The sequence below is a fragment of the Pecten maximus genome, chromosome 4 (genome assembly GCF_902652985.1).
Source record: "Pecten maximus chromosome 4, xPecMax1.1, whole genome shotgun sequence".
Classification (NCBI taxonomy): domain Eukaryota; kingdom Metazoa; phylum Mollusca; class Bivalvia; order Pectinida; family Pectinidae; genus Pecten; species Pecten maximus.
This window is the reverse complement of record NC_047018.1, coordinates 5,961,870-6,033,958: the sequence shown is the minus strand read 5'-3', so window position 1 is coordinate 6,033,958 and position 72,089 is coordinate 5,961,870. Positions and strand designations below refer to the sequence as shown.

At 39.5% G+C, this 72,089-nt stretch overlaps 2 protein-coding genes across 4 annotated transcripts; both read right to left on the bottom strand.

Moving 5' to 3' along the window:
- Window positions 1-14,996: 14,996 nt before the first annotated feature.
- LOC117325055 (probable thiopurine S-methyltransferase) lies at window positions 14,997-38,563 on the bottom strand. 3 transcript variants are annotated; one of them, XM_033880975.1, is made up of 11 exons: window positions 38,457-38,548; window positions 32,337-32,446; window positions 31,675-31,804; window positions 22,669-22,783; window positions 22,339-22,431; window positions 21,987-22,116; window positions 20,513-20,565; window positions 20,245-20,319; window positions 19,294-19,379; window positions 16,968-17,012; window positions 14,997-15,261 (listed from the first exon to the last, which is right to left on the bottom strand). In XM_033880975.1, exons 3-11 carry the CDS (start codon window positions 31,697-31,699, stop codon window positions 15,146-15,148), a joined length of 738 nt encoding a protein of 245 aa, XP_033736866.1. In that variant the 5' UTR covers window positions 31,700-31,804; window positions 32,337-32,446; window positions 38,457-38,548; the 3' UTR covers window positions 14,997-15,145. The 3 variants fall into 3 exon arrangements, with proteins under 3 accessions (XP_033736866.1, XP_033736868.1, XP_033736867.1); XM_033880977.1 differs by lacking the exon at window positions 32,337-32,446 and having other exon boundaries at window positions 38,457-38,563; XM_033880976.1 differs by lacking the exon at window positions 38,457-38,548 and having other exon boundaries at window positions 32,337-32,465.
- Window positions 36,673-37,712, bottom strand: LOC117325053. Its single transcript, XM_033880974.1, has 2 exons — window positions 36,793-37,712; window positions 36,673-36,762 (listed from the first exon to the last, which is right to left on the bottom strand). The coding sequence occupies exons 1-2, from the start codon at window positions 37,682-37,684 to the stop codon at window positions 36,710-36,712; spliced, it is 945 nt and encodes a 314-aa protein (XP_033736865.1). The 5' UTR covers window positions 37,685-37,712; the 3' UTR covers window positions 36,673-36,709.
- Window positions 38,564-72,089: the final 33,526 nt, after the last annotated feature.

Sequence of the window (72,089 nt, the reverse complement as noted above, 5' to 3'; positions counted from 1 at the left end):
GCTCCATGTACCATTGTCTCCACTACATACCAGGCTCCATGTACCATTGTCTCCACTACATACCAGGCTCCATGTACCATTGTCTCCACTACATACCAGGCTCCATGTACCATTGTCTCCACTACATACCAGGCTCCATGTACCATTGTCTCCACTACATACCAGGCTCCATGTACCATTGTCTCCACTACATACCAGGCTCCATGTACCATTGTCTCCACTAACTACCAGGCTCCATGTACCATTGTCTCCACTACATACCAGGCTCCATGTACCATTGTCTCCCACTACATACCAGGCTCCATTGTACCATTGCTCCACTTATAATCACAGGCTCCATGTACCATTGTCTCCCACTACATACCAGGCTCCATGTACATTGTCTCCACTATACATACCAGGCTCCATGTACCATTGTCTCCACTATCATACCAGGCTCCATGTACCATTGTCTCCACTACATACCAGGCTCATGTACCATTGTCTCCACTACATACCAGGCTCCATGTACCATTGTCTCCATACATACCAGGCTCCAGGTCACCATTGTCTCCACTATACATACCAAGCTCCATTGTACCATTGTCTCCACTAATACAAGGGCTCATGTACCAGTGTCTCCACTACATACCAGCTCCGTACCATTGTCTCCACTACATACCAGGCTCCATGTACCATTGTCTCCACTACATACCAGGCTCCATGTACCATTGTCTCCACTACATACCAGGCTCCATGTACCATTGTCTCCACTACATACAGGCTCCATGTACCATTGTCTCCACTACATCCAGGCTCCATGCTACCATTGTCTCCACTACATACCAGCTCCATGTACCATTGTCTCCACTACATACCAGGCTCCATGTACCATTGTCTCCACTAATACCAGGCTCCTATGTACCATTGTCTCCACTAATACCAGGCTCCGTGTACCATTGTCTCCACTACATACCAGGCTCCATGTACCATTGTCTCCACTATACATACCAGGCTCAGTACCATTGTCTCCACTACATACCAGGCTCCATGTACCATTGTCTCCACATACTACCAGGCTCATGTACATTGTCTCCACTACATACCAGGCTCCATGTACCATTGTCTCCACTACATACCAGGCTCCATGTACCATTGTCTCCACTATACATACCAGGCTCCATGTACCATTGTCTCCACTACATACCAGGCTCCATGTACCATTGTCTCCACTATACATACCAGGCTCCATGTACCATTGTCTCCACTACATACCAGGCTCCATGTACCATTGTCTCCACTACATACCAGGCTCCATGTACCATTGTCTCCACTATACATACCAGGCTCCATGTACCATTGTCTCCACTACATACCAGGCTCCATGTACCATTGTCTCCACTATACATACCAGGCTCCATGTACCATTGTCTCCACTATACATACCAGGCTCCATGTACCATTGTCTCCACTATACATACCAGGCTCCATGTACCATTGTCTCCACTATACATACCAGGCTCCATGTACCATTGTCTCCACTACATACCAGGCTCCATGTACCATTGTCTCCACTATACATACCAGGCTCCATGTACCATTGTCTCCACTACATACCAGGCTCCATGTACCATTGTCTCCACTATCATACCAGGCTCCATGTACCATTGTCTCCACTATACATACCAGGCTCCATGTACCATTGTCTCCACTATACATACCAGGCTCCATGTACCATTGTCTCCACTATACATACCAGGCTCCATGTACCATTGTCTCCACGATACATACCAGGCTCCATGTACCATTGTCTCCACTACATACCAGGCTCCATGTACCATTGTCTCCACTATACATACCAGGCTCCATGTACCATTGTCTCCACTACATACCAGGCTCCATGTACCATTGTCTCCACTATATACCAGGCTCCATGTACCATTGTCTCCACTATACATACCAGGCTCCATGTACCATTGTCTCCACTACATACCAGGCTCCATGTACCATTGTCTCCACTACATACCAGGCTCCATGTACCATTGTCTCCACTATACATACCAGGCTCCATGTACCATTGTCTCCACTATACATACCAGGCTCCATGTACCATTGTCTCCACTATACATACCAGGCTCCATGTACCATTGTCTCCACCATACATACCAGGCTCCATGTACCATTGTCTCCACTACATACCAGGCTCCATGTACCATTGTCTCCACTATACATACCAGGCTCCATGTACCATTGTCTCCACTATACATACCAGGCTCCATGTACCATTGTCTCCACTACATACCAGGCTCCATGTACCATTGTCTCCACTACATACCAGGCTCCATGTACCATTGTCTCCACTACATACCAGGCTCCATGTACCATTGTCTCCACTACATACCAGGCTCCATGTACCATTGTCTCCACTACATACCAGGCTCCATGTACCATTGTCTCCACTACATACCAGGCTCCATGTACCATTGTCTCCACTATACATACCAGGCTCCATGTACCATTGTCTCCACTACATACCAGGCTCCATGTACCATTGTCTCCACTATACATACCAGGCTCCATGTACCATTGTCTCCACTACATACCAGGCTCCATGTACCATTGTCTCCACTATACATACCAGGCTCCATGTACCATTGTCTCCACTATACATACCAGGCTCCATGTACCATTGTCTCCACTACATACCAGGCTCCATGTACCATTGTCTCCACTACATACCAGGCTCCATGTACCATTGTCTCCACTATACATACCAGGCTCCATGTACCATTGTCTCCACTACATACCAGGCTCCATGTACCATTGTCTCCACTACATACCAGGCTCCATGTACCATTGTCTCCACTACATACCAGGCTCCATGTACCATTGTCTCCACTACATACCAGGCTCCATGTACCATTGTCTCCACTACATACCAGGCTCCATGTACCATTGTCTCCACTACATACCAGGCTCCATGTACCATTGTCTCCACTACATACCAGGCTCCATGTACCATTGTCTCCACTACATACCAGGCTCCATGTACCATTGTCTCCACTACATACCAGGCTCCATGTACCATTGTCTCCACTATACATACCAGGCTCCATGTACCATTGTCTCCACTATACATACCAGGCTCCATGTACCATTGTCTCCACTACATACCAGGCTCCATGTACCATTGTCTCCACTACATACCAGGCTCCATGTACCATTGTCTCCACTACATACCAGGCTCCATGTACCATTGTCTCCACTACATACCAGGCTCCATGTACCATTGTCTCCACTACATACCAGGCTCCATGTACCATTGTCTCCACTATACATACCAGGCTCCATGTACCATTGTCTCCACTACATACCAGGCTCCATGTACCATTGTCTCCACTACATACCAGGCTCCATGTACCATTGTCTCCACTATACATACCAGGCTCCATGTACCATTGTCTCCACTATACATACCAGGCTCCATGTACCATTGTCTCCACTATACATACCAGGCTCCATGTACCATTGTCTCCACTACATACCAGGCTCCATGTACCATTGTCTCCACTATACATACCAGGCTCCATGTACCATTGTCTCCACTATACATACCAGGCTCCATGTACCATTGTCTCCACTACATACCAGGCTCCATGTACCATTGTCTCCACTATACATACCAGGCTCCATGTACCATTGTCTCCACTACATACCAGGCTCCATGTACCATTGTCTCCACTATACATACCAGGCTCCATGTACCATTGTCTCCACTACATACCAGGCTCCATGTACCATTGTCTCCACTACATACCAGGCTCCATGTACCATTGTCTCCACTATACATACCAGGCTCCATGTACCATTGTCTCCACTACATACCAGGCTCCATGTACCATTGTCTCCACTACATACCAGGCTCCATGTACCATTGTCTCCACTACATACCAGGCTCCATGTACCATTGTCTCCACTATACATACCAGGCTCCATGTACCATTGTCTCCACTACATACCAGGCTCCATGTACCATTGTCTCCACTACATACCAGGCTCCATGTACCATTGTCTCCACTATACATACCAGGCTCCATGTACCATTGTCTCCACTATACATACCAGGCTCCATGTACCATTGTCTCCACTATACATACCAGGCTCCATGTACCATTGTCTCCACTACATACCAGACTACATGTACCATTGTCTCCACTACATACCAGGCTCCATGTACCATTGTCTCCACTACATACCAGGCTCCATGTACCATTGTCTCCACTATACATAGCAGGCTCCATGTACCATTGTCTCCACTACATACCAGGCTCCATGTACCATTGTCTCCACTACATACCAGGCTCCATGTACCATTGTCTCCACTATACATAGCAGGCTCCATGTACCATTGTCTCCACTACATACCAGGCTCCATGTACCATTGTCTCCACTACATACCAGGCTCCATGTACCATTGTCTCCACTATACATAGCAGGCTCCATGTACCATTGTCTCCACTACATACCAGGCTCCATGTACCATTGTCTCCACTATACATACCAGGCTCCATGTACCATTGTCTCCACTATACATACCAGGCTCCATGTACCATTGTCTCCAATACATACCAGGCTCCCTGTACCATTGTCTCCACTACATACCAGGCTCCATGTACCATTGTCTCCACTACATACCAGGCTCCCTGTACCATTGTCTCCACTACATACCAGGCTCCATGTACCATTGTCTCCACTACATACCAGGTTCCATGTACCATTGTCTCCACTACATACCAGGTTCCATGTACCATTGTCTCCACTACATACCAGGCTCCATGTACCATTGTCTCCACTACATACCAGGCTCCATGTACCATTGTCTCCACTATACATACCAGGCTCCATGTACCATTGTCTCCACTATACATACCAGGCTCCATGTACCATTGTCTCCACTACATACCAGGCTCCATGTACCATTGTCTCCACTACATACCAGGCTCCATGTACCATTGTCTCCACTATACATACCAGGCTCCATATACCATTGAAGGTCTTAAAAGTGTGTAACAATATACTTACATTATCGTCTTGACAGGTTATATACTAATTTATAACGTTAAAGTAATGAAATATATACATAACTGATGTCTGGAAAAGCATTTTTTCTTGATTGTGTTGTGTTTGATGTAGACAAAGTTTAGCATACTATTATTTTCCTTTGATGTCAGTGCGTATATATCAAGGAAAAACCCAACCAGTTCAAATGAAAATGATGCGCATTTGATTTTGTAGGAAAACGACTTGAACAGAACATAAAATGTCATGTTGGCGGCAAAACACACGTGATGGACACGTGCTTCATTTCCACAGTATTACACTTCCTAATAAATACAATTGTTGGCACGGGCTGAGTGCACGTGTCAGCTCGTGCACCAAGTATGTGAATACATTGTATAGAAAATCAGAGGAAGCAATTTTACAATCCCCAAGCTGTTAGAATTAGTTCTACTTAATTTAATTTAAACGAAGAGTAAAGGACTTTTTAAACAGCGACGTACGATCTAAACACTCCTGCCGAACGGACAAACGCTGGATATTCTTGTACACGTGTTTTGTTTGATAATGTGAATTTTGACGATGATATAGGCCTCTATCACTGGTACTGTGATTGAATCTAAGATTGGTGATATTAATTAAGGCACCTTACCCTTATGTCTCTGTACCACGCCCTTATCATCATGCTTCGCCATACGTCGTGTTCAAACGTTTTCAAAAGAGAGTCTGTGGAAGCAGTTCGTATGTTGTAGTTACGCTTCATGGATATCTGGTCCGGTAATATATGAATATGATTTTTATATGTAATATAGTTTTGTCAACACATATCATAATGAGAGAAAGAAGGAAGCAGTATGGTATCAAAGATATAATATAATAAAGCCATTCGTAAATATATTTGTAAAACTGTAGCGGAACTGCACTAGGTCGATCATCGGCGACCAGGTAGCGCAGTAGTAGAGTATCCGTCTAGAGTTCGGAGGGTCCCCGGTTCGAACCCCGGTCTGGCTGCTACATTTAATCCTCTTCTGTTATAAAACAAACTGATAATGTCGTAATATAATAAAACATAAGGTACCATGACGTAGTGGTGGACATCTGACGGTATGGGGGAGTGTGGACTGGGTAACTATAGGTACCATGACGTAGAGGTGGACATCTGACGTTATGGGGGAGTGTGGACTGGGTAACTATAGGTACCATGACGTAGTGGTGGACATCTGACGGTATGGGGGAGTGTGGACTGGGTAACTATAGGTACCATGACGTAGAGGTGGACATCTGACGTTATGGGGGAGTGTGGACTGGGTAACTATAGGTACCATGACGTAGAGGTAGACATCTGACGGTATGGGGGAGTGTGGACTGGGTAACTATAGGTACCATGACGTAGAGGTGGACATCTGACGGTATGGGGGAGTGTGGACTGGGTAACTATAGGTACCATGACGTAGAGGTGGACATCTGACGGTATGGGGGAGTGTGGACTGGGTAACTATAGGTACCATGACGTAGTGGTGGACATCTGACGGTATGGGGAGTGTGGACTGGGTAACTATAGGTACCATGACGTAGAGGTGGACATCTGACGGTATGGGGGAGTGTGGACTGGGTAACTATAGGTACCATGACGTAGAGGTGGACATCTGACGGTATGGGGGAGTGTGGACTGGGTAACTATAGGTACCATGACGTAGTGTTGGACATCTGACGATATGGGGGAGTATGGACTGGGTAACTATAGGTACCATGACGTAGTGTTGGACATCTGACGGTATGGGGGAGTGTGGACTGGGTAACTATAGGTAACATGACGTAGAGGTTGACATCTGACGATATGGGGGAGTGTGGACTGGGTAACTATAGGTACCATGACGTAGTGTTGGACATCTGACGGTATGGGGGAGTGTGGACTGGGTAACTATAGGTAACATGACGTAGAGGTGGACATCTGACGGTATGGGGGAGTCTGGACTGGGTAACTATAGGTACCATGACGTAGAGGTGGACATCTGACGGTATGGGGGAGTGTGGACTGGGTAACTATAGGTACCATGACGTAGAGGTTGACATCTGACGATATGGGGGAGTGTGGACTGGGTAACTATAGGTACCATGACGTAGTGTTGGACATCTGACGGTATGGGGGAGTGTGGACTGGGTAACTATAGGTAACATGACGTAGAGGTGGACATCTGACGGTATGGGGGAGTCTGGACTGGGTAACTATAGGTACCATGACGTAGAGGTGGACATCTGACGGTATGGGGGAGTGTGGACTGGGTAACTATAGGTACCATGACGTAGAGGTGGACATCTGACGGTATGGGGGAGTGTGGACTGGGTAACTATAGGTACCATGACGTAGAGGTGGACATCTGACGGTATGGGGGAGTGTGGACTGGGTAAATATAGGTACCATGACGTAGAGGTGGACATCTGACGGTATGGGGGAGTGTGGACTGGGTAACTATAGGTACCATGACGTAGAGGTGGACATCTGACGGTATGGGGGAGGGTGGACTGGGTAACTATAGGTACCATGACGTAGAGGTGGACATCTGACGGTATGGGGGAGTGTGGACTGGGTAACTATAGGTACCGTGACGTAGAGGTGGACATCTGACGGTATGGGGGAGTGTGGACTGGGTAACTATAGGTACCATGACGTAGAGGTGGACATCTGACGGTATGGGGGAGGGTGGACTGGGTAACTATAGGTACCGTGACGTAGAGGTGGACATCTGACGGTATGGGGGTGTGTGGAGTGGGTAACTATAGGTACCATGACGTAGAGGTGGACATCTGACGGTATGGGGGAGGGTGGACTGGGTAACTATAGGTACCATGACGTAGAGGTGGACATCTAACGGTATGGGGGAGTGTGGACTGGGTAACTATAGGTACCATGACGTAGAGGTGGACATCTGACGGTATGGGGGAGTGTGGACTGGGTAACTATAGGTACCATGACGTAGAGGTGGACATCTGACGGTATGGGGGAGTGTGGACTGGGTAACTATAGGTACCATGACGTAGAGGTGGACATCTGACGGTATGGGGGAGTGTGGACTGGGTAACTATAGGTACCATGACGTAGTGTTGGACATCTGACGGTATGGGGGAGTGTGGACTGGGTAACTATAGGTACCATGACGTAGAGGTGGACATCTGACGGTATGGGGGTGTGTGGACTGGGTAACTATAGGTACCATGACGTAGAGGTGGACATCTGACGGTATGGGGGAGGGTGGACTGGGTAACTATAGGTACCGTGACGTAGAGGTGGACATCTGACGGTATGGGGGAGTGTGGACTGGGTAACTATAGGTACCGTGACGTAGAGGTGGACATCTGACGGTATGGGGGAGTGTGGACTGGGTAACTATAGGTACCATGACGTAGAGGTGGACATCTGACGGTATGGGGGAGTGTGGACTGGGTAACTATAGGTACCATGACGTAGAGGTGGACATCTGACGTTATGGGGGAGTGTGGACTGGGTAACTATAGGTACCATGACGTAGAGGTGGACATCTGACGGTATGGGGGAGTGTGGACTGGGTAACTATAGGTACCATGACGTAGAGGTGGACATCTAACGGTACGGGGGAGTGTGGACTGGGTAACTATAGGTAACATGACGTAGAGGTGGACATCTGACGGTATGGGGGAGTGTGGACTGGGTAACTATAGGTACCATGACGTAGAGGTGGACATCTGACGGTATGGGGGAGTGTGGACTGGGTAACTATAGGTACCATGACGTAGAGGTGGACATCTGACGGTATGGGGGAGTGTGGACTGGGTAACTATAGGTACCATGACGTAGAGGTGGACATCTGACGGTATGGGGGAGTGTGGACTGGGTAACTATAGGTACCATGACGTAGTGGTGGACATCTGACGGTATGGGGGAGTGTGGACTGGGTAACTATAGGTACCATGACGTAGAGGTGGACATCTGACGGTACGGGGGAGTGGGGACTTGGTAACTATAGGTACCATGACGTAGAGGTGGACATCTGACGTTATGGGGGAGTGTGGACTGGGTAACTATAGGTACCATGACGTAGAGGTGGACATCTGACGGTATGGGGGAGTGTGGACTGGGTAACTATAGGTACCATGACGTAGAGGTGGACATCTGACGGTATGGGGGAGTGTGGACTGGGTAACTATAGGTACCATGACGTAGAGGTGGACATCTGACGGTATGGGGGAGTGTGGACTGGGTAACTATAGGTACCGTGACGTAGAGGTGGACATCTGACGGTATGGGGGAGTGTGGACTGGGTAACTATAGGTACCATGACGTAGAGGTGGACATCTGACGGTATGGGGGAGTGTGGACTGGGTAACTATAGGTACCATGACGTAGAGGTGGACATCTGACGGTATGGGGGAGTGTGGACTGGGTAACTATAGGTACCATGACGTAGAGGTGGACATCTGACGGTATGGGGGAGTGTGGACTGGGTAACTATAGGTACCATGACGTAGAGGTGGACATCTGACGGTATGGGGGAGTGTGGACTGGGTAACTATAGGTACCATGACGTAGAGGTGGACATCTGACGGTATGGGGGAGTGTGGACTGGGTAACTATAGGTACCATGACGTAGAGGTGGACATCTGACGGTACGGGGGAGTGTGGACTGGGTAACTATAGGTACCATGACGTAGAGGTGGACATCTGACGATACGGGGGAGGGTAGCCTGGGTAACTATAGGTACCATGACGTAGAGGTGGACATCTGACGGTATGGGGGAGTGTGGACTGGGTAACTATAGGTACCATGACGTAGAGGTGGACATCTGACGGTATGGGGGAGTGTGGACTGGGTAACTATAGGTACCATGACGTAGAGGTGGACATCTGACGGTATGGGGGAGTGTGGACTGGGTAACTATAGGTACCATGACTTAGAGGTGGACATCTGACGTTATGGGGGAGTGTGGACTGGGTAACTATAGGTACCATGACGTAGAGGTGGACATCTGACGGTATGGGGGAGTGTGGACTGGGTAACTATAGGTACCATGACGTAGAGGTGGACATCTGACGGTATGGGGGAGTGTAGACTGGGTAACTATAGGTACCATGACGTAGAGGTGGACATCTGACGGTATGGGGGAGGGTAGCCTGGGTAACAAAAAGATTATAAAAGTACTTATTTTTGATAGTATTAACCAATTGACAACATGATATAATATTAAAGTGCGATTAATAAGCTTAATAACCGAGTTGTAATGTCATTATTAGATTCAGTCACGGTAATTATTCTGTTCAATTATAGAGGACAAAAATAGGAAACAAATGCTCTGCAAAGGTTTTCATATTCCTTAGTAATTTTTTATATCATTGTAATTATAGGCTGGTATTTATTAATTGAAAACTTGCCATCTGTGTAACAGATATGTTGTCATCACACACCGGTATCACGTGTCGTCATACGCCTGCGTCCAAGGCGGGTCTAGTCGTGCATCACATAGGAAACATCTAATAACAGTGTTTCAAAAGGCTATCGGTCGCCTCTGGTAACTGGATTACTGTTGTTGGCAAAGATATATAGTAATTCCAAATCGTCAGTTATCAGATAATAAGTTTGTCTATCCGTTTTGTAAATTATTTTAATTAAAAAACATGTTCAAAAAAGGAAAACCATTTTACGAAATACCTTATTTTGTGTGATGAATATACGTCTGTGTTTGTAAGTGTGTGTGAAAATCGTCTTTGTTTCTTTCTGTATCATGTAATTACTTTATGTGGAAAAACTTGATAAAAATGTCAAAAGTAAAAAATAATATATCATTATTATTTTGTAAAAACTTTGTGAATATGCGCCGTGGACATGTTTTGTTTTTGTTTAAAGATAAATGCAATGCACAATTGAAGGTGTGTGAAAATATCATTATAATAAATCAAAACCAAAGTATAATTATTCTGTACGATAACGACAGCATAAATTACCTGAGTGAATTTACATGCGACACCGATGTCAGTATTAAACTGCTGACGTGTAAAAAGGTATTAAAGATCAAACGTATTTATGACCTTTAACACGGAATCCTTCTAATGAGGGTTGTTACCTGACGATAATTATGTTGTTTTGTGTGTTAGCTAGGTCTAACTTCTGACGATAATTATGTTGTTTTGTGTGTTAGCTAGGTCTAACTTCTGACGATAATTATGTTGTTTTGTGTGTTAGCTATGTATAACTTCTGACGATAATTATGTTGTTTTGGGTGTTAGCTAGGTCTTACTTCTGACGATAATTATGTTGTTTTGTGTGTTAGCTAGGTCTAACTTCTGACGATAATTATGTTGTTTTGAGTGTTAGCTAGGTCTAACTTCTGACGATAATTATGTAGTTTTGTGTGTTAGCTAGGTCTAACTTCTGACGATAATTATGTAGTTTTGTGTGTTAGCTAGGTCTAACTTCTGACGATAATTATGTTGTTTTGGGTGTTAGCTAGGTCTAACTTCTGACGATAATTATGTTGTTTTGGGTGTTAGCTAGGTCTAACTTCTGACGATAATTATGTAGTTTTGTGTGTTAGCTAGGTCTCACTTCTGACGATAATTATGTTGTTTTGTGTGTTAGCTAGGTCTAACTTCTGACGATAATTATGTTGTTTTGGGTGTTAGCTAGGTCTAACTTCTGACGATAATTATCTTGTTTTGTGTGTTAGCTAGGTCTAACTTCTGACGATAATTATGTTGTTTTGTGTGTCAGCTATGTCTCACTTCTGACGATAATTATGTTGTTTTGTGAGTTAGCTAGGTCTAACTTCTGACGATAATTATGTTGTTTTGTGTGTTAGCTAGGTCTAACTTCTGACGATAATTATGTTGTTTTGTGTGTCAGCTATGTCTCACTTCTGACGATAATTATGTTGTTTTGTGTGTTAGCTATGTATAACTTCTGACGATAATTATGTAGTTTTGTGTGTCAGCTATGTCTCACTTCTGACGATAATTATGTTGTTTTGTGTGTTAGCTAGGTCTAACTTCTGACGATAATTATGTTGTTTTGTGTGTTAGCTAGGTCTAACTTCTGACGATAATTATGTTGTTTTGTGTGTTAGCTAGGTCTAACTTCTGACGATAATTATGTTGTTTTGTGTGTTAGCTAGGTCTAACTTCTGACGATAATTATGTTGTTTTGTGTGTTAGCTAGGTCTAACTTCTGACGATAATTATGTTGTTTTGTGTGTTAGCTAGGTCTAACTTCTGACGATAATTATGTTGTTTTGTGTGTTAGCTAGGTCTAACTTCTGACGATAATTATGTTGTTTTGTGTGTTAGCTAGGTCTAACTTCTGACGATAATTATGTTGTTTTGTGTGTTAGCTAGGTCTAACTTCTGACGATAATTATGTTGTTTTGTGTGTTAGCTAGGTCTAACTTCTGACGATAATTATGTTGTTTTGTGTGTTAGCTAGGTCTAACTTCTGACGATAATTATGTTGTTTTGTGTGTTAGCTAGGTCTAACTTCTGACGATAATTATGTTGTTTTGTGTGTTAGCTAGGTCTAACTTCTGACGATAATTATGTTGTTTTGTGTGTTAGCTAGGTCTAACTTCTGACGATAATTATGTTGTTTTGTGTGTTAGCTAGGTCTAACTTCTGACGATAATTATGTTGTTTTGTGTGTTAGCTAGGTCTAACTTCTGACGATAATTATGTTGTTTTGTGTGTTAGCTAGGTCTAACTTCTGACGATAATTATGTTGTTTTGTGTGTTAGCTAGGTCTAACTTCTGACGATAATTATGTTGTTTTGTGTGTTAGCTAGGTCTAACTTCTGACGATAATTATGTTGTTTTGTGTGTTAGCTAGGTCTAACTTCTGACGATAATTATGTTGTTTTGTGTGTTAGCTAGGTCTAACTTCTGACGATAATTATGTTGTTTTGTGTGTTAGCTAGGTCTAACTTCTGACGATAATTATGTTGTTTTGTGTGTTAGCTAGGTCTAACTTCTGACGATAATTATGTTGTTTTGTGTGTTAGCTAGGTCTAACTTCTGACGATAATTATGTTGTTTGTGTGTTAGCTAGGTCTAACTTCTGACGATAATTATGTTGTTTTGTGTGTTAGCTAGGTCTAACTTCTGACGATAATTATGTTGTTTTGTGTGTTAGCTAGGTCTAACTTCTGACGATAATTATGTTGTTTTGTGTTAGGTAGGTCTAACTTCTGACGATAATTATGTTGTTTTGTGTGTTAGCTAGGTCTAACTTCTGACGATAATTATGTTGTTTTGTGTGTTAGCTAGGTCTAACTTCTGACGATAATTATGTTGTTTTGTGTGTTAGCTAGGTCTAACTTCTGACGATAATTATGTTGTTTTGGGTGTCAGCTAGGTCTAACTTCTGACGATAATTATGTTGTTTTGTGTGTTAGCTAGGTCTAACTTCTGACGATAATTATGTTGTTTTGTGTGTTAGCTAGGTCTAACTTCTGACGATAATTATGTTGTTTTGTGTGTTAGCTAGGTCTAACTTCTGACGATAATTATGTTGTTTTGTGTGTTAGCTAGGTCTAAATTCTGACGATAATTATGTTGTTTTGTGTGTTAGCTAGGTCTAACTTCTGACGATAATTATGTTGTTGATGATGTTAGCTAGGTCTTTCTTCTGACGATAATTATGTTGTTTTGGGTGTTAGCTAGGTCTAACTTCTGACGATAATTATGTTGTTTTGTGTGTTAGCTAGGTCTAAATTCTGACGATAATAATGTTGTTTTGTGTGTTAGCTAGGTCTAACTTCTGACGATTAATATTTTGTTTGGTGTGTTAGCTAGGTCTTACTTCTGACGATAATTATCTGTTGTTGATGATGTTAGCTAGGTCTTACTTCTAACGAAAATAATTCTGTTGTTGATTTTATTGTGTCCTACGTCAGACTATAATTTGTTGTTGTTGATGTTAGCTACGTCATTATGCTATTTTGGTTATTAATAACGTCTTAATTCTGAGGATAATTATGTTGTTTTGGTTATTAATAACGTCTTAATTCTGAGGATAATTATGTTGTTTTGGTTATTAATAACGTCTTAATTCTTAGGATAATTATATCGTTTTGGTTATTAAAAACGTCTTAATTTTGACGACGATAATGTGGTTTTGGGTGTTAAAAACGTCTTAATTCTGAGGATAATTATGTTGTTTTGGTTATTAATAACGTCTTAATTCTTAGGATAATTATATTGTTTTGGTTATTAAAAACGTCTTAATTTTGACGACGATAATGTGGTTTTGGGTGTTAAAAACGTCTTAATTCTGAGGATAATTATGTTGTTTTGGTTGTTAAAAACGTCTTAATTCTGACGACGATAATGTGGTTTTGGGTGTTAGCAACCTCTTTCTTCTGTTTATAATAACATTGTATGTTGTTGTTGATGTCAGCTACGTCTTATATCTGGCTATAATTATGTTGTTGTTGATGGCAGATACGTCATGTGTCTGACAATAACTATAAAACAGTACCTAGTTTGTAACTTCTACCAGTAGTTACTCCGATATAACATAGGTATCAATGCTGCATTACTTATATTAGCCTGTTTCAGATATATTTATTGGAAAATGAGATATTTTCTTGTAAGTTCATACTGCATGTATTTCATTGAATGTGTCCTTTTTATTTCTAGAAGAGGGCATTTGTTATATATCTTGTAATCCTTTTTTTTAAATATAGCTGTTCATTTCAAATATAATCATTTCACTTTAGTACCCGTGTCGAATATCTTATTTACATTTTTGCAATGCTGAAAATATCCTTGATCATGATTACAGGTTTACATTGCTGTGTAAATCGCAATAGAAGAATCATATTGTAGGAGGTACCAGAATTTGCTCTATAGATTTACTATGTTATTACAGACTATTTTGTGTGGATACCAACAGAAGAGCAAAGGTTGTCCCCCTTTAAACTAGTAATACTCATTTCAAAAGACATAAAAAAGCGATATTTTATTCTTTAAAGATGACAATAGCATAAATATTTATAATATGTACAACATTCAAAATTGAAGCTAAGCAACATTAGAATACTATCACAACAATTGTAATTAACATGTCAATGATTTGAACACAGTCCCTATTCACTTTATCCGGATCAAATACAACTCCTCCAAGAAACTCTTAACTTTCCAGGTCTCTGTCTGCCATTTCGTAAGCGCATCTCTCTGGTCGATCTTTTCAACTACACATTGCGATCCTGTAAAAATAAAACCTTGGCATTGGTATATTATTATATATGAAAACAAACTTTGGTACTTGTATATTTTATGTATGAAAACAAACCTTGGCATTGGTATATTACTATATATGAAAACAAACTTTGGTACTTGTATATTTTATGGATGAAAACAAACCTTGGCATTGGTATATTACTATATATTAACCCTAACCTTGACATTGGTATATTACTATATATTAACCCTAACCTTGACATTGGTATATTGCTATATATTAACCCTAACCTTGACATTGGTATATTACTATATATGAAAACAAACCTTGGCATTGGTATATTACTATATATTAACCCTAACCTTGACATTGGTATATTACTATATATTAACCCTAACCTTGACATTGGTATATTACTATATATTAACCCTTACCTTGACATTGGTATATTACTATATATTAACCCTAACCTTGACATTGGTATATTACTATACATGAAAACAAACCTTGGCATTGGTATATTACTAAATATTAACCCTAACCTTGACATTGGTATATTACTATATAGTAACCCTAACCTTGACATTGGTATATTACTATATATTAACCCTAACCTTGACATTGGTATATTACTATATATTAACCCTAACCTTGACATTGGTATATTACTATATATTAACCCTAACCTTGACATTGGTATATTACTATATATTAACCCTAACCTTGACATTGGTATATTACTATATATTAACCCTAACCTTGACATTGGTATATGTTAATATATATAAAGTTAATGTGTTGTTGCCTTTAACAAAGTCCTATCATTCGTGGTTACAGGACCAAGACCGGTCATATTATTTGCAACTTATCTTTACCAACTTAAGATTTAATTTTGTGTGATTTAGAATATATCATTACTGACCATTCAAAACCATTCCTACATATATGCTTATATATATATCTAATTTTAGTCAGTAATATTGGATTTGCCACCCGAAATTGTCACTGTTATACCCGCTGTTTGGGCCGAGATTCGCGGGACGAAATGAACCTACCTAACCTTTTAGTTATATTATCTATTTATTTATCTTCCATCTTTACACCACAGTTAAAAGTAATATTTTGGTAGCACATGTAGTGTATATAACAACCATGAAACCTTCGGCAGGTGTGGACCGAAGGCGGTGGCTAGCGTGACATGTACAGAGCCCTGTTCTAAGATGGAACGCTATGTGACTAACGGCCAAGACATTTGAAAATATCCCACGTGTGCAAATGCCGAATTTTTATTATACATTTCGTCCCAAAATGATTTTATATGGCTACAGCGTACAGGAACTGGTGGACGATATTACATAAATACTTGATACACTATCGTTCATGATAAAAATCGTCCAAATGGTAATGGATATAATATATTGTGTATGAAGTCTAAAGAAATCTCAAAATATCCTGTAAAGAATCAGATTGGCCAACGTCCCTGACAGAAAAGTTATATAAAATTTATCAGGAATTTACAAACCAAAACTAACGAGTGCCGAAATGTCACTGTGGGATGCAGTACAGACTTTTTGGGACTGTCGAGATAAAGTTGACGACAAGACTTGCTTGTAATTTAAATGTAAGCAACAAAATATGGAATAGTCCTTAGTGATAACAAATTTAATCTCCTGACTGATTTGTTGGTACCTTTTATGAATGTAAATCGATAGAAAGATAAAGAAATCTTACCAAAGTATTCCTTCACATTCTTTTCGTTGCAGTTAAACGGTGGTCCTGTACAAAAAGATACCATTTATTTTATTTGTAGAAAGCCCTTCGTCCTAATGAAAATCATAAAACATTATATGTTTGTAGATAGCTTGGTATTTTGTCACTTGATAAGATAATAAAACTTTGAGCGTAACAGATTCTAGTTGTCTTTATCATTGTAACAGGCGAGGAAAAACGCAACGACCAGAACCAGACTACATTGCCATTGTTTTGTAAATACAATGAATTCTCTGTTTATTCCATTTCCTCGATTGTTTTGGCTGGGATTATTACAGGTATATGCATTTTGTATGAAATCAATATGTTAGTAGTATAAATGACTTACACTAGCAATTAGTGACAATAATGTTGATTGCGTCAAAACTTTAAGGTTTGTTCATTCATGAACATCTAACTACACCAAGTAACATATCCTCTAACTACACCAGGTAACATAACATCTAACTACACCAGGTAACATATCATCTAACTATACCAGGTAACATATCATCTAACTATACCAGGTAACATATCCTCTAACTACACCAGGTAACATATCCTCTAACTACACCAGGTAACATATCATCTAACTACACCAGGTAACATAACATCTAACTACACCAGGTAACATATCCTCTAACTACACCAGGTAACATAACATCTAACTACACCAAGTAACATATCCTCTAACTACACCTGATAACATATCCTCTAACTACACCAGGTAACATATCCTCTAACTATACCAGGTAACATATCCTCTAACTACACCAGGTAACATATCCTCTAACTATACCAAGTAACATATCCTCTAACTACACCAGGTAACATATCCTCTAACTATACCAGGTAACATATCCTCTAACTACACCAGGTAACATATCCTCTAACTACACCAGGTAACATATCCTCTAACTACACCAAGTAACATATCCTCTAACTTCACCAAGTAACATATCCTCTAACTACACCAAGTAACATTACCTCTAACTACACCAGGTAACATATCCTCTAACTATACCAGGTAACATATCCTCTAACTACACCTGATAACATATCCTCTAACTACACCAAGTAACATATCCTCTAACTATACCAGGTAACATATCCTCTAACTACACCAGGTAACATATCCTCTAACTACACCAGGTAACATATCCCCTAACTAAACCAGGTAACATATCCTCTAACTACACCAGGTAACACATCCTCTAACTACACCAGGTAACATATCCTCTAACTACACCAGGTAACATATCCTCTAACTACACCAGGTAACATAACATCTAACTACACCAAGTAACATATCCTCTAACTACACCAAGTAACACATCCTCTAACTACACCAAGTAACATATCCTCTAACTACACCAGGTAACATATCATCTAACTACACCAGGTAACATATCATCTAACTAAACCAGGTAACATATCCTCTAACTACACCAGGTGACATATCCTCTAACTACACCAAGTAACATATCCTCTAACTAAACCAGGTGACATACCCTTCTAACTACACCAAGTATCATAACATCTAACTACACCAGGTAACATATCCTCTAACTATACCAGGTAACATATCCTCTAACTATACCAGGTGACATACCCTCTAACTACACCTGATAACATATCCTCTAACTACACCAGGTAACATATCCTCTAACTATACCAGGTAACATATCCTCTAACTACACCAGGTAACATATCCTCTAACTATACCAGGTAACATATCATCTAACTACACCAGGTAACATATCCTCTAACTACACCTGATAACATATCCTCTAACTACACCAGGTAACATATCCTCTAACTACACCAGGTAACATATCCTCTAACTACACCAGGTAACATATCCTCTAACTACACCAGGTAACATATCCTCTAACTACACCAGGTAACATATCCTCTAACTATACCAGGTAACATATCCTCTAACTACACCTGATAACATATCCTCTAACTACACCAGGTAACATATCCTCTAACTACACCTGATAACATATCCTCTAACTATACCAGGTAACATATCCTCTAACTACACCAGGTGACATACCCTTCTAACTACAACAGGTAAACTATCATCTAACTACACCAAGTAATATATATCATCTATTTTAGCATTACACGCGTTTGCAAGAGATAACACGGTGTATTATTAACCTAAGTATGGCAAACATTCATTTCTAACTATATCTGGTAACATTACATCTTACCATGTCGGTTAGCATAACACACATCCAACTGTTCCTGATTAATTCTAACACACCTCCCTGTGATACTGCATGATAAGTATACCTACCTCCAAAGATGACGTTGTCAACTAGAAAACAGTCAAGTAGGTACTTTGTTTCATTTGCCATGACAGAAACAAGTATGTCGGCATACCTGTTAAAATAAATAACATATTTTAGTTGAATAACTCTGCGGGGAAATATTTAACAAATTACGTATTACAACATTTGCATGGATTGAAACCATCATATGACTTTCACCGCATTCTCCAAATGATATTTTAAATATAAGTCAAATGATTCTAAGGAGTGACGTTAACCTATTACGTCAGCGTGACTGTATTGTACCTGGTACAGACCCTGCTGATACACATTATAAACTGATTGAGGTTTTACCTCGTTTACTTAGCGGCCCAGCCCATTTACCACAAATACAGGAAGAAATGTACCGACTGACCCATTCCTAGTCGTAAAGAAATAAAGTCGAGTATTCATCTTTGACATCAATTTCGAAATTGTCCAATATTATACAAATACATGTATATCATGAGTGTGCAATAGTCCAGAATATTTGACAGAGGAACTGGTAACCGACTGATTTTTTATTGCATGAGGCCGAAGGAGATATTGTTTTCCAGATATTGTGTTTTACAGGTAAAAGTGTCACAAAGTAAACATCTTACACCCAGATATTGTGTTTTACAGGTAAAAGTGTCACAAAGTAAACATCTTACACCCAGATATTGTGTTTTACAGGTAAAAGTGTCACAAAGTATATCTTACACCCAGATATTGTGTTTTACAGGTAAAAGTGTCACAAAGTAAACATCTTACACCCAGATATTGTGTTTTACAGGTAAAAGTGTCACAAAGTAAACATCTTACACCCAGATATTGTGTTTTACAGGTAAAAGTGTCACAAAGTAAACATCTTACACCCAGATATTGTGTTTTACAGGTAAATATGTTTTACAGGTAAATATGTTTTACAGGTAAATGTGTTACAAAGTATAACTTACTCTTGTCTCCTCTTTACAGGTATAGCAACCAGTGATCCTCGATCCCAAACACAATCAAACTCTCCGATTTCTTTCCTGTGTGATAAAATACATAATGAGATAAGTTAAAGTTTAGATACATCGCCTGTTCTTGAATAAATAATAAACTTGCGAATTTTTACTTAGTTGACTCCTCTGACATATATAGAAAAATTCTAGATAATTTGAATATAACCTATAATCGAGTTATATTTTGGCACATGTGGGTACGTAACTGGTATGAACTTACTTTTGGAGGTGAAAGAAATCTCCAACATAGAGTGACAACTTCCTGTCTGTCGCCTGATGAGGACAATAGAAAAGATAACAATGATATTATCATAATTAACATCACATCAATCCAACTCGCGATGTTATTTTGTTAAATCTTTTAGTTATATCATTTATTTATTTACCTGTTTTCTAATGAATGATATTAAGCCCTAGGAAAATCGGCCAAGAGTATCGTTTTCAGAAACATAACGATATTTTTTGTTGTTTACCTACAAAATGTGTGTAACTGTTCCGTGTTCATGTTAATATGTGATCGTTTGTAATTTTCTTGTGTCTTGATAAAGGGACAGATTGCCTCGCACTATTTCTGGAAGGTTTGTGTTCAGTTTTCTCCAATGCCTACGCGAAAGTATTCTCAATGGCATACATTTTAAGTACTCGTGGCAAAATATTTGTGCACCACAAAGATATATCATTGATGAACATTGTACTGTTTAGATATATATTTAATCATACGACTGTGATATTGTGTTCGTGTGCAGAAAAATACCAAAGCCCATCCTTGGTTTGTGACTTTCAAAGTATGAATGAAGTAACCGACAATCATCTTCAATTAAGCTTTAGGAAGTTTTTTTCGATCGTGGTAATTAATAAAGACATCAAACAGACGGCCTACCTTTTGAATGGATTGAAAAGTAATTATATTATCAACAGTACAAATTAATTGGCCATGTGATATTACAAAAGAATATGCTTTAATTTATGTTATATTTAGCATTTGTTCATGATTTACATTTTAGAAAGGTACATTAAAAGTAATAAGATATGATCCAAAATTAAGGCGCATGTCTTATCATGTGATACTCAGTCAGAAGTGGTATTAGTAGCGAGCATGTTGTAATGATTGTTATCAAAGGCAAATGGAGATATATCCGATAGAGATATGCAGTAACGACGTCTTAATGTAGGATCTGGTAACTCTGATTTTTATCAAAGTATTAGTTATTTTGATATTGGGGATAGAAGATTGACCTTTATAGCTGAACGGTACAAAGGTTCAAATGCAATTAATTGTATAACTTTGGGGACGGAAACAAGCGAAGTTTACAGACTTTTTTTTTTTATATATAGTTGGTTTTTATAGCATGTTTTCGATAATAAAACTAGGAATCAAGATTTAAAACTGTGTGTTTTTTGCTTTGTATTGTTTGACTACCTATTAACACATTAAATGTAACAATTTCATTTCTGATTTGTTGAATTGTACGGGATTTAAGTATATGCAGAAATATATCGAAGTTAATTGTTAATTGTAGGTAATTGTTTTATTATGCAAGATGTGATCTACGTACACGAGGCGGAACACGCATAGTAATTTATAACAATACATATTGTATATTTATTGTTTTGACGGTCCTGACAGGTAATAATAAACTACTGTATTTACGTAACGTATACAGATGTACATGTGTACCAGGTTGTGACGATACCTTGAGTAATGTACTCTGTACACTATGTCTGTATTCACTTGTGTAAGGAATGTTGTCTCTTTCGAAGATCTCTTTACATCCGGCTTCAGAGCAGTCACATCCAACTATCTCATGGCCTTGGTCTGATAACCTGCAAACCATAGGGAGTTTTTAATTAATTATACCGTTTACTACATCACCATCAATACTTAGAGCATTAACATATTGATATTAATGAAAATAATAAACAAAGCAATCCCTCACAAACATTGCGACTAGCAAAGGAAATATTCCAACGTTTGAATTTGTATAGTTACTGTTACAATATTATTTCAAAAGGACTGGTGTATCAAACAATTGTCAGCTTCCTTACCATTTCACGTCCATACTTTTCCCACATAATGGTACAAAAATCCGGAGGTTAGATTTTCCATCTGTAAGCCGATTGATGTGTTTCAGCAACATCCTGGAAATTCCAATCAACTGCTTTTAGAATTGTTTCGGTATATTTACATGTACATTATAATAATGGTAAAACAACGATTGGTATTGGGTTAAAATGATCCGTCTTTCAATTAAGATTTATGTATATACATTTGTCAATTTCTTTTTCGAAAATATATAGAAATTATGTTATGCAATATTCACAGAAAACAATACATCTATTTGATAAAGAATGAGGTAGATATCACAAAAAACTTACGGATGGACGATCGACATATGAAATTGTGTCTGTTCCTTCTTCCATCGCTCATTCCAGTCTTTACATGACATATCTGTTGTATCTTTATGATCCCCGAACTGGTTGATCGGCCTCTCTATAAAACATCAGATAAAACAGTCGGTATATAAACACACATTACCACAATACAGTCACATTACCACGTATTACTAGGATCCTATATAGACAGTCGGGATATAGACACACATTACCACGTATTACTAGGATCCTATACAGAGATACAGTCGGGATATAGACACACATTACCACGTATTACTAGGATCCTATACAGAGATACAGTCGGGATATAAACACATATTACCACGTATTACTAGGATCCTATACAGAGATACAGTCGGGATATAGACACACATTACCACGTATTACTAGGATCCTATACAGAGATACAGTCGGGATATAGACACACATTACCACGTATTACTAGGATCCTTTACAGAGATACAGTCGGGATAAAGACACACATTACCACGTATGACTAGGATCCTATACAGAGATACAGTCGGGATATAGACACACATTACCACGTATTACTAGGATCCTATACAGAGATACAGTCGGGATATAGACACACATTACCACGTATTACTAGGATCCTATACAGAGATACAGTCGGGATATAGACACACATTACCACGTATTACTAGGATCCGATACAGAGATACAGCCGGGATATAGACACACATTACCACGTATTACTAGGATCCTATACAGAGATACAGTCGGGATATAGACACACATTACCACGTATTACTAGGATCCTATACAGAGATACAGTCGGGATATAGACACATATTACCACGTATTACTAGGATCCTATACAGAGATACAGTCGGGATATAGACACACATTACCACGTATTACTAGGATCCTATACAGAGATACAGTCGGGATATAGACACACATTACCACGTATTACTAGGATCCTATACAGAGATACAGTCGGGATATAGACACACATTACCACGTATTACTAAGATCCTATACAGAGATACAGTCGGGATATAGACACACATTACCACGTATTACTAGGATCCTATACAGAGATACAGTCGGGATATAGACACACATTACCACGTATTACTAAGATCCTATACAGAGATACAGTCGGGATATAGACACACATTACCACGTATTACTAAGATCCTATACAGAGATACAGTCGGGATATAGACACACATTACCACGTATTACTAGGATCTTATACGCAGATACAGTCGGGATATAGACACACATTACCACGTATTACTAGGATCCTATACAGAGATACAGTCGGGATATAGACACACATTACCACGTATTACTAGGATCCTTTACAGAGATACAGTCGGGATAAAGACACACATTACCACGTATGACTAGGATCCTATACAGAGATACAGTCGGGATATAGACACACATTACCACGTATTACTAGGATCCTATACAGAGATACAGTCGGGATATAGACACACATTACCACGTATTACTAGGATCCTATACAGAGATACAGTCGGGATATAGACACATATTACCACGTATTACTAGGATCCTATACAGAGATACAGTCGGGATAAAGACACACATTACCACGTATGACTAGGATCCTATACAGAGATACAGTCGGGATATAGACACACATTACCACGTATTACTAGGATCCTATACAGAGATACAGTCGGGATATAGACACATATTACCACGTATTACTAGGATCCTATACAGAGATACAGTCGGGATATAGTATACAGAGATACAGCCGGGATATAGACATTGACAGCGGCGTGGTAATAGGGTAGTTTATTCCTGTTATAATAACAAGATTACCTTTATCAACACTGTTAAAAGTGTTGTTACACGGACAGACAAACCTCCCAGATTAAATAATCTTGTGGTTAAATAGAATGGCACTTTGACAAGTTTGATCAGGAGGACTGGGATGTATCTTAATTTACTGGAGTGAAGTATTTAGGGCTTTTCACCAATGGTGAAAAGACCTATTGTTTTCGTTATGTTTCTTATTCTTATTATTCTCCTGCCGTTTTTGTGGCGTATTAATCGTTTGATTGGTAAGGATTAGGCTAATTGTCTTTCAAGTATGTTATTTGCCAAGGTATAGACATGTGTCAAAAACTTTTAAAAGTAGGTCAAGAATCCAATATGGCCGCCATGACGTCATTCCTAAACAGGTTTAAAATGACTATACCTCAAAAAATATTTAAGATACAAAAGGAATGCTATAATATTATGGTACATTAGAACTGGGGCTAACTTTGATATAATTACAACTTTAAGGTCAGAGGTCAAATAAAAAAAGCTCTTTAGTGGTCAAGTTTGTCTATTTTTAGAAAATTTTCATTTTTCAAATTTGTTTAAATAATTTTTCATAGTATGATGTAGTATGTCATTCTGATGATTTTGATATGTTTAATTTTTCGGTAACATTTGTCGTTAACGTGGTACGCCATTTTGAATATTTTGGTTCTATTGGGTATGCCCACAACTCACATTTTCTGTCTTCTCGAATTCCACCAGTGCGATTCAGCACAAACTTTGAAAAAATGACTATTATATGGTACTGACCAAGTCTGCTATTATGGGGTCGGTCCAAAATCCAATATGGCCGCCATGACGTCATTAAAAAGTTTAAAAAGGCCATAACTCACAAAGGATTCATTTTACAGAGGTTACGTAATGATGTTATTTGTAGATAATGCATGGCGCTAACTTTTACTCACCAAAAGTTTTAACGTCAGAGGTCAGATACAAAAAATTGTTATGAGGTCAAAGGTCACCAAATTTCCTTTTCTTTATTTCTAAATTATGTTTATTGCCCAATCATAAATAAATCTTTAAACGACATCTTCTACAAAGCCAAGAGGCCCATGGACTTGATTTTTGCCAGTGGCATGCTTTGGTGAAGGGCTACCAAATTTTTGTTCTAATGAATGACCTTAATCTAAATTCAAGGTCACAGGTATCAAATTGGCTAAAATCTTGAAACGACTTCTGAATAACCAAGGGGCCCAGGGAGTTGATATTCGGTCTGTAGCATGCTTGAATAACGGTCTAAAAAGTTTGTTTAAATGAATGACCTTTACCTACTTTCAAGGTCATAAAGGTAAATGATGCCTAAAGATTGTCAAAGGTATGAAAAGCCCGTCAAATTATCTATGACAATTTCTAGTTTTACATTGCTTTTAAAACTAATTGGTATTCTCTAAAACATCACACTATCATTTCAGCTCTAATCAAGTCATAGTATCTTGCTGCATATATTATAACACTGTATACCTAATGTATCGCATTACTAGGGGCTGGCCGTGGGACATTCCTTTGATCTATGTAACTATTAAAAAGGTTTTTTATTAGCGGATAGACATTTTTGCTGATTAGGTATCCTGTTAAGGATGTCGGTGGCTTCACCACGCTCCAGAAATTACCATACATGAAGGATGTATAGGAGCTGTAACCATGTGGTTATTTCGTCAAGTCATACCCAGGTAGACATCTAAATCTAGACTTTTAATCATTTCAATTCAATAAGGATTAATTCGTAATGATATACCTAAATCCTTCTGTATTCATATATAAAATTTACATATCTAATCCCAAGTGGTATCTAGAATAGTTGATTTATTATCAACTTTGTATTATGTTTACTTATAAAATGAAACTTAAAAATAGTACATGCCTAATCCTCGGAAATTGCAAATCATCCCGGAGTATATATTTTTTTATTTTCATGTAGTCTCCGTTTGCATCCATCCATGACTTTCCAGTTACGATAAATGTTCAATGTCCGACGGTATTGACTTAGTGCTTAAGAGATATTGATTGTTAAGAACACTGATAAGTAGTAGAACATGTAGAAAAGTGAAGAGTCATGCTATGCCTTACTTATAGTGCCCTGTTTACATTCCACACGCGTTCATATAATGCTGAGTCACCCAACATATTTCCACTTGAGTAAAAGGAAACGAGAGGGAAAATGCTACTTTCTCACGTCTATTCATATGCATACCTGATTATTTTGAACACATTTTAGCAGAGCCTAGACGAAAGGAAATTAGATATCTCATTTCACGACAGCAAGATGTAATATCAGAATAATTACCATTACTGGCATCTTTATGAATTCTCCTAAGTCATGGTCGCGGACACGGCAGCAACAGGATACCGATCATATATGATACCTTGATTTTCGGGGAACAAGAATATCCATTTTTTCATTTCAGCTTTATTAAAGCCGGGATATTAACAATTTGTCTATAAGATTGGTCATCAATTTTTGATAAAAAAAAGTATAAACACAATACAAAAATCAATATTTCTAGAACAATTGATATTACCTTCAAAGGTTACCTGGGGCATGTTTTATCAGTATCACTACATAAACGATGGCTCACTGTACCTATTAACTCCTTGTCATTACATGTAAGTATACAAGTAAATGGTTACCACTTTTGACAATGTAATGCTGATACAATTAACACAGTGTAAAAACAGTGTAAAAAAGTGATAAATACATTGCAATTCACGATGAATGTACATTTCCAAGCCGTCCATCACCAGCTGTGCATGGTCGTGCCAGTAGCCAGACTACACAGGGTGCGATATCGCACACGCTTGATGAGCATCTGATTGAATTAAAAATCTGCCTTGTCACTGCCGGCAGTTCGTTGTCCGTACAGTTAGGTAAAGCATGGTATCAAATGGTACCTGCACCCGTCCACCTGAACTATTGATAGTGATTCTAATTTGGATGCAGTCGTGCGTAAGACAGTTAAACTTTACTGGACATTTCCTTAGACATGTTATATACACATAATATAGCTTTATACATCATTTGGAAAAAATACCCTTTATAGCGTTTGATCTTCAAATATTTTCTTTGGGATTATTTACTTAGTCAAATATTTTTGTGATACAGAATGTCACGATATCGTGACAGGTGTCGACTACTGACAAAGGAATAAACAACACGAAGTTCTGAGAGATACACGACATGGGTGACGACTACTGACAAAGGAATAAACAACACGAAGTTCTGAGAGATACACGACATGGATGTCGATATGCCAAGAGGTTCTGAGAGATACAAGACATGGGTGTCGATATGCCAAGAGGTTCTGAGAGATATAAGACGGGTGTCGATATGCCTAGCGGTTCTGAGAGATATAAGACATCCGTGTCGATATGCCAAGCGGTTCTGAGAGATACAAGACATGGGTGTCGATATGCCAAGAGGTTCTGAGAGATATAAGACGGGTGTCGATATGCCAAGAGGTTCTGAGAGATACAAGACATGGGTGTCGATATGCCAAGCGGTTCTGAGAGATACAAGACATGGGTGTCGGTATGCCTAGCGGTTCCGTTGTCACCACCCTAACTCTCATTTGTGATTGTGACTAAACACAGATTTGATCTATTGACCAGATTAAACTTTGTTTTGTATGGCGGGTACAGTCGATGAAACAGAAAACGCTTACTATTCCGGAGCATATGGTCTTATTATCCTTGTTCTTCTTTTTCAGGAGTCCCCACGCAAATCTATATTTGTGTGTATATTTTGCCACGCTTAATCAAATTTGAATTTGGAGACATTTTTGGTTGTGATCGTTTCCTTCCTTAATCTCCAACACAAATGATCCACGGTCCTAATACAAAATATCTTCGAGCTGTAGAGTATTTTACCTCGTGAATTACACGACTATTAAATGGAATATTCAATACACTGATACGTATTGAGGGTAATTTATACTTAAGCATTCAGGTTGTGAACTTTCGCCTTCCTTTTCATACTAAATAAGTCTATACTTTATCTAAATTAATTGTAGATCACGGTTCATTGGATGTTAAGTTTAGATTTATCGATGCTCGTTATCGTATATGGTATATTTGTTACAACAACCCTGGTTCTAACTATGAGAACATGGCATCATGCGGATATGATATTTACATGACGCGTGTGAAGTTGCATGTGTTGTAACGACAGCAGAAGAAGGCACATGTCGTCCCTACGGCTGAAAATGGCGCATGTCGTTCCTACAGCAGAAAATGGCGCATTTCGTTCCTACAGCTGGAGGTGACGCACGTGTCGTTGTTACAGCAGGAGATGGCGCGTGTCGTTGCTATCTCAGGAGATCACGCACAAGTCGTTCCTACAGCAAGCAGGAGATGCGTGCGTGTCGTTGCTACGGTAGGAGGTGGCGCATGTCGTTGCTACAACAGGAGGTGACGCAAAATGTCGTTGCTACAGATGGTTCGGGTGTCGTTGCTATAGCGGAAAACGACGCATGACGTTGCTACGGCAAAATATGACAGGTATCGTTGCTACAGCAGAAGATGGCGCGTGTCGTTGCTAAAACAGAAGATGGCGCGCGTCGTTGCTACAGCAGGTGATGACCCACGTATGGTTGCTATAGCAGAAGGCTGGTGTCGTTGTTATAGCCGTTGTTATAGTGGGAAACGACGCGTGAGGTTGCTACGGCAAAAGATGACAGGTGTCGTTGTTACAGCAGGAAATAGCACCTGTCGTTGCTAAAGCAGAAAATGGCGCGTGTCGTTATTACAGCAGAAGATGACCACGAGTCGCTGTTACAGTAGAAGATCGCGCGTGTCGTTATTACAGCAGGAGATGACACATGTTGCTGCTACAAGCAGATGTGACTATTATGCATGACTTTGTTAAAATGTAAATCTTTATTTGAAAGAATGCTGTATTGGAATATCAATGAATGCGCTTTCCCTATTATTCATGTTTGTAAATGAAGGTCAGCGTCACATGAGACGACACTCAATATGTTTTAATTTTCGTTTGATTACAGCCAGGGTCAAATGAAGACGGGTGCCAAAGAGATACCTATAGAGGAAAACAAAACACAGACAGACAGAGCAGTGAGGAAAATCCAAAGTGTAGAATATATATCAAAGTCCAAAGGTATTAACAAAATATTGTTGTGGATTGATATGTACAGGAACTCGCAAAATGATTTTAATCCTCTTTCCACCTATACAGCGAAGGTAATGCTGATTTCGACATTTGTCATAGGGCTAAATATAGAATTACCTTTTTATACCTGTATAAATATAGTTAATCAGAATAGAAATCGCTTCGTCATTGCTCAAACAGGACATACTATCAGTTTTATCAGAGATTGTCGGTTCCTTGTTCAAATAGTAATTTAATAATGAGACTTTATAACTCTCAGATGTCCATTTATATAGAGAGTTTAACAAGCACTTAACGCTAAATACCAGGTCATATATCGTGTGTATACCATGTTATATACAGTGGTTATACACCGTTTATATTTCTGCTGAATCATGATAGGGTTACGTAATAAATCACCCCGCTCAATTATCTGTATTTATTCCATAATAAAGATTTTGAAAGTTCAGCCTTTAGTCAGCCTTTCTCAACCCGACAGTGTCCTTTATATTCTTAGTTTAGACGTTTGTAATGTTATAGTTTTGGTGTCCGACTATTCCTGGTAGTGGGCGGTTTCCTCGCCGAAGTACATGGTTCCCAAGCTATAATTATTTCTGTTGCTATTCAAATTAACGTCACTCATGATATATAATGCATGTAAATAATACCATTCGTTTTGTATGACATCTTATCAAGCTGTTTTAACAAGGAGGTTATGTATCACCTCAGAACGGCCTACATCAGTTACTGTAGGTAATATATCGTCATATCGTTATAGACTTTCTGCGTCCAGTCTACACATATATTAAACCTTGGTACACGCGAACTCAACGCTGACATTGAATTTCATTTTTATTGATAAGGGTTACAATGTATTAAATGATTCGCTTACAATTTAAAGAATCGGCACGGGGACAAAATGAGGAAATTGTTGGAGGCTGTGAGACAATGTCAAACACAGTAAACATCCAGTACAGCCTAATATATGTTCTATTATAACCTAATATATGTTCTATTATAACCTAATATATGTTCTATTATAACCTAATATATGTTCCAAAACAACATAATAAAAAAAGATTATATGATCTAATACAACCTAATATATGATCAAATACAACCTAATATATGAACCAAAACAACAATATATATGATCCAAAACAACCTAATATATGATCAAAAAACATAATAAATTATATATTATTATATATACATACGAGACCCCCGGCCCTATTGTACATACGAGACCCCCGACCCTAGTGTACATACAGTACGAGACCCCGGCCCTAGTGTACATACGAGACCCCCGGCCCTAGTGTACATACGAGACCCCCGACCCTAGTGTACATACGAGACCCCCGGCCCTAGTGTACATACGAGACCCCCGGCCCTAGTGTACATACGAGACCCTCGACCCTAGTGTACATACGAGACCCCCGACCCCAGTGTACATACGAGACCCCCGACCCTAGTGTACATACAGTACGAGACCCCGACCCTAGTATACATACGAGGCCCCCGACCCTAGTGTACATACGAGACCCCCGACCCTAGTGTACATTCGAGGCCCTAGACCGTGTACAACTGATTGACATACAGAAATGGTAGTTGCAAAATAAGCCATAAACAGGATATAAAATAGACCGAATTTACCCACGTGACAATGCAGGTATATTAACGTCATGATCATGCAGAAGTTACGTAGTAAACAATGGTTTACGTCCACCGTTATGTATTGGGTATACTTACTCTTCATGGACCGATAATTTTATATTAGACGTGAGTATCGTTACAAGTAAGTCTGTATCAGGTTCACACACAATGTGAAAGCTGCATGTCTTCCTTAGGTGGTCCTCTAGATAGAGAACAGACGATATTTTTGACATTTTTTTTAGAAATAAAAGCAAATACAGGTTTGGTTTAACACACTGAAATGTCTGCTTGTTTCGTTGGCAAGTATTAAAGAAATAAGGATGAGTTTCGTCACAAAGAAAAAATCATAAGATTTATTGGCGAGGAAATATAGATGCTGGATCATATTATAACTATACACTTACCTTTTGTCACGTTTCCTTCTGACATGTTTCTGTGTGATCCTCTTTGACGTCTGTCAACTGCAAGTGTCGTCTGCTACTCCGCGCGCTCCTTTAAGTGAGGAGATGTTAATGGGTTGACCGGAGCTTGAACCTGGAACGAAATATTATGAATATGCAAACTGACAATATTTACCTACACACGCCTGTTCAGGTAAACAATGAATTGACTCCGGTACATACATTGATGTTGATGTTTTGTTAACAAAATTACGGAATACGCAGCTATCCCTAATCAGTCAGGATGCATCATTAAATGTTAGATAAAAATGGCACAAAACTACCATACAGTCATCATTAAAATGTATTTAGTTGAAAGTGAACAAGTAATTCTCAATTTAGTTTTATTTCGTGTGCAACAGCACAAAAGATTAATATACATGTATACATACATAATAAAACATACAAAGGAGATTCATGAATACATATATATTCATGAATATCGTTATTGATGATAATTAAGCTTAGACAATTTACTATTTTCTAAACACGTAGCTTGCTTTAAAGCGCATGAAACATTAGTCAAAGACCATAAATTCTCTATCATCACATCGATTGTTATAGTATATAGGTATATACAGCATTGCTATATATACTACTAGTCGATAGCCATACACGGTAATTACCTGTCCGCTGGAGAGCCAGTCACCGAGTAACTCTCTCCACCTTCGCTGTCAGGAATTAAAGAAGAGAGTCCCGCCGTGCCAGCATGACGAAGGGAAATTAAACCCATTCACTGAATTATAATGCCACGTGTTGTAACTCATTTGAAAACGTGCAGTAAAAACGCTATATATACATGTATATAAATCGATTGTATATATACACGTGTGAGAACAACATTTACAGAAGTTGCTGTCTCAGGACCTGTCACGTGCATACTGAAATGATTTTAACAATTTACACTATTGGGGTATCAACAGCAAATACCCATTTATTCCGTAGGCCTTCCGGCCCATAGGTGAAAATAACAGCATGTAATTATGTATCAGAACATCAGGTAATATTGTAATATAAAATATGATAATAATATTATAAATTCATTGACCTGTAGTGGTAATTTGATCAATATCAAATACTGAATTACTGTGACTATTGTCATATCTAAGCATCAATATATGTAATTGATATATTTCTTTGATTCAATTTAGCATTAAAACCCCCGAAACAACTTTTGTATTGAGAAGTAAATGTAAAGCCTCGGTCACAACCGGCTGTACGTTCATTCCGCCGGGTATGTACGACACCGCCACGTAACTCACGGGCCTCGACACTTCGAGCAGGCACAACCCCCGTAAGCACGTACGACAGACAAACGTTATCCAAAATAACGTAAAGGGTGCAAATGCGCATGTACAAAACACTTAAGGTGGAAGCATGACGTTAAGGTAAAACACGGGCATCGTATATGCTTCAGCTGCATGTTTGTTGCACCTCTACGAATCACACACGTGCGAAATGTCAGGGGTACTGAACACGGTATATGATCCTAATACCACCTTGATATTACTTCTACTTGTTTTTGCCGTCTACTGCCTCTACAACTATCATCTACGGCTAAAAAACGCAGATGACGCACGATTGAAACCCCCCCCCCCCCCCCCCCCCCAAACCCCCAAATAAACAAGAAACAAAAAAATAAAACGAAAACTGCGTCTGGTGTTACCGAAGCTTTACATGACCTGCTCCATGTTAATCCTCTAGCGTACCAGTAGGTGGTATCATTGTTAGTAAGTAATAACGAAAGTTTACATCATATTTAACAAACATTATAATGAAGAGTTGATCTTCTGTAGACAGTTTTGGAGGTCAGGTAGTGGATTTCGCACTCAGTTTTCAACATGACGAGTTCAGATCTCCGATCAAATGTGGAAAGGTGTTTGGGGTACCTGTCAAATTCCCCATACATTCAGACCCTATGGACGTTTGTACCCGACTACCAAAGGTTAACTTTATGTTATGTATACGTGTTGTAATACATATAAGGTAACACACAACAGGAAATGTAATCCTACATGGTTTACCTGTAAACAATGAGATACTGATTAATGTTGGTATTGTTTGGGTATGTAAATTGGTACAAAACCAGGTGTAAATCAATGTGTCCTAAACACACAGAACGCTGATTGGAAATACACATGTCAACATGTCTTTTATGGATCTGAGATCCGAAAGTACAAGCCTTTGCCTTCAAACGTGTTTAGTCAACAAGGTTGAAAATATGTTCTTGGTGTTCATATCGAGGCACAAATTAACTAATCTTAGCATATTTCAAAATGTATTTTACATCACTCTACCTACCTACCTACCTACCTACCTACCCAACTACCTACTTACTCTACCTGGGATCTGTTTTTCGCACTCGAATTTAGAAGATACCTATTTGAAAACAAAATCTCTCCTGAGTATTATCCGTCTATTATAGATAATCAATATTAATAAAGAAATGTAAGCAATACTTGTTTTATTTAATCTAATATGACACGTGCATTACTGTAGATAGAATATTTCATATGGAATTAAAAAGTGAGATTTTGTCATTTTCTTATGGGAAAAATGTGCTTGTTAAAATAATCAGTCACACCTGAGTGCTATTACATACAGGTAGGGGTTCAAGTTCTTTATTGACTTTGAGTCTTCCGACTCATCAGTATCATATAGATACAAACACCAAACTCGTGGTCTGGAGACGAATTATTTAACCTTCCCCTGATGGCATGAGTGGTTTGCTGGGCTACGTTGTCTTGTTTGGAAATGTTGTATCCGATCAATGACAATGCAAAGTTCACCGGATAACGGGTGCCTGCGTCAAATTTCCACTTAAAACAATTATATACTATTGCTATCACCACCATGAACACCACCTACAAATGTTACAGTCACCAACAGTGAGGGAGGGTATAATTAGATCAGATCCCAGGATTGCGAATCAAATTCAAAAATTCAAATTGGTTTATTTCTCTTTTCATAACATAATGCATAGAGAAAACATATTTACAATATTTATGTACAATCATTATTCGTGTAGTGTTCGTTTGTAGATATACAGCACTTTCATAATATACATAACTTGTTTTAAGGAGGACAGATAATATTATTGATTATTCTTATAAATGTACACAATTTTTTAAGTGTTTTTATATAAGTAGCATTCATAAGTTCATTAAATTTAATTACATTCGGTCGTAACCAAAAATACTTGTCTATATACAAATTTCTTTCTGTAGCTAAATTTGTACATTCAAGTAAGTAATGAAATTCATCACCAATCTGTTGACTAATGCAATGTGGACATTTTCTATCAATATATTCAATCTGGTGCCATCTGCCTGTTTCAACAATAAATTTATGATTAGTTGTTCGAAATTTACAAAGAGTGATCCGGTCTTTATCATCTAAAATATCTAAATAATCTTCAAAATTAAAATTATTTTTAAAAATTCTATAACATATAGATTTTGATGAGTTATTAACATCACTCTCCCGGTTCTGTAAGTACTGGTCATTTAGTCTTAGCTTAATAACATGTTTAATCCATACAGGATTACATTCGGATGTAAACTGGTTATTCCATAAATAGCTCATTCCACATTCGGTAAGTATATATTTAACAAAACTGACATATGTAACAGGCCTATTTTCAATATGATGACAGTAACAAAGGAGTTTGTATAAAGTTATATTATATTTACTATCTTTAGAATGTGTCAACTGTGACCAATATGATATTAGTCTTGTTTTAACTGATATTGCAAGTGGGGTAATACCTAACTCCCCATATATCATGTAATTTGGAGTACTGTTTTTTAATCCAAGTAATAATTTACAAAATTTTAAATGTACACGTTTAATTGCTTGGAGATTAGTAAAACCCCAGACTTCACAACCATATAATAGAACTGGTTTAACAATCTTGTCAAATAGATCATATATACAATGGACTGATAAATTGTGTTGTCTACCTGTCTTAATAACATCGTACATGGCTATAGTGGCTTTTTTAATGTTGTATTTTTTTGCTTCGTTAAAAGAACCAGTGCGAGTGAAAACCGTGCCTAAGTAAGTAAAACTATCCACACACTCTATCCTCTCATTATTGAGTAGAAATCCAACTCTATTACATCTGCGTCCTGTACTAAAGACTATACATTTAGTTTTTTCTATGTTAACTTTCAGTTTCCATTGTTTACAATATTCATTAAAACATTCAATTGCAGTTGCAAATCGTTTGGACAGTCTGATAGAATCAGCATACAGCATAATAAAAAGCTTTAAATAAATATTCAAATCAGTTTGTAATTTGGTACTGATATTATCAAGACCCTGAACATTATTTTGGGCCATAAACTCCTCTTAGTCGTTGAGATATAGACTAAATGAAAAGGGTGATAAATTTCCCCCATGTCTTAAGCCGTTTCCACAAGGGAAATAATCAGAAAATTCACCATTAAAAGATACATTTGATTTAATGCTTTGATACATGTTAAAAATTATATTAAATATTTTCCCATTAATGCCACTCATTGACATTTTATTCCAAAGACCTTTTCGCCATACTCTATCGAAGGCTTTTTCAAAGTCAACGAATATACAGTACAATTTACTTTTCGTCATCTGTGACAGATTTATCAACGAGTACAGAACAAAAACATTATCAATCGTAGAATATTTTTTACGAAACCCCGACTGGTTTTCACCTATTAAACTGAAGTCCTCCGAGAATTTCGTCAGTCTTTCGTTCAGAATACTAGTAAACAATTTCCCCATGCAACTGACTATTGTTATTGGTCTATAATTTTTTGGTTCCGTATGGGAGCCTTTATTTTTGTATATCGGGATAATGCTACCTCTAAGCCATTTAGTGGGAAATTTGCCACTATTAAAGATAAATTACATACAAATCTGACATTTTCAAGGCAGAGCATTTGATGTATTCATTGGTTATATTGTCACCAGAGCATGATTTGTTGTTTTTCAAAGATCTAATAGCCTTTTCAACCTAATCTTTGGTTATATCAGAATTAAAAAATTCATTAATAGGGCCATCATGACCTTCATGTACATCAGTTATACCATCATGACCTTCATGTAAATCAGTAATACCATCATCAACACTTGCGTTGAGGTCTTTATAAAAATTGAAAAAAGTATCTAGAGGAATTTTTCCTTTAGGTTTTCTATTTCCATTACCTTTCAGCAGCTTCCAATAATCTCTTGGATTCTTGCTTTTCATAGTTTCCAACTTTTTTCGTACATCATATTTATAAGTTTTAATACTTTTATTCATAGTATATTTATAAGCTTTTTCAGATTCTTTGTATTTATTATAAAAATACTCGTTACGACGCCGTCTGTACTGAACTTTACATTGTCTGTATGTTTTTCTAGCTTTTTTGCAATTAAGATCAAACCAGGGTTTATTGGATGCGACTGACTTGTTATTCACATTACGTTTCTTAATATTAATGCCAAGTGAATTTTTAGCTGCGTGCAATAATATATTACAACATTTATCTATCAGCTCGTCAATATTAAGTTCCAATGGGTCATTACAGTTATTAATCAAATCAGTAATATATTTGATCGAGTCATCATCAATATTATTAACGAAATCCACCGCTTTTTCAGCCTTCCATTTGTTAATTCCCTCCTCCATTTTTGTTGGATTATTACATGAAATAGTAGTATTTAAAACATCGTCAAAATGTAAGGTAAATGAAATTGGACAATGTACATCAGATAATAAGGAATTAAAATCTAAGATTTCAAAATCATCGATATTTTTAACAAGCTTTGACGAGCATAATACATAATCAACCACACTAGCGTTTTTACAAGTGAGTTTACCAACACTTTTATCGTGACCGGTTCTACCATTGCATATAAATAAGTCATTGAATTTACAGAAATCAATCAACCGGTTACCTGCATTGTTCTTTTTATCATCACAGTTTACTCTATGTTTTATAAACATATTATCAAAAACACTAGCATCTTGAGAGTCGTCAAGAATCTCATCAGTATGGTCAACATTATTTTCTATTTCACTTACATCAATAAAATCGTGTGCAGTTGAGGTTCGCGCGTTAAAATCACCTAAAAGGCAAACATATTTGTGGTTGTTGGAAAAATGTAAGTACTCATTTTCGAGTTCTGAATATGGGTCACCTGTATGATATTTTGAATTTTCAGGAGGTATATAAACTATACCAAATAACAAATCTTCTTCACATTTATAAGCATTACCATTGATCTTAAACCAACTTACATATTTACTGTGACATATATAAACTCGTGATTATCATATCTTGGGGTTGTGATAAGTATACTTCACTTGAAAATGGAATATTGTTAGTTGTTTCTTTGATTAAAAACACTATCTGGCCTTCTGAAATGTAGCAACATAATATTTACGACAATGGTATAAAGTATTCCCGAGTTGTGCTGAAAACTTTACATATCAGAATTGTTATTAGTAGTCCGGGGATACACAACAGTACAATAAAACAAAACACTTCAATTACTAATAAAACAATGGACTTAACGCATTATGAAACTATAGCTTTTGATATATTGATTCATCATTATTTAGACTTCAATGGAGATCCGACAAAGTTTTCTTGCCTTATGAACTGCACTAATCTGAACAATTGGGAACGTTCTATAAATTACGGAATCATGTTCTGGGTTAACCATATTCAAGTATATAAAAGAAACAATTATATTATATTTATGAAAGCTCATACCCAATAAAGAGAATCCAGACCCTGGCGGAGAAATTACCTGGCGACGTTAAAGCATGCTGACTCACTGCATGTCTGACTGTGACGGCGACACCCGGCAAACTAACACCCAGAGAGACAATTATACATATCACAGTATTTAGAGGTTAATATATACAACAATGACATTACAAAGGACATTGTTAGAGACCAGTTCATACTAATCAACCAAATCACACCTTTTGATACTAATTCACACCTATTATATAATTTAGAGCCAATCTCCTTAATCTAGAAGGCTTTCAATAAGTAAGCATGTTATCTGATTAAATCATTCCAGGATCATTTGATTTAGTGTTTGTCACGGCAGAAAGTGAATTTAATTGAACATGGTATCACTCAATTTATAATATGATGACCATCAGTAAACAAAAGTATAATCGCAAGCGCAAGCGTGTTCACCAAGATAAAAAAACATGCATGAAAAGTGTCCTATAATGTAATAATAATAAAACCATCAAGAAAACGTTAAACAAACTTTTATGACGTCATAAACACACGACTTTAAGCTAATTTTTCCAACAGGTAAAAAGGTGTAACGTGACGGATTCCTAGATGTGTATGGAAGGTGTTGTCAATGAAGCAGAAAACGCTTTCAGATCCGGAACACCTGGTGATATATTACTGGTTCTCTCTCAGTACACCTGGTGATATATTACTGGTACTCTCTCGGTACACCTGGTGATATATGACTGTTTCTCTCTCAGTACACCTGGTGATGTATTACTGGTACTCTCTCAGTACACCTGGTGATATATTACTGGTACTCTCTCAGTACACCTGGTGATATATTACTGGTTCTCTCTCGGTTCACCTGGTGATATATTACTAGTTCTCTCTCGGTACACCTGGTGATATATTACTGGTTCTCTCTCGGTACACCTGGTGATATATTACTGGTTCTCTCTCAGTACACCTGGTGATATATTACTGGTATTCTCTCGGTACACCTGGTGATATATTACTGGTTCTCTCTCGGTACACCTGGTGATATATTACTGGTACTCTCTCAGTACACCTGGTGATATATTACTGGTTCTCTCTCGGTACACCTGGTGATATATTACTGGTACTCTCTCGGTACACCTGGTGATATATTACTGGTTCTCTCTCGGTACACCTGGTGATATATTACCGGTCCTCTCTCGGTACACCTGGTGATATATTACTGGTACTCTCTCGGTACACCTGGTGATATATTACTGGTCCTCTCTCAGTACACCTGGTGATATATTACTGGTTCTCTCTCAGTACACCTGGTGATGTATTACTGGTACTCTCTCAGTACACCTGGTGATATATTACTGGTACTCTCTCGGTACACCTGGTGATATATTACTGGTTCTCTCTCAGTACACCTGGTGATATATAACTGGTACTCTCTCAATACACCTGGTGATATATTACTGGTACTCTCTCAGTACACCTGGTGATATATTACTAGTCCTCTCTCGGTACACCTGGTGATATATTACTGGTTCTCTCTCAGTACACCTGGTGGTATATTACTGGTTCTCTCTCAGTACACCTGGTGATATATTACTGGTTCTCTCTCAGTACACCTGGTGATATATTACTGGTACTCTCTCGGTACACCTGGTGATATATTACTGGTCCTCTCTCAGTACACCTGGTGATATATTACTGGTTCTCTCTCAGTACACCTGGTGATATATTACTGGTTCTCTCTCGGTACACCTGGTGATATATTACTGGTTCTCTCTCAGTACACCTGGTGGTATATTACTGGTACTCTCTCGGTACACCTGGTGATATATTACTGGTCCTCTCTCAGTACACCTGGTGATATATTACTGGTTCTCTCTCAGTACACCTGGTGATATATTACTGGTTCTCTCTCGGTACACCTGGTGATATATTACTAGTCCTCTCTCGGTACACCTGGTGATATATTACTGGTTCTCTCTCGGTACACCTGGTGATATATTACTGGTTCTCTCTCAGTACACCTGGTGGTATATTACTGGTTCTCTCTCAGTACACCTGGTGATATATTACTGGTCCTCTCTCGGTACACCTGGTGATATATTACTGGTCCTCTCTCGGTACACCTGGTGATATATTACTGGTCCTCTCTCGGTACACCTGGTGATATATTACTGGTTCTCTCTCAGTACACCTGGTGATATATTACTGGTACTGTCTCGGTACACCTGGTGATATATTACTGGTCCTCTCTCAGTACACCTGGTGATATATTACTGGTTCTCTCTCAATACAATTTTCCTCTGTAGTCTGTAGCCAAACAGGGACACAAGCTATTATCTGTATTCAAACAGGGACACACGCTATTCTCTAAAGTCAAACAGGGACACACGCTATTCTCTAAAGTCAAACAGTGACACACGTTATTCTCTAAAGTCAAACAGGGACACACGCTATTCTCTAAAGTCAAACAGTGACACACGTTATTCTCTAAAGTCAAACAGGGACACACGCTATTCTCTAAAGTCAAACAGGGACACACGCTATTATCTGTAGTCAAACAGGGACACACGCTATTCTCTAAAGTCAAACAGGGACACACGCTATTCTCTAAAGTCAAACAGTGACACACGTTATTCTCTAAAGTCAAACAGGGACACACGCTATTCTCTAAAGTCAAACAGGGACACACGCTATTATCTGTAGTCAAACAGGGACACAAGCTATTATCTGTAGTCAAACAGGGACACAAGCTATTCTCTGTAGTCAAACAGGGGCACAAGCTATTATCTGTAGTCAAACAGGGACACACGTTATTCTCTAAAGTCAAACAAGGACACACGCTATTCTCTAAAGTCAAACAGGGACACACGTTATTCTCTAAAGTCAAACAGGGACACAAGCTATTCTCTGAAGTCAAACAGGGACACACATTATTATCTGAAGTCAAACAGGGACACACGCTATTCTCTGTAGTTAAACAGGGACACAAGCTATTCTCTGAAGTCAAACAGGGACACACGTTATTCTCTGTAGTCAAACAGGGACACACGCTATTCTCTGAAGTCAAACAGGGACACACGCTATTCTCTGTAGTCAAACAGGGATACACGCTATTCTCTGAAGTCAAACAGGGACACACGTTATTCTCTGTAGTTAAACAGGGACACAAGCTATTCTCTGAAGTCAAACAGGGACACAAGCTATATTTCTGAAGTCAAACCGGGATACACGCTATTCTCTGCAGTCAAACAGGGACACAAGCTATATCTTTGAAGCCAAACAGGGATACACGCTATTCTCTGAAGTCAAACGGGGACACACGCTATTCTCTGTAGTCAAACAGGGACACAAGCTATTCTCTGTAGTCAAACAGGGACACACGCTACTATCTGTAGTCAAACAGGGACACAAGCTATTATCTGTAGTCAAACAGGGACACACGCTATTATCTGTAGTCAAACAGGGACACAAGCTATTCTCTGAAGTCAAACAGGGACACACGCTATTCTATGAAGTCAAACACGGAAACAAGCTATTCTCTGTAGTTAAACAGGGACACAAGCTATTATCTTCAGTCAAAGAGGGATACACGCTATTATCTGTAGTCAAACAGGGACACACGCTATTCTCTGTAGTCAAACAGGGACACACGCTATTCTCTGAAGACAAACAGGGATACACGCTATTATCTGAAGTCAAACAGGGACACACGCTATTCTCTGAAGTCAAACAGGGACACACGCTATTCTCTGTAGTCAAACAGGGACACAAGCTATTCTCTGTAGTCAAACAGGGGCACACGCTATTCTCTGTAGTCAAACAGGGACACAAACTATTCTCTGTAGTCAAACAGGGACACAAGCTATTCTCTGTAGTCAAACAGGGACACACGCTATTCTCTGTAGTTAAACAGGGACACAAGCTATTCTCTGTAGTCAAACAGGGACACATGCTATTCTCTGAAGTCAAACAGGGACACACATTATTATTTGTAGTCAAACAGGGACACACGCTATTCTCTGAAGTCAAACAGGGACACACGCTATTATCTGTAGTCAAACAGTGACACAAGCTATTATCTGTAGTCAAACAGGGACACAAGCTATTCTCTATAGTCAAACAGGGACACAAGCTATTCTCTGTAGTCAAACAGGGACACAGGCTATTCTCTGTAGTCAAACAGTGACACACGCTATTATCTGTAGTCAAACAGAGACACAAGCTATTATCTGTAGTCAAACAGGGACACAAGCTATTCTCTGAAGTCAAACACGGAAACAAGCTATTCTCTGAAGTCAAACAGGGACACAAGCTATATTTCTGAAGTCAAACAGGGATACACGCTATTCTCTGAAGTCAAACAGGGACACAAGCTATATCTTTGAAGTCAAACAGGGATACACGCTATTCTCTGAAGTCAAACGGGGACACACGCTATTCTCTGTAGTCAAACAGGGACACACGCTATTCTCTGTAGTCAAACAGGGACACACGCTATTATCTGTAGTCAAACAGGGACACAAGCTATTCTCTGTAGTCAAACAGGGACACACGGTATTATCTGTAGTCAAACAGGGACACAAGCTATTCTCTGAAGTCAAACAGGGACACACGCTATTCTCTGAAGTCAAACACGAAAACAAGCTATTCTCTGTAGTTAAACAGGGACACAAGCTATTATCTTCAGTCAAACAGGGAGACACGCTATTATATGTAGTCAAACAGGGACACACGCTATTCTCTGAAGTCAAACAGGGACATACGCTATTCTCTGAAGACAAACAGGGATACACGCTATTCTCTGAAGTCAAACAGGGACACACGCTATTCTCTGAAGTCAAACAGGGACACACGCTATTCTCTGTAGTCAAACAGGGACACACGTTATTCTCTGTAGTCAAACAGGGACACACGTTATTCTCTGAAGTCAAACAGAGAAACAAGCTATTCTCTGAAGTCAAACAGGGACACACGCTATTCTCTGTAGTCAAACAGGTACACAAGCTATTCTCTGTAGTCAAACAGGGGCACACGCTATTCTCTGTAGTCAAACAGGGACACAAGCTATTCTCTGTAGTCAAACAGGGACACAAGCTATTCTCTGTAGTCAAACAGGGGCACACGCTATTCTCTGTAGTTAAACAGGGACACACGCTATTCTCTGAAGTGAAACAGGGAAACAAGCTATATCTCTGAAGTCAAACAGGGATACACGCTATTATCTGTAGTCAAACAGGGACACACGCTATTCTCTGAAGTCAAACAAGGACACACGCTATTCTCTGTAGTCAAACAGGGACACACGCTATTCTCTGTAGTCAAACAGGGACACACGCTATTCTCTGTAGTCAAACAGAGACACAAGCTATTATCTGAAGTCAAACAGGGACACAAGCTATTCTCTGAAGTCAAACAGAGACACAAGCTATTATCTGAAGTCAAACAGGGACACAAGCTATTCTCTGTAGTCAAACAGGGACGCAGGCTATTCTCTGTAGTCAAACAGGGACACACGCTATTCTCTGAAGTCAAACAGGGACACACGCTATTCTCTGAAGTCAAACAGGGACACGCGTTATTCTCTGTAGTCAAACAGGGACACACGCTATTATCTGTAGTCAAACAGGGACACAAGCTATTATCTGTAGTCAAACAGGGACACAAGCTATTATCTGTAGTCAAACAGGGACACAGCTATTATCTGTAGTCAAACAGGGGCACAAGCTATTCTCTGTAGTCAAACAGGGACACACGCTATTCTCTGTAGTCAAACAGGGACACAGGCTATTCTCTAAAGTCAAACAGGGAAACAAGCTATTCTCTGTAGTCAAACAGGGACACAAGCTATTCTCTGTAGTCAAACAGGGACACAAGCTATTCTCTGTAGTCAAACAGGGACAGAAGCTATTCTCTGTAGTCAAACAGGGACACACCGTATTATCTGTAGTCAAACAGGGACACACGGTATTCTCTGTAGTCAAACAGGGACACAAGCTATTCTCTGTAGTCAAACAGGGACACACGCTATTATCTGTAGTCAAACAGGGACACAAGCTATTCTCTAAAGTCAAACAGGGAAACAAGCTATTCTCTGTAGTCAAACAGGGACAGAAGCTATTTTCTGTAGTCAAACAGGGACACACGGTATTATCTGTAGTCAAACAGGGACACAGGGTATTCTCTGTAGTCAAACAGGGACACAAGCTAGTCTCTGTAGTCAAACAGGGACACACGCTACTTCTGTAGTCAAACAGGGACACAAGCTATTCTTTGTAGTGAAACAGGGACACACGGTATTATCTGTAGTCAAACAGGGACACACGGTATTCTCTGAAGTCAAACAGGGACACAAGCTATTCTCTGTAGTCAAACAGGGACACAAGCTATTCTCTGTAGTCAAACAGGGACACAAGCTATTCTCTGTAGTCAAACAGGGACACAAGCTATTATCTGTAGTCAAACAGGGACACACGGTAGTATCTGTAGTCAAACAGGGAAACAAGCTATTATCTGTAGTCAAACAGTGACACACGGTATTCTCTGAAGTCAAACAGGGACACAAGCTATTCTCTGTAGTCAAACAGGGACACAAGCTATTATCTGTAGTCAAACAGGGACACACGGTAGTATCTGTAGTCAAACAGGGAAACAAGCTATTATCTGTAGTCAAACAGTGACACACGGTAGTATCTGTAGTCAAACAGGGACACACGGTAGTATCTGTAGTCAAACAGGGACACAAGCTATTCTCTGTAGTCAAACAGGGACACAAGCTATTCTCTGTAATCAAACAGGGACACACGTTATTCTCTGTAGTCAAACAGGGACACAAGCTATTATTTGTAGTCAAACAGGGACACAAGCTATTATTTGTAGTCAAACAGGGACACAAGCTATTATCTGTAGTCAAACAGGGACACACGGTAGTATCTGTAGTCAAACAGGGACACAAGCTATTCTCTGAAGTCAAACACGGAAACAAGCTATTCTCTGAAGTCAAACAGGGACACAAGCTATATTTCTGAAGTCAAACAGGGATACACGCTATTCTCTGAAGTCAAACAGGGACACAAGCTATATCTTTGAAGTCAAACAGGGATACACGCTATTCTCTGAAGTCAAACGGGGACACACGCTATTCTCTGTAGTCAAACAGGGACACACGCTATTCTCTGTAGTCAAACAGGGACACACGCTATTATCTGTAGTCAAACAGGGACACAAGCTATTCTCTGAAGTCAAACAGGGACACACGCTATTCTCTGAAGTCAAACACGAAAACAAGCTATTCTCTGTAGTTAAACAGGGACACAAGCTATTATCTTCAGTCAAACAGGGAGACACGCTATTATATGTAGTCAAACAGGGACACACGCTATTCTCTGAAGTCAAACAGGGACACACGCTATTCTCTGAAGACAAACAGGGATACACGTTATTCTCTGAAGTCAAACAGGGACACACGCTATTCTCTGAAGTCAAACAGGGACACACGCTATTCTCTGTAGTCAAACAGGGACACACGTTATTCTCTGTAGTCAAACAGGGACACACGTTATTCTCTGAAGTCAAACAGAGAAACAAGCTATTCTCTGAAGTCAAACAGGGACACACGCTATTCTCTGTAGTCAAACAGGTACACAAGCTATTCTCTGTAGTCAAACATGGGACACACGCTATTCTCTGTAGTCAAACAGGGACACAAGCTATTCTCTGTAGTCAAACAGGGACACAAGCTATTCTCTGTAGTCAAACAGGGGCACACGCTATTCTCTGTAGTTAAACAGGGACACACGCTATTCTCTGAAGTGAAACAGGGAAACAAGCTATATCTCTGAAGTCAAACAGGGATACACGCTATTATCTGTAGTCAAACAGGGACACACGCTATTCTCTGAAGTCAAACAGGGACACACGCTATTCTCTGTAGTCAAACAGGGACACACGCTATTCTCTGTAGTCAAACAGGGACACACGCTATTCTCTGTAGTCAAACAGAGACACAAGCTATTATATGTAGTCAAACAGAGACACAAGCTATTCTCTGAAGTCAAACAGAGACACAAGCTATTATCTGAAGTCAAACAGGGACACAAGCTATTCTCTGTAGTCAAACAGGGACACAAGCTATTCTCTGAAGTCAAACAGGGACACACGCTATTCTCTGAAGTCAAACAGGGACACACGCTATTCTCTGAAGTCAAACAGGGACACGCGTTATTCTCTGTAGTCAAACAGGGACACACGCTATTATCTGTAGTCAAACAGGGACACAAGCTATTATCTGTAGTCAAACAGGGACACAAGCTATTATCTGTAGTCAAACAGGGACACAGCTATTATCTGTAGTCAAACAGGGGCACAAGCTATTCTCTGTAGTCAAACAGGGACACACGCTATTCTCTGTAGTCAAACAGGGACACAGGCTATTCTCTAAAGTCAAACAGGGAAACAAGCTATTCTCTGTAGTCAAACAGGGACACAAGCTATTCTCTGTAGTCAAACAGGGACACAAGCTATTCTCTGTAGTCAAACAGGGACAGAAGCTATTCTCTGTAGTCAAACAGGGACACACCGTATTATCTGTAGTCAAACAGGGACACACGGTATTCTCTGTAGTCAAACAGGGACACAAGCTATTCTCTGTAGTCAAACAGGGACACACGCTATTATCTGTAGTCAAACAGGGACACAAGCTATTCTCTAAAGTCAAACAGGGAAACAAGCTATTCTCTGTAGTCAAACAGGGACAGAAGCTATTTTCTGTAGTCAAACAGGGACACACGGTATTATCTGTAGTCAAACAGGGACACAGGGTATTCTCTGTAGTCAAACAGGGACACAAGCTAGTCTCTGTAGTCAAACAGGGACACACGCTATTCTCTGTAGTCAAACAGGGACACAAGCTATTCTTTGTAGTGAAACAGGGACACACGGTATTATCTGTAGTCAAACAGGGACACACGGTATTCTCTGAAGTCAAACAGGGACACAAGCTATTCTCTGTAGTCAAACAGGGACACAAGCTATTCTCTGTAGTCAAACAGGGACACAAGCTATTCTCTGTAGTCAAACAGGGACACAAGCTATTATCTGTAGTCAAACAGGGACACACGGTAGTATCTGTAGTCAAACAGGGAAACAAGCTATTATCTGTAGTCAAACAGTGACACACGGTATTCTCTGAAGTCAAACAGGGACACAAGCTATTCTCTGTAGTCAAACAGGGACACAAGCTATTATCTGTAGTCAAACAGGGACACACGGTAGTATCTGTAGTCAAACAGGGAAACAAGCTATTATCTGTAGTCAAACAGTGACACACGGTAGTATCTGTAGTCAAACAGGGACACACGGTAGTATCTGTAGTCAAACAGGGACACAAGCTATTCTCTGTAGTCAAACAGGGACACAAGCTATTCTCTGTAATCAAACAGGGACACACGTTATTCTCTGTAGTCAAACAGGGACACAAGCTATTATTTGTAGTCAAACAGGGACACAAGCTATTATTTGTAGTCAAACAGGGACACAAGCTATTATCTGTAGTCAAACAGGGACACACGGTAGTATCTGTAGTCAAACAGGGACACAAGCTATTCTCTGTAGTCAAACAGGGACACAAGCTATTCTCTGTAATCAAACAGGGACACACGTTATTCTCTGTAGTCAAACAGGAACACAAGCTATTATTTGTAGTCAAACAGGGACACAAGCTATTATTTGTAGTCAAACAGGGACACAAGCTATTCTCTAAAGCCAAACAGGGACACAGGCTATTCTCTGTATTCACAATGTATACTAGAGTGTTCACCATTCTATACCAGGAACGCGATATCTCATGTTTTACTCGTCATTTAAGTGACGTATAATGCCACACAAATACGTTTAATTCAATGTTCTGCAATCCAGTGAGAATTGTAGGACAGTGACCATCCAAAGAAGACAGTTTAATGCTTAAATACTAACCCTCAATAACCACTTTCCCCGGGAAATAAGAAGAAAACACGTTCGATTTATTAGAGAACTTGTACTTGACTACAGACGCTAATGTTGATGTCCAATGGAGAAGCTAGTATGTTTTTAATCCCGAAACTTTTCAAAACTATTTGAGTTGAGATACCTAGACTACAATGTAGCTATAGTATAGCTTCGGTTTGAATAAAAATGGTAGGTTCTGAAACTGAGGTAAACATGAAACTTATCTTTATTTTTCAGAGTTAATGAACCATACATTCTGGATATTATTCAACAAATGACGGGCGAGTTGAGATATCCCCCATAACTATACACTAATTTTCAGTAAGAAACACATAATTGTCAATAAAGTGTTGATGTCGTCACCCGAAAAGTAAAACCATACTTTCACTTCAACGAAAGTTGGTCGCAGGCGAGACAAAAATTGTTATAAGAACATATAAATACGTCCATGCCTACACTAGTCGAGACGACAAGGGTGTGTTAGCACTGTTAGATTATACAGAAACGTGTTTTCATTTCGTTTCAGGAAGAAAGTTTAGATTAGAAGCAATGATAGTGACACCAAGTTTATAGAGGACGAGCATGTTTCCTGATTGTACCTATCAATGATAAGGTGTATATCATCCCTAGGTAAGCACTGGTTTAATGTGACGCTCACCATACATTTACTAGTGATATGTTTTAGATATAGCTGATAATTTAACAAGTGACTCGACAAAATAATTACTTCGTAGACAGCACAGCTGAAAAAAGCCTTCCTCAAGGTGAATCTGTGACTCATAGACCCATTACTATCCTGATGTATTGACACATAGATACGTCTGTCGGCTGGCCATGACGATTTCATGGTGTATCTTTTTTTTAATTATTGTTTAAAACATTTTATGTAACATTTGAATGTTTCTGTCCTGTGTTTGATGTACTTTAGTACTGTAGTCTGATATAATTAGAAGGAACACGTGTTTCCGAAAACGACATTCGACAGAATAAATTATAAACTACAAATGTATCTATTTTAAGTGATAGTTATATCCGTACTGGATACTGTATGATCAGTAATCAGGAAATTACGTTCATTATTTACAAGTAAACAAGTCATTCTGGACACACACATTATTTACTAGTAAACAAGTTATTCTGGATACATACATTATTTACTGGTAAACAAGTTATTCTGGATACATACATTATTTACTGGTAAACAAGTTATTCTGGATACACACATTATTTACTAGTAGACAAGTTATTCTGGATACACACATTATTTACTGGTAAACAAGTTATTCTGGATACATACATTATTTACTGGTAAACAAGTCATTCTGGATACACACATTATTTACTGATAAACAAGTCATTCTGGATACACACATTATTTACTGGTAAACAAGTTATTCTAGATACACACATTATTTACTAGTAAACAAGTTATTCTGGATACCGACATTATTTACTGGTAAACAAGTTATTCTGGATACACACATTATTTACTAGTAAACAAGTTATTCTGGATACCGACATTATTTACTGGTAAACAAGTTATTCTGGATACACACATTATTAACTGGTAAACAAGTCATTCTGGATACCGACATTATTTACTGGTAAACAAGTCATTCTGGTTACATACATCATTTACTGGTAAACAAGTTATTCTGGATAGAAATAAACATGTGCGCCAAAAAACTAATTCCACAGTATTTCTCTCATGACTTGATTACAGTACAAACTCGAAAACAATAACGACGTTTCTTATATCATGGGTATGACATGATTCCAGGATTTGATATAAGATGTAGGTAGGACAATATGTAGAAAACTCCCGGACATTATCACGATAGCTACAATATACAAATCAGACTACAAGGGGTGTATTTACTTAATAGCCGGATCTCAGACTCTAAACGATATATCTATGCATTAAACTGGGACGTTACTGTGCTGTAATTCTCACAAGATTGCAGTAAACATGAAAAGTGCATGTTGTATTTATATTTTGGTTTAAAATTTAAGGTTCTCCTTTGTTCGACCTGTGACTGTGTTATTGTATACCAAAGTCAAGTTTGGACGGGGTGTTCTCCATTTGCCCACATTTTAAAGTTCAAAGAAAAGTGTTGATATAGGAGAACAAAGGGAAACCATTTATAGTTTGTACCATATTAATTAAACCTGTGTTAACCTGTGCTACATGTAGAAAGTTGGGAAACAGAGATATAAATGTGGGGAAACAATTCTCTGTCAAAAACCTTAATAAACATAATCATTATTCATAAAACATACATTTCAGTCAGCAAGCAAAAGAAAACACTTATATTACATGTAAATGTAGTTGAAATTAAACATGAAAAAATAATAAACATAAAGATAATACATTTCAGTCAGCAACAGATATCACCAAAAAATCACTAATTACATACATTTCAGTCACTCAGTCAGCATGCAACATTGGGAAAGAAAGCACTAATATTACACGTGCATTAAGTTCAATAAAACATGAAAAAATAACATACACTTACAAAACATTACATTTCAATTTATTAAAAAAATATGTAATAAAAAATATCTACATTTATACGACATCTAAAATTGGGTCCTGAGGCGCTGGTCGATGTTCCGGTATCTCTTGGTGCGTGGTCTGGTTGTTCCTTCTGTGTCCTTCTGTATCCTGCTGATGTCGTTGCTGGCCTGGATCGCCTGGACGACTATCATGATGGTGAAGATGTTGGGATGGGAGTGGCCAACTTCCAGGTCTTTGTTGGTGCGGTGTCCCTCTGTCTAAGTAGTGGTTCCAAGTCTGTCTGTCTCCCTCTATCCAATTTGACACGACGTAGTTTGTGAAGGGAATTGTGTTCACGGGTAGTTCAGCATCCTCTAGTTCTTCCAAGGCGTTGAACCACACGTCCTCCACACTCCCCATTGGCACCAAGGGTAATACAGCGGCCAGAAGGAGGGACGTTGGCATTCCTCTGTTTTTGGAGGGACACTTACATTCCTCTGTTTTTGGAGGAACGTTGGCATTCCTCTGGTTTTGGAGAGACACTGACATTTCTCTGATTTTGGAGGGACAATGGCATTCCTCTGTGTTGGAGGGACGTTGGAATTCCTTTGTTTTGGGGAGACGTTGGCATTCATCTGTTTTTGGAGAGACGTTGGCATTCCTCTGTTTTTGGAGGGATGTTGTTATTCCTCTGTTTTTGGAGGAACGATGGCATTCCTCTATTTTGAAGGGACAATGACATTTCTCTATTTTGGAGGTACAATGACATTCCTCTATTTTGGAGGGACAATGGCATTCCTCTGTTTTGGAGAGACGTTGCAGACTCTGGCATTCCTCTGGTTTGATTTTATTATAGTATGAGAACATTATGATACATAATTGCGGATTCTAATTTGGCCTTGTTCCACTTGACAGGTAGGAAGCTTGTGTTCTCGTACTAGACACGGACATCGCGCACATCTTAGGTATCCCTGCATGTAACCACATAACATACATTTGACACATCCTAACCAAAAGTAATGCTGGGCGTTTTCCGTTACCAACATAATATAAATATATTAAGTTTTAACGTGTAATCTACCAGACGATGTTATCGATAGCATTAGGTACGTACAAGGAATTACATGATACTTAAAACCTGCATTACAATTCATTTGGACAAGACGGCGGAGACCAACACCGAAATAATCATAATTTAAACCACACATGTATACATGTAACAAACTCTAAAAAATGAATAAATAAATACATAAACCTGACTAATGCTGTCAAACCAAAATCATTTATTCAGTATTCTTTTGGACGAAGCATGAATTAGGTATTTACGGAATTTTTTCCAAGTTTTAACATTTTTAGTGAAATAATTCAGGTAACTTTCAGCAACACTCAGCCCACCTAATCATTATACAACATAGGTACGTAATAACTTTACATGTCACAGTACCACACAGTCCACCTTATCGTAATAACTGTACCCGTTATAACACCACACAACCCACCTTATCGTCATACTGATAGGAATAAGTAATGCATTGATAATAGTGAAATGTTCTTACTTTCTTTTAAAGATTGAAAACGTTATCCCCTGTTTTGTACCACAACCAACTTAATAGATATAGATTTACAGGCACTGAAATGTAATAAAAACAGGAACATTAAGTAAACTCGGGTCAACATAGTCATGTGGCATTTCGGTGCTGGCTTTGGATTTTGTAGTAAACAGGATACGGGATTAATAATAAATACCACTGTCACACCTATATGCTATATGAAAATGAACGCGAGTGCCAATCGATACCTATACACCCAATCTCCTTGTTTTCCCGACTTTATTCAGGTGTGACATATGTAAAAACTGCCTAGTCATTCCCTGATCTTATTAATAGTTATCCAGCTTTTGTGTACAGGATAAGCCAAATATAAAATTGATATTAATTTGTCGAACGTTCTGGGTACGTAGACCGAGGTTAAAAGTTAGTCTTTTGTGACTAGAATTAAAAGGAGAAACTAATTAAACGGTCTATCTTGATCGTCATGTCAAACTCGTTCATCGAACGGCTAGGTACAATGACCGCCACCTTATATCAACAGTACATATATAGTAACACCACTTACTGGTCGAATGTCACAGCCATAGATAAGATATATGGCCAGTTATTTAATTATATAAAACACGTGATCAATGAAACACAACAATGACCAAGCACTTTGCACATTCTTTATACTTGTCACTTGTGCCCAACTACAGGAATGGAAGAAATATCCAACAGAAGTTATTGTCTCCCAGTGTGGGTACGTGTCATGATATAGACCATATATAATCAGACCTTTGGTCAGTAGAACATGGTCAAACAAACAAATGTAAATATTTAATAACAACTCTATTGATATGGAACAGACATGAAGTAGTAATAACTGGTAGACACTAAGTCATGTCTGGACAACGCTAATGGACATTTAAGAAGTATACGGACAAACAATCATGCGGTGCATGGCGGACTGGATACAGAGACAAACCATTATGTTCTCATCAACGGACATTAAATGAATTCAGTTTATTAAATAGCAAAAGTAAACAATATCATAAAACATTATAGGGAACGGTATAGAACAAATACCAATAAAGAGAGCAGTAAACAAAAACAAACCCAGTAAACAAAGTGAGCCATCTCGAACAACAATTGTAAATAAAATATGTAAAATACAAAATGGTTCTAACTTCATCACGCTTATTATCTTCCTGGATGATGAAAGCTACAAAATTATATCTTTCGTAAGCGATCACGATTAAGGTTCACCTTGAGCGCGCCGGTGTGGGCGACAGTGACCTGTAGACGTGCGATACCCATACTTTGTAGTGGTAAGCTGTAGCACATCACATCAGTAATGTTGGACGAGATCTGTCCCAGTTATTAACACTCCACAGTTATGTTGGACGATATCTGTCCCAGTTATTAACACTCCACAGTAATGTTGGACGATAGCTGTCCCAGTTATTAACACTTCACAGTAATGTTGGACGATAGCTGTCCCAGTTATTAACACTACACAGTAATGTTGGACGATAGCTGTCCCAGTTATTAACACTCCACAGTAATATTGGACGATATCTGTCCCAGTTATTAACACTTCACAGTTAATTTAACTGAAATATAAGCTTTCTGAGTTATGTGATCAAAAGTATCTTAAATTTGTGTTTATTTCGTATCTGATTTGATGAAACTTTCATTTTTTTAAATTAGTGTTTGCAAAGTCTCAAATAAATAGACAATAAATAAAAAAAAAAGTCAATACTTCTAAGACAGGTTTCAAAATATTTGCTTGAAATGAAAACTCATCCATGACCCTATGTATATATTGTTGTTTGTTCATAGGAATCCAAGAAGTGATGGCATGGGATGTGTTTTTGTTGTAAATATAAATTATAACTGAGGCCAAGCTAATTTCACTCACGGCATAAACATGTATTGTACAGTTTATCGCCAATTCCACCGGGCTGGCTTCAATTAGCTTGCTTCCCGCTAGCAATATGTTAAATATGCATTAGTTTTGCTTTGTTGAGTTATTCTGTGAATACGATGTGTATTTTGCTAAACTCTATGGAGACTCCCACATTTGTCAGTATGACGTAACCAGTGAGACATTTGTCAGTTTGACGTGTTCAGTGAGACGTTTGTCAGTATAACGTGATCAGTGAGACGTTTGTCAGTATGACGTGATCAGTGAGACGTTTGTCAGTATGACGTGATCAGTGAGACGTTTGTCAGTGTAACGTGACTAGTGAAACGTTTGTCAGTATAACGTGATCAGTGAGACATTTGTCAGTTTGACGTGTTCAGTGAGACGTTTGTCAGTATAACGTGATCAGTGAGACGTTTGTCAGTATAACGTGATCAGTGAGATGTTTGTCAGTATAACGTGGCAAATTAATAAGGAGTTTTCATATTGTTAGTAAAGGAACTAATTTGTTTTTGTAGTATGAAGTAACCATGAAATCTTGTAACATATTTATTGACTTTCGCATGATGTGGAAAATACTGGATCTTAATTTCATTCCAAAAAAGATAGCGAATTTTTCAACGATCGAATAAATATGTCATCGTTATCTCATCGCCGGGTATCAAGTGATGGTAGATACACAATAATTATCTCATCGCCGGGTATCGAGTGATGACAGATACACAATAATTATCTCATCGCCGGGTATCGAGTCACGACAGATACACAATAATTATCTCATCGCCGGGTATCGAGTGATGACAGATACACAATAATTATCTCATCGCCGGGTATCGAGTCACGACAGATACACAATAGTTATCTCATCGCCGGGTATCGAGTGATGGTAGATACACAATAATTATCTCATCGCCGGGTATCGAGTGATGACAGATACACAATAATTATCTCATCGCCGGGTATCGAGTCACGACAGATACACAATAGTTATCTCATCGCCGGGTATCGAGTGATGGTAGATACACAATAATTATCTCATCGCCGGGTATCGAGTGATGGTAGATACACAATAATTATCTTATCGCCGGGTATCGAGTGATAACAGATACACAATAATTATCTCATCGCCGGGTATCGAGTGATGGTAGATACACAATAATTATCTCATCGCCGGGTATCGAGTGATGACAGATACACAATAATTATCTCATCGCCGGGTATCGAGTGATGGTAGATACACAATAATTATCTCATCGCCGGGTATCGAGTGATGGTAGATACACAATAATTATCTCATCGCCGGGTATCGAGTCATAACAGATACACAATAATTATCTCATCGCCGGGTATCGAGTGATGGTAGATACACAATAATTATCTCATCGCCGGGTATCGAGTGACGGCAGATACACAATAGTTATCTCATCGCCGGGTATCGAGTCATAACAGATACACAATAATTATCTCATCGCCGGGTATCGAGTGATGGTAGATACACAATAATTATCTCATCGCCGGGTATCGAGTGACGGCAGATACACAATAATTATCTCATCGCCGGGTATCGAGTCATAACAGATACACAATAATTATCTCATCGCCGGGTATCGAGTGATGGTAGATACACAATAATTATCTCATCGCCGGGTATCGAGTCACGACAGATACACAATAATTATCTCATCGCCGGGTATCGAGTGATGGTAGATACATAATAATTATCTCATCGCCGGGTATCGAGTCACAGCAGATACACAATAATTATCTCATCGCCGGGTATCGAGTGACGACAGATACACAATAATTATCTCATCGCCGGGTATCGAGTCATGGTAGATACAAAATAATTATTTCATCGCCGGGTATCGAGTGATGGTAGATACACAATAATTATCTCATCGCCGGGTATCGAGTGACGACAGATACACAATAGTTATCTCATCGCCGGGTATCGAGTGATGACAGATACACAATAAGTATCTCATCGCCGGGTATCGAGTGACGACAGATACACAATAGTTATCTCATCGCCGGGTATCGAGTCACGACAGATACACAATAGTTATCTCATCGCCGGGTATCGAATCACAGCAGATACACAATAGTTATCTCATCGCCGGGTATCGAATCACAGCAGATACACAATAATTATCTCATTGCCGGGTATCGAGTGATGACAGATACACAATAATTATCTTATCGCCGGGTATCGAGTGATGGAAGATACATAATAATTATATCATCGCCGTGTATCGAGTCACGACAGATACACAATAATTATCTCATCGCCGGGTATCGAGTCACGACAGATACACAATAATTATCTCATCGCCGGGTATCGAGTCACGACAGATACACAATAATTATCTCATCGCCGGGTATCGAGTCATGACAGATACACAATAATTAGCTCATCGCCGGGTATCGAGTCACAGCAGATACACAATAATTATCTCATCGCCGGGTATCGAGTGATGACAGATACACAATGATGATCTCATCGCCGGGTATCGAGTCACGACAGATTCACAATAATTATCTCATCGCCGGGTATCGAGTCACGACAGATACACAATAATTATCTCATCGCCGGGTATCGAGTCACGACCGATACACAATAATTATCTCATCGCCGGGTATCGAGTCACAGCAGATACACAATAATTATCTCATCGCCGGGTATCGAGTCATGCCAGATACACAATAATTATCTCATCGCCGGGTATCGAGTCACGACAGATACACAATAATTATCTCATTGCCGGGTATCGAGTGATGACAGATACACAATAATTATCTCATCGCCGGGTATCGAGTGATGGTAGATACACAATAATTATCTCATCGCCGGGTATCGAGTCACAGCAGATACACAATAATTATGTCATCGCCGGGTATCGAGTGATGGTAGATACACAATAATTATCTCATCGCCGGGTATCGAGTGATGGTAGATACACAATAATTATCTCATCGCCGGGTATCGAGTGATGGTAGATACACAATAATTATCTCATCGCCGGGTATCGAGTCACGACAGATACACAATAATTATCTCATCGCCGGGTATCGAGTCACAGCAGATACACAATAATTATCTCATCGCCGGGTATCGAGTGATGGTAGATACACAATAATTATCTCATCGCCGGGTATCGAGTGATGGTAGATACACAATAATTATCTCATAGCCGGGTATCGAGTCACAGCAGATACACAATAATTATCTCATCGCCGGGTATCGAGTGATGGTAGATACACCATAATTATCTCATCGCCGGGTATCGAGTCACGACAGATACACAATAATTATCTCATCGCCGGGTATCGAGTGATGGTAGATACACAATAATTATCTCATCGCCGGGTATCGAGTCACAGCAGATACACAATAATTATCTCATCGCCGGGTATCGAGTGATGACAGATACACAATAATTATCTCATCGCCGGGTATCGAGTGATGGTTAATACACAATAATTATCTCATCGCCGGGTATCGAGTGATGGTAGATACATAATAATTATGTCATCGCCGGGTATCGAGTTATGGTAGATACACAATAATTATGTCATCGCCGGGTATCGAGTTATGTCTGATATAAAATTTGTATTGTAAAAACTGTATACTCATTTTTAAGAAGTAGCAATATAAGTAATTGCCTGAACTATGTTAAATTATGTCAAACAGTGTCGTTTCTCTCTCGGATTCGCAGATGTATGGAGAAATTACTATTCTTATAAAGTATCTGAGGCTAATAAGGCACGAGTGATGTAAAATATGTACATTTGTACATGTAATCGACATAAGATATGTAAATTTATTTGATGATGATGATGATGATGATGATGATGATGATGATGATGATGATGATGATGATGATGATGTCGAGTCCTATCTGATATACAATTGTGGCCTCATTGTGAGTAGCATGTCCATTTTTATACTCGACTGATAATTAAATGTTTTCTGTATAAATGTCTATCAGAATAATAGAAATTCATTAAATACCAGTATCAATGAATTATAGACAACAAATATTTACTAACCAAAGTTATCCACATTTTTGTGAGTGGCTAATGACAAAATCAGGATATAGTGGGTTACTATCAATCAATTCCTTACATAAAAAGATCTTCAGTGTCAGTTATTAAAACAAACTCCCGGTATTAACTCTTGATATTTAAATTTAGTTGATATATATTAATAATCTTTTTAATTATGTTTTGATTAGTTAGGAGTAACAAAGCGGGTCTGTCACAAATCTCTGACATATGTTACCTACATGCATCCATCAATGTCATAACTGTTATGTGAGGGATCATATTGGTGTAAACTTTGTAGTATTGTTCATACCTCATTTCAAACGACTCGGAAACCGCATGGTTTCTTAGTAACTACGGAATATAACAATTCATATCAGACATACAAGCTTTGACGGACAGGTAGATTACGACTTGAAAATTAAAACAAAACACAAGATTATCTCACATCGCGGGTGACCTCGTCACATACGTCGCGGGTGACCTCGTCACATACAGAGCGAGAAATACACGCAAACAGACATGTGTGGTGATTGGTTCATACCATTAAGTGATTTCGCTGTAAAATAACGGTGATCATCGGTATTTTTTCGTCCCAAACAAAATCTCTTTTAACAAAGTATCTCGCACAGCTAAGCATGATTATTTGCTCCGTGAGAAATAGATAATCTTCGTTCTGGCGTTCTGCGTGGCGACCTGATGATAAATATCACCCTTTTACCTCAAAAAGACGAAAATTATAGTTATCTCGCCTTGAGGGACAAAGGAGGGAATTTACGGCTTTTCGCTCCTCGGGTCAAAACAAACCGGATATCATCGTCTTTTCCTCCGTTATCGACAGAAAGATTCCTCGCGGTATTGGTACGTGGGAACTATATAGCTAGCGGACGTCATTAAATGACGTTTTGTTTTTAAATTTCACATGGTCTTGTCTATGAAAAGTAACTTCAGTATATACCGAAGTTATTTACACTAATCTCCCAAATAGTAAACATCCTGAGAGTGATACAAACCCGTCCTGACCAGGTTCAATCGTCCACGGCAACACGAGTTGCCTCCCTTCTTCTTCATCAATGCATGTTTAAAACAATGAAATAATATTTTACAAACACTTGAATATCTGTTCAACATGGTTGATATGCTATGTTTATTTTGTAAGATATATATATAAATGCTGCTATTACACGAAGATCTTGTTTGCTGGATGCTCAGGTATCCAAGAGTAGTAGAATTTCTCTGAATTCCTCCGAAATGTGTTGTATATGTGTTGGATCATCGCCAAGTTAACCCCCAGAAGCCAAGCAGGAACACCATCTTATAACAAGATTCTATAATGTTGTGGATTATATAAAAATAACGTGAATCCGAATACAAATCATACATTTCTTTGGAAACATGTTTATTTGACAGTTATACTATAGGATATATTTTGATACATACATGGGTATAAGATAGGTAGCTTCGTCAGTACCACTAAATAACACATCAATTACTGTCAAATTTCTTTGTTTGATCATCGGAATAATACATCTTCCAGTAATAACACGGATATACTTAAGTTCCAGTGTATCAGTTTATATTAGGATACACTTTGGTTACGGTGTCACAGTCTATATTAGGATACACTTTGGTTACGGTGTCACAGTCTATATTAGGATACACTTTAGTTACAGTGTCTCGGTCTATATTAGGATACACTTTGGTTACAGTGTCTCAGTCTATATTAGGATACATTTTGGTTACAGTGACTCAGTCTATATTAGGATACACTTTGGTTACAGTGTCTCGGTCTATATTAGGATACACTTTGGTAACAGTGTCTCGGTCCATATTAGGATACACTTTAGTTACATTGTCTCGGTCTATATTAGGATACACTTTGGTTACAGTATATCGGTCTATATTAGGAAACACTTTGGTTACAGTGTCTCAGTCTATATTAGGATACACTTTGGTTACAGTGTCTCGGTCTATATTAGGATACACTTTGGTTACAGTGTCTCGGTCTATATTAGGATACACTTTGGTTACATTGTCTCGGTCTATATTAGGATACACTTTGGTTACAGTGTCTCGGTCTATATTAGGATACACTTTGGTTACAGTGTCTCAGTCTATATTAGGATACACTTTGGTTACAGTGTCTCAGTCTATATTAGGATACACTTTGGTTACAGTGTCTCGGTCTATATTAGGATACACTTTGGTTACAGTGTCTCGGTCTATATCAGGATACACTTTGGTTACAGTGTCTCGGTCTATATCAGGATACACTTTGGTTACAGTGTCTCGGTCTATATTAGGATACACTTTGGTTACAGTGTCTCGGTCTATATTAGGATACACTTTGGTTACAGTGTCTCGGTCTATATTAGGATACACTTTGGTTACAGTGTCTCGGTCTATATTAGGATGCACTTTGGTTACAGTGTCTCGGTCTATATTAGGATACACTTTGGTTACAGTGTCTCAGTCTATATTAGGATACACTTTGGTTACAGTGTCTCAGTCTATATTAGGATACACTTTGGTTACAGTGTCTCAGTCTATATTAGGATACACTTTGGTTACAGTGTCTCGGTCTATATTAGGATACACTTTGGTTACAGTGTCTCGGTCTATATTAGGATACACTTTGGTTACAGTGTCTCGGTCTATATTAGGATACACTTTGGTTACAGTGTCTCGGTCTATATTAGGATACACTTTGGTTACAGTGTCTCGGTCTATATTAGGATACACTTTGGTTACAGTGTCTCGGTCTATATTAGGATACACTTTGGTTACAGTGTCTCAGTCTATATTAGGATACACTTTGGTTACAGTGTCTCAGTCTATATTAGGATACACTTTGGTTACAGTGTCTCGGTCTATATCAGGATACACTTTGGTTACAATGTCTCGGTCTATATTAGGATACACTTTGGTTACAGTGTCTCGGTCTATATTAGGATACACTTTGGTTACAGTGTCTCAGTCTATATTAGGATACACTTTGGTTACAGTGTCTCAGTCTATATTAGGATACACTTTGGTTACAGTGTCTCGGTCTATATTAGGATACACTTTGGTTACAGTGTCTCGGTCTATATTAGGATACACTTTGGTTACAGTGTCTCGGTCTATATTAGGATACACTTTGGTTACAGTGTCTCGGTCTATATTAGGATACACTTTGGTTACAGTGTCTCGGTCTATATTAGGATACACTTTGGTTACAGTGTCTCGGTCTATATTAGGATACACTTTGGTTACAGTGTCTCGGTCTATATTGGGATACACTTTGGTTACAGTGTCTCGGTCTATATTAGGATACACTTTAGTTACAGTGTCTCAGTCTATATTAGGATACACTTTGGTTACAGTGTCTCGGTCTATATTAGGATACACTTTGGTTACAGTGTCTCGGTCTATATTAGGATACACTTTAGTTACAGTGTCACAGTCTATATTAGGATACACTTTGGTTACAGTGTCTCTGTCTATCTTAGTGTCTCAATTTTGATTGGTATACACCAATTTCAACAAAAGCTTTAATTTCAACTCGAATTTCTAAGGAATAATCCAGAATTTCTTTCTGTCTGTACAGTTTAAAAACTTTTTTTTCTAAAAACTGTTGTCCGAATCCAAATATATGTAAGTTTTTTAGCTGTCGTTATTTTGGACAATCGGATTGAAATAAGACCGTCTAAATGTAGCCCATTGTTGAATCTGTAACTGAAGGCATACTGGGTCATAGATGTTACGCTAATTATTAAACGATCAAGTGTGTACGCTGTTCACGTATTATTTCCGAGTGGATTATAATTTCATTGATTCTTTAGGCCTTTTTTGCTGCCCGATTTTTAATTAACCACAAATTTTCATACAGTTGTACTAATAGAGTTATACTTGTTGTAATGACGTAATCAGTCAACGTGAAGGTTTGTACATGTATCAGAATATCTCTCTTTGCCGTAGATGTTGTAGTATCAGAGCTATCTCTCTTTGCTATAGATGTTTGTAGTATCAGAGCTATCTCTCTTTGCTATAGATGTTTGTAGTATCATAGTTATCTCTCTTTGCTATAGATGTTGTAGTATCAGAGTTATCCCTCTTCGCTATAGATGTTGTAGTATCAGAGTTATCTCTCTTCGCTATAGATGTTGTAGTATCAGAGTTATCTCTCTTTGCTATAGATGTTGTAGTATCAGAGTTATCTCTCTTCCCTATAAATGTTTGTAGTATCAGAGTTATCTCTCTTTGCTATAGATGTTGTAGTATCAGAGTTATCTCTCTTCGCTATAGATGTTGTAGTATCAGAGTTATCTCTCTTTGCTATAGATGTTGTAGTATCAGAGTTATCTCTCTTCCCTATAGATGTTTGTAGTATCACAGTTATCTCTCTTTGCTATAGATGTTGTAGTATCAGAGTTATCTCTCTTCCCTATAGATGTTTGTAGTATCAGAGTTATCTCTCTTCGCTATAGATGTTGTAGTATCAGAGTTATCTCTCTTCGCTATAGATGCTGTAGTATCAGAGTTATCTCTCTTTGCTATAGATGTTGTAGTATCAGAGTTATCTCTCTTTGCTATAGATGTTGTAGTATCAGAGTTATCTCTCTTTGCTATAGATGTTTGTAGTATCAGAGTTATCTCTCTTTGCTATAGATGTTTGTAGTATCAGAGTTATCTCTCTTCGCTATAGATGCTGTAGTATCAGAGTTATCTCTCTTCCCTATAGATGTTTGTAGTATCAGAGTTATCTCTCTTCGCTATAGATGTTGTAGTATCAGAGTTATCTCTCTTCGCTATAGATGCTGTAGTATCAGAGTTATCTCTCTTCGCTATAGATGTTGTAGTATCAGAGTTATCTCTCTTTGCTATAGATGTTGTAGTATCAGAGTTATCTCTCTTCGCTATAGATGTTTGTAGTATCAGAGTTATCTCTCTTTGCTATAGATGTTGTAGTATCAGTGTTATCCCTCTTTGCTATAGATGTTGTAGTATCAGAGTTATCCCTCTTCGCTATAGATGTTGTAGTATCAGAGTTATCCCTCTTCGCTATAGATGTTGTAGTATCAGAGTTATCTCTCTTTGCTATAGATGTTGTAGTATCAGAGTTATCTCTCTTTGCTATAGATGTTGTAGTATCAGAGTTATCTCTCTTTGCTCATTAATAAATGAGTGGCACTAAGTTCTATCTAATTGATAGATGCTGTAATGCCTTCAATTTAATATTAATATATAAGCGTAAAATATTCATAAAGAAATATTTTTGAATGATTTTAATACTATATTTTAATAATTGATGACCAAAACCAATATGACACTGTTGACGTGTGCAAATCCTTTAAACTTTACAATTATATAAAAAACAAAAATCTTGAGAAAAAAAAAGAAAAAAAGACAGTCCATGATCCGTTTTAGATATTGGTTATCTCACGTGAGCTTCAGACGATGAATTTATTTTTCATTGTCCTTTGAATGAAAATATGGTCCATTCTCTTAATGTCTAATGAGAGAACAAAATGACATGTTGACTTATTGATCTAATAAAGATACAATCACCCCAGAAATTTTATCTGGTGACACAGCCAGCATTTCTAACCAGAGAGTCAGATTGTTACAATTGATGAGACTTAAACATCGGATGACCGTACAGTAACTGATCACATCAGTTGGTTTCGATCACGTCGAGTTCCCCATGAGAATTCCGTTCTCTATTAATTTAATGCTGTTATTGACCGCCTCCTCTGATGATGTCTGTCCTAGATTCCAGTGTTTTGTGTTCTGTCAACTGTAGGATGGCAGGTCTGAATGACGACTATTTAACACTGTGTAGTTAGTCCATTGTAACCCCATATACGATTCAAGTTGACCATGCTGTATATATGTTATATATAAAATAATGTGTTTCATTCTACGGTATTTCCGATCCGAACATTAAAAGATTAAAACCTTATTTCACCAGTATCTTATTTCGCCTTTTTTTTTTGACGTAACAATTTGTGTGTCATGTGGGAATAAGCTGATAACGTATTAAACTATGTTTAGTAGTGGTAAATGACTTATCTTGTTAATTAAAGCCCCAAACTGATGCATGTCCTTATTCTGGCTCGAATCCGTAATTATTCATGGCTGTTAGCATTACTGACGAGTCTTAGAAAGACGAAACAGCTGTAAGATGTCCCTAACATCAGTGACGAGTCCTAGAAGGACGAAAGAGCTGTAAGATAACACTCAAATCACTGACGAGTCCTAGAAGGACGAAACAGCTGTAAGATGTCCCTAACATCCCTGACGAGTCATAGAAGGACGAAACAGCTGTATGATGTCCCTAACATTCCTGACGAGTCCTAGAAGGATCAAACTGCTGTATGATGTCCCTATAACATCCCTGACGAGTCCTAGAAGGACGAAACAGCTGTATGATGTCACTTAAATCCCTGACGAGTCATAGAAGGACGAAACTGCTGTATAATGTCCCTATAACATCCCTGACGAGTCATAGAAGGACGAAACATCTGTATGATGTCCCTAACATCACTGACGAGTCATAGAAGGACGAAACAGCTGTATGATGTCCCTAACATCCCTGACGAGTCATAGAAGGACGAAACAGCTGTAAGATGTCCCTAACATTCCTGACGAGTCATAGAAGGACGAAACAGCTGTATGATGTCCCTAACATCCCTGACGAGACATAGAAGGACGAAACAGCTGTATGATGTCCCTAACATCACTGACGAGTCCTAGAAGGATGAAACAGCTGTATGATGTCCCTTACATCCCTGACGAGTCATAGAAGGACGAAACAGCTGTATGATGTCCCTAACATTCCTGACGAGTCATAGAAGGACGAAACAGCTGTAAGATGTCCCTAACATTCCTGACGAGTCATAGAAGGACGAAACAGCTGTATGATGTCCCTAACATCCCTGACGAGTCATAGAAGGACGAACCAGCTGTATGATGTCCCTAACATCCCTGACGAGATATAGAAGGACGAAACAGCTGTATGATGTCCCTAACATCACTGACGAGTCCTAGAAGGATGAAACAGCTGTATGATGTCCCTTACATCCCTGACGAGTCCTAGAAGGATGAAACAGCTGTATGATGTCCCTAACATTCCTGACGAGTCCTAGAAGGACGAAACAGCTGTATGATGTCCCTAACATTACTGACGAGTCCTAGAAGGACGAAACAGCTGTAAGATGTCCCTAACATTCCTGACGAGTCATAGAAGGACGAAACAGCTGTATGATGTCCCTAACATCCCTGACGAGACATAGAAGGACGAAACAGCTGTATGATGTCCCTAACATCCCTGACGAGCCCTAGAAGGATCAAACTGATATATGATGCCCCTAGCATCACTGACGAGTCATAGAAGGACGAAACAGCTGTTTGATGTCCCTAATATCCATGACGAGTCATAGAATAACGAAACAGCTGTATGATGTCCCTAACATTACTGACGAGTCCTAGAAGGACAAAACAGCTGTAAGATGTCCCTAACATTCCTGACGAGTCATAGAAGGACGAAACAGCTGTATAATGTCCCTAACATCACTGACGAGCCCTAGAAGGATCAAACTGATATATGATGCCCCTAACATCACTGACGAGTCTTATAAGGATCAAACAGCTGTAAGATGTTCCTTAAATCACTGGCGAGTCCTAGAAGGATCAAACAGCTGTACGATGTCCATAACAACAATGAGGAGTCCTAGAAAAATCAAACTGCCAAATGGTGTCCCTAACATCACTGACGAGTCCTAGAAGGATGAAACAGCTGTAAGATGTCCCTAACATCCTGACGAGTCCTAGAAGGATGAAACAGCTGTAAGATGTCTCTAACATCCTGACGAGTCCTAGAAGGATCAAACAGCTGTAGGATGTCCCAAACATCACTGACGAGTCATAGAGGACGGAACAGTCGTATTATGTCCCTAGCATCACATTTTACTGACACACAGCAGAACACCATACACGGTCACATTTTACTGACACACAGCAGAACACCATACACGGTCACATTATACTGACACACAGCAGAACACCATACACGGTCACATTATACCGACACACAGCATGCCACCACACCCAGTCACATTATACCGACAGACACAGCATGCCACCACACCCGGTCACATTATACTGACATATAGCAGGTCACCACACCAAGTCACATTATACTGACACACAGCAGGTCACCACACCCAGTTACATTATACTGACATACAGCAGGTCACCACACCCAGTCACATTATACTGACACACATCAGGTCACCACACTAAGTCACATTATACTGACATACAGCAGGTCACTACACCCAGTTACATTATACTGACATACAGCAGGTCACCACACCCGGTCACATTATACTGACACACAGCAGGTCACCACCCTCAGTCACATTATACTGACACACATCAGGTCACCACACCCGGTCACATTATACTGACACACAGCAGGCCACCACACCCGGTCACATTATACTGACACACAGCAGGTCACCACAAGGTCACCACACCTGGTCACATTATACTGACACACAGCATGGCACCACACCCGGTCACATTATACTGACACACAGCATGGCACCACACCCGGTCACATTATACTGACACACAGCATGGCACCACACCCGGTCACATTATACTGACACACAGCAGGTCACCACAAGGTCACCACACCTGGTCACATTATACTGACACACAGCAGGTCACCACTGACACCCGGTCACATTATACTTAGACACAGTAGGTAACCACACCCGGTCACATTATACCGACACACAGCAGGTCAACACACTCGGTCACATTATACTGACATAAAGCAGGTCACCACACCCAGTCACATTATACCGACACACAGCAGGTCACCACAACCGGTCACATTATACTGACACCCAGCGGGACACCACACCCAGTCACATTATACTGACACACAGCAGGTCATCACACCAAGTCACATTATACCGACACACAGGAAGACACCACACCCGGTCACATTATACTGACACACAGCAGGTTACCACATCTGGTCACTTTATACCGACACACAGCATGGCACCACACCCAGTCACATTATACTGACATACAGCAGGTCACCACACCAAGTCACATTATACTGACACACAGCAGGTCACCACCCTCAGTCACATTATACTGACACACAGCAGGTCACCACACCCGGTCACATTATACTGACACACAGCAGGCCACCACACCCGGTCACATTATAGTGACACACAGCAGGTCATCACACCCGGTCACATTATACCGACACACAGCAGGTCACCACACCCATTCACATTATACTGACACACACCAGGTCACCAACCTCAGTCACATTATACTGACACACATCAGGCCACCACACCCGGTCACATTATACTGACACACATCAGGTCACCACACCCGGTCGCATTATACTGACACACAGCATGGCACCACACTCAGTCACATTATACTGACACACAGCAGGTCACCACACCCGGTCACATTATACTGACTCACATCAAGTCACCATACACGGTCACATTATACTGACACACAGCAGGACAACACACCCGGTCACATTATACTTAGACACAGTAGGTAACCACACCCGGTCACATTATACCGACACACAGCAGGTCAACACACTCGGTCACATTATACTGACATAAAGCAGGTCACCACACCCAGTCACATTATACCGACACACAGCAAGTCACCACAACCGGTCACATTATACTGACACCCAGCGGGACACCACACCCAGTCACATTATACTGACACACAGCAGGTCACCACACCCAGTCACATTATACTGACACCCAGAGGGACACCACACCCAGTCACATTATACTGACACACAGCAGGTTACCACATCTGGTCACTTTATACCGACACACAGCAGGTCACCACACCAAGTCACATTATACTGACACACAGTAGGTCACCACACCCAGTCACATTATACTGACACACAGCAGGTCACCACACCCAGTCACATTATACTGACACACAGCAGGTCATCACACCCAGTCACATTATACTGACACACAGCAGGTCACCACACCCAGTCACATTATACTGACACACAGCAGGTCACCACACCCAGTCACATTATACTGACACACAGCAGGTCACCACACCCAGTCACATTATACTGACACACAGCAGGTCATCACACCAAGTCACATTATACCGACACACAGGAGGACACCACACCCGGTCACATTATACTGACACACAGCAGGACACCACACCCAGTCACATTATAGCGACACACAGCAGGTCACCACACGCAGTCACATTATACCGACACACAGCAGGTCACCACCCTCAGTCACATTATACCGACACACAGCAGGACACCACATCCGGTCACATTATACTGACACACAGCAGATCACCACACCCAGTCACATTATACTGACACACAGCAGGTCACCACACCCGGTCACATTATACTGACACCCAGCAGGTCACGACACCTGGTCACATTATACCGACACACAGCAGGACACCACACCCGGTCACATTATACTGAAACCCAGCAGGACACCACACCCGGTCACATTATACTGACACACAGCAGATCACCACACCTGGTCACATTATACCGACACACAGCAGGACACCACACCCGGTCACATTATACTGAAACCCAGCAGGACACCACACCCGGTCACATTATACCGACACACAGCAGGACACCACACCCAGTCACATTATACCGACACACAGCAGGACACCACACCCGGTCACATTATACCGACACACAGCAGGACACCACACCCGGTCACATTATACTGACATAAAGCAGGTCACCACACCCGGTCACATTATACTGACACCCAGCAGGTCACGACACCTGGTCACATTATACCGACACCCAGCAGGTCACGACACCTGGTCACATTATACCGACACCCAGCAGGACACCACACCTGGTCACATTCTACTGACACACAGCAGGACACCACACCGGTCACATTATACTGACACACAGCAGGTCACGACACCTGTTTTGTACTGCGTTATACCGTATATGACAGGACATGTTTTATAGATATGTACAGACCAAAAACCCTATAATATAGCACAAACCTGTCACTGATGTATTCTGTAATTATAAACTAGAGTGTTGTCCTGCACAGAACCAGTTGAATAATTAAAATAGATACTCGTTGATGCAGTAAAATCTTTGTTTGTGCTGAACCATTTTGCATAATCTGTGAGCTAAAACAAGGTATACTGTCGTATAACGAGCTACGCGTACCACAAATACACATGCTACAGTTTTTATAGCGACAAAATGTTTTACTGATTATTTTAATGTGAATGCTGTACATAATACAAATATTTCCAATAGAAGTGACTCCCAGACGTCTATAGTATTAAACAACAGCAACAATGGTATGGTCTGTAACTAAACATGATGCTGTTCCAAAGTCTGGATTTAAAATTATACTGAAGTTAATATTTAATAATGAAAAAAGTAGCAAACATGTTTCCATTGGTTCTGAAGCTACTCTCTGAAACAACTATCAAAAAGACGGCTTCCACATGTAAAAATGAAAAGATAATCAATAAATATCAGTCAATTTTTCTGAATTAGTAACGTAAAAAGCTTAAATGTGTCTATCTGATAAAAACTTTTCGTTTGAATCAAACCTTCTATGCTTGGTATCAGAAAACGGATAAGGATACCACAATATTTCAGATTACTAATGTCATAAAATGTTATTATCTATTATCAGAACAGTTGCTCGTTGTTATGCCTGGATGTACGACGCTTCCTTTTCTTTAACAACTGATCTCATTCTACTTATACGTGTACCTTCTCGGTGTAAATGTTTAATTTGTATAGATGAATATAGTTTACCCTCAATATACATTGTACCGATTTTGTGGCCGTTTGAGCCCATGTGACTACTGGCCGTGTAACTACTGGCTGTGTGACTACTGGCCGTGTGACTACTGGCCGTGTGACTACTGACCATGTGACCACTTGTCGTGTGACCACTTGCCGTGTGACTACTGGTCGTGTGACCACTTGCCGTGTGACTACTGACCATGTGACCACTTGTCGTGTGACCACTTGCCGTGTGACTACTGACCATGTGACCACTTGCCGTGTGACTACTGACCATGTGACCACTTGCCGTGTGACCACTTGCCGTGTGACTACTGGTCGTGTGACTACTGACCGTGTGACTACTGGCCGTGTGACTACTTGACCGTGTGACTACTGGCCGTGTGGTCACTTGACCGTGTGACTACTTGCTGTGTGACTACTGGCCGTGTGACTACTGACCGTGTGACTACTGACCGTGTGACTACTGACCGTGTGACTACTGACCGTGTGACCACTTGCAGTGTGATTACTGGTCGTGTGACTACTGACCGTGTGACTACTTGGCCGTGTAACTACTGGCCGTGTGACCACTTGCCGTGTGACCACTTGCCGTGTGACTACTGGCCGTGTGACCACTTGCCGTGTGACTACTAGCCGTGTGACTACTTGACCGTGTGACTACTGGCCGTGTGACTACTTGACCGTGTGACTACTGGCCGTGTGACTACTTGACCGTGTGACTACTGGCCGTGTGACTACTGGCCGTGTGACTACTTGACCGTGTGACTACTGACCGTGTGACTACTGACCGTGTGACCACTTGCCGTGTGACTACTGACCATGTGACCACTTGTCGTGTGACCACTTGCCGTGTGACTACTGACCATGTGACCACTTGCCGTGTGACTACTGACCATGTGACCACTTGCCGTGTGACTACTGGCCGTGTGGTCACTTGACCGTGTGACTACTTGCCGTGTGACTACTGGCCGTGTGACTACTGACCGTGTGACTACTGACCGTGTGACTACTGACCGTGTGACCACTTGCCGTGTGACCACTTGCTGTGTGACTACTTGATGTGTGACTACTGGCCGTGTGACCACTTGCCGTGTGACTACTGGCCGTGTGACCACTTGCCGTGTGACTACTGGCCGTGTGACTACTTGACCGTGTGACTACTGGCCGTGTGACTACTTGACCGTGTGACTACTGGCCGTGTGACTACTTGACCGTGTGACTACTGGCCGTGTGACTACTGGCCGTGTGACTACTTGACCGTGTGACTACTGACCGTGTGACTACTGACCGTGTGACTACTGACCGTGTGACTACTGGCCGTGTGACTACTGGCCGTGTGACCACTTGATCGTGTAACTACTGCCTGTGTGATTACTGGCCGTGTGACTACTGACCGTGTGATTACTGGCCATGTGACTACTGGCCGTGAGACAACTTGCCGTGTGACTATCTTTCTTGTGACTAATTGCTTTGTGACTATTTGCCGTGTGACTACTTGCCGCGTGACTATTGATCGCGTGCCTACTGGCCATGTGGCCACTTGCCGTGTGACTACTGGCCATTTGAGTCCATGTGCCTATTAACCGTGTAACTACTGGCGTTGTGACTATTGGTCATTTGAGGCCGTATAACTACTGACCACGTGACAACTGACCGTGTGACTACTGGCCGTGTGACAATTGGCCATTTGAGGTGACTACTGACCGTGTGACTTCTGGCCGTGTGACTATTGGCGGTATGACTACTGGCCGTGTGACTACTTGACCGTGTGACTACTGGTCGTGTCACTATTGGCCATTTGAGG

Bases quoted from the DNA above. Each gene is read 5' to 3' on its own strand.
- LOC117325055 (XM_033880977.1), bottom strand. From the start codon at position 31,699: ATGTCAGAAGGAAACGTGACAAAAG. The intron at 22,784-31,674 runs GTAAGTGTATAG...GATGTTTTATAG, and splicing joins AGAAGGAAACGTGACAAAAG to AGAGGCCGATCAACCAGTTC. The intron at 22,432-22,668 runs GTAAGTTTTTTG...TGGAATTTCCAG, and splicing joins CATATGTCGATCGTCCATCC to GATGTTGCTGAAACACATCA.
- LOC117325053 (XM_033880974.1), bottom strand. From the start codon at position 37,684: ATGTTTATAAAACATAGAGTAAACTGTGATGATAAAAAGAACAATGCA. The intron at 36,763-36,792 runs GTCATGATGGTA...ATGTACATGAAG, and splicing joins TATTACTGATTTACATGAAG to GTCATGATGGCCCTATTAAT.